This window comes from Camellia sinensis, chromosome 10 (genome assembly GCF_055761805.1).
Source record: "Camellia sinensis isolate YWXY chromosome 10, ASM5576180v1, whole genome shotgun sequence".
In the NCBI taxonomy this organism is placed as follows: domain Eukaryota; kingdom Viridiplantae; phylum Streptophyta; class Magnoliopsida; order Ericales; family Theaceae; genus Camellia; species Camellia sinensis.
The window spans coordinates 119,046,445-119,118,533 of NC_138970.1; the positions used below are offsets into that span (position 1 = coordinate 119,046,445).

The 72,089-nt window shown below is 36.1% G+C and overlaps 1 protein-coding gene and 1 long non-coding RNA gene across 43 annotated transcripts in view; one reads left to right on the plus strand and one right to left on the minus strand.

The window, feature by feature from the left end:
- LOC114317372 (uncharacterized) overlaps positions 1-65 on the minus strand; it is a 2,538-nt gene extending 2,473 nt beyond the window's left edge. For 3 of the 4 annotated variants that reach the window (XR_014342510.1, XR_014342509.1, XR_014342507.1), the window contains exon 1: positions 1-29. This exon is cut by the window's left edge and continues 504 nt beyond it. This is a non-coding gene — a long non-coding RNA (uncharacterized LOC114317372). The other variant, XR_014342508.1, reaches the window with a different exon arrangement.
- A 17,455-nt stretch (positions 66-17,520) lies between these two features.
- LOC114302914 (pentatricopeptide repeat-containing protein At1g55630) lies at positions 17,521-49,620 on the plus strand. Of its 39 annotated transcripts, none has more exons than XM_082892137.1 (9): positions 17,521-17,808; positions 18,423-20,231; positions 26,540-27,062; positions 27,289-27,447; positions 27,534-27,721; positions 45,276-45,365; positions 45,509-45,597; positions 47,631-48,113; positions 49,151-49,620. In XM_082892137.1, the coding sequence occupies exon 2, from the start codon at positions 18,634-18,636 to the stop codon at positions 20,125-20,127; it is 1,494 nt and encodes a 497-aa protein (XP_082748263.1). In that variant the 5' UTR covers positions 17,521-17,808; positions 18,423-18,633; the 3' UTR covers positions 20,128-20,231; positions 26,540-27,062; positions 27,289-27,447; positions 27,534-27,721; positions 45,276-45,365; positions 45,509-45,597; positions 47,631-48,113; positions 49,151-49,620. The 39 variants fall into 39 exon arrangements, with proteins under 39 accessions (XP_082748263.1, XP_082748270.1, XP_082748267.1 ...); XM_082892144.1 differs by having other exon boundaries at positions 27,569-27,721; XM_082892141.1 differs by lacking the exons at positions 26,540-27,062; positions 27,289-27,447 and adding an exon at positions 21,323-21,365 and having other exon boundaries at positions 45,490-45,597; positions 47,647-48,113.
- The last annotated feature ends 22,469 nt before the right edge of the window (positions 49,621-72,089 follow it).

Genomic DNA, 72,089 nt, shown 5'->3' on the forward strand with positions numbered 1-72,089 from the left:
CAGTCTCGACAAAGAAGCCTACTCAGAGTTGATTTTGTGTGTTAGGGATGAGAGTTGGGGCTTTTGATTATTATCTGTTTTTTTTCTTTTTTTTCTTTTTTCTTTTTTTGGTGAATTGGTGCCAAAAATTTCCTTTTGGCGACATTTTTTTGGGTCGTACCTTTCACGACATGCATTGTGCATTCTAAAAAGGCTATACTTTTAACGGTAGAAGATATGTGCGTCGTCAAAAGTGCAATACTTTTAACAGCAGGCATTGTGTGTGCCGTGAAAAGTGCAATACATTTCACGGCTAGTGTATGTGTGTCGTGTATAGTTGATGTATTAATGGCATGCCATAGAAAGTTTTATTATTTATGGCAAACATTGCAAGCGTAAAAAAATCATCGTTACTACCATTTACGGCCTACGCAATAGATACACCATGGTTGAAAAATTATTTACGACGTGTAAAAAAAGCAAGTCATAAAAGTGAGAAACTACGGCGTGCATTTATTGTATGTCGTTGATGTGGTGCCGTGAAAACCCAGTTTTGTTGTAGTGCAAATACTTAAATGCTCTGTTAAATGTATCTCTACTGGGCATATAGCTCATCCCTATCTAACATTTTTAGGAATTGGTGATGTGCCACCTTCTCAATGAGATGAAGTATACTTTTTTGTTTTGATTGGAGCTCCGAGGCTCATGGATGTTTGAATGTGGAAGCTCCAAGCTTATTTGTGTAGGATTGTAAGTCCATTTTTGTGTAATAAGGCAAAGCCTTGAATATTTTGTACACCATTAAGGCCTTCTATCTTGTACTTTCTAACTTGTTGAACTATCTTATGGAAGTGTATTTAACATGTTGAACACGGAATTGTAAATGAAAACCTTAGTTCAATGAGAAAGATGATCTTTTGGTGTTTAACTATATTTTGATTTATGTTTTTATGTTAAATATTTTTAGGGCGTTACACTATTGTTACTATATGGATGAAGAATCAGAAAAGTATTTGCATCAATACTATAGAAGTGGAAACTTACTTGAGGATTCATGAGAACATGTTGAGTTCTATCAATGGTAGACAAATGTGGCCAATAATTGAATATGTTAAAGTGCTACCATTTGATGTGAAGAAAAGAGCTAGGAGGCCAAGACAAAAGAAAAAGAAGGAAATTGATGTATGTTAAGTGATGCAACTAAGCTGGGAAAGAGGGGAAGTCAGATGACATGAAAGAATTGTGGAAAGGTGGGACACAACAGGAGGACATGCAGAGTGAAAGGTCAATTCAAGTACTTGAAAGAACCTTTGAGTTCTATTCAATTCATTCATTTTTATGCATTTTGTTAAGTTCACCATTGGTAACATTTGTTTTCAATTTTTGCAGACCCAGTCGCAAGGAAGCCAACCTTAGAGTCAGCCTCAAGGAAGCTAGCCTAAGAGTTAGGTTGTACAAGCACGTAAAGTTAGGCATAAGAAACTGCCTATAAGTTTTCATTGTTTTTTGTTAATTTAAATCGTATCTTTATTACATATGTCCTAACATCGTACTATTATTGTAGGTTAAAAGGAGAATGGTGGAAACAAGTGACTCAACTCCATTGCATACAAGTAAGAATGTGACAACATCTCCAATAAGTTCTAACACCAACATCTCTTTACAAGAAGGTCATATGAGATGGAGAGAAAGAGTGGTCTACATGCTAGTGCTATCAAATCTCCATTGAGCGGAAGCAAGAAGTCAGCTAAAACTAGTAGTCAAATGAAGAATGTGTTTTGTTTTTGGGTTGTATTCAAATGGAAACCAATGTTATGGATGATTTTTGTTGTTTTGGTTACGGAGTATAACCAAATAGGTAATAATTAGGGGTGATCGTGGATATGTCCAACCCGTTCAACCCGACTGATCTAATCTAACCTGATTGATTTTGGGCGGATGCATGTTTTTTGGCAAACGGATGCAAATGAAATATTTCAAAATCTGCTAATATGGTTCAAATGGCAAATCAACCATCTCGTACTCGCATGAACCCGATCCACCGGTAGATGAAGTTCACAACAAAAATAAAAAAGGAATTGCTAACAAGCAACAACATAAAGTAGAAATAATAAAATATATATTTTGTAAAAATGAAAAAAAATACCTTTAAAATTTGTATGCGTGGTGCTGTGGCCTATTATAGACAAATAATACATAATTTTTCAAATTACTAGTTATTGGAGATTGTAAAAGTAATGAATTATAATCCGAAAAAACGTCCAAAATTTATAAACTTCAAACCACCAAATCGATCGCATCTATCTGCCAATCCACATGGCTCGTTCAATCCGTATTCCCCAAATCGGTGGAGGGATGTGGATTGATTTTTTTTCCAATCCTCCTAGTTTCAGATGGATAACTGATAGGATGTCACCACCTACCCGATCCGCGATCAACCCAAGTAACAATGTCCATGATATTAATAGTGGCAAGGGGCTTTTTGTACATGCTATGCCTCTTTTTGTATTGGCTACCCTTTCTTTATTAGTGTTGTAATGTTTGGAATTTCAACTTGGTATGATGTAATTCCACTGGTTGTAATCACTTCACCTGGATTAAACAATTGTGTGTTTTGTTTTGCATAGTATGAATGACAAATTGATATCAGTTGAATGATGGACAATTGTGTGTGAATAAGAAATTGTGTCTTTTGTTTTATTAGTTTTGTCACTGGTGAGTACAGACTTGTGTTTTGTTTTGCTATTAGATATAAGTTGAGGGTTGGACACAAAATACTCTATTATCTGTTATGAAGTTATTGGATATCAGTTGATAAATGGACAATTGTGTGTGAATGAGAAATTGTGCCTATAGTGTTTTGTTTTGCTTTGTTATTTGGTGCTTGTTCATAGACTTTGCAATGGACACAAAATGCTTAACACTTAATTATAATTTTGCATTCATAAATTTTCACCCATTATATGTCATTCATAAATAGATTCAACATTCCATTCATTCTTACATGGCCATATATCATTAAATACTCCAAACTTTACATTACGAACCACATTGCTACAACCATGCACCATGATATAAACAAGCAAATCCATAACTTTCTCTCTCTTCCAGTCATTCTCTTCAGCTGTGCTTCCAACTTATTCATCTTCTTCAACAGACCATGAATGATTTGCATTGCTCGATTGCACATGGCTAGGTCTACTCAGGTGAAGTGATTCTAATCATTGTTAGGGCAACTAAGAAATCTCTTCCAAGGATTTGCATCAGTCTATAATGTGTGTATCGACCTTCTTTTTCCACAAACGTTGCAAAACATGTCTTCCGTACCACTTGCACTCCATATCCCTTGATTTCTTGAGTTTTGCTTATTCCTTATTTATTCTCTTCCAAACGATTTCCTTGCACTATGTTTTTTTTGTTCTTTGGTCTCTATTTTCATAGTCGGAAGAGAAGGCTTCAAAGTGGAGGGAAAGACTTAATTTTCCCTCCACAAAATAGTTTAGGGGGCCACATCATCACTTTTGTTCACTTAGTAGACGTAAATAGACAATAGGGGTTCAATTGATACGATTTAAAACATGTGGAGGGTGAAATTGAAATTATTCAAGGTCTAGGGGTGCAATTGATCATTGTGGCAAAGTTCGGGAGGTAAAACAAAACATTCTCTTAAAATCTAGAAAAATTGACAAAATAAACACACATTTGGCTCTTGTTACAAATTAAAATTAAAATTAAAATTTTTAATTTTATTAATTTAAACCTTGTTTAAAACAACTAACGGAAATGGATAGTATTAATTGACCTCACATTCTATTTTATTATTATTATTTATAAACAAAATTAATTCGCATTCCTTTTTCTAGTATTTTTTTGAGAAACAAATGACAATGAGCCAAAGATACATTTTGTCAAACACCAAGCACATTTAACAACCCACATAAGTGAAACCAAACATGAAAGCAAAGGCCCAAAATACAAATCAATGAATGCCCTATAAATTACTTCAAACCATGTGAGCTTTGATAGATTCTCTCTCTATTATGGTTGTTTAGTGATTGATTCAATCAATGGCAACCTCTTTTTCTTGAGGACGAAGTAGTTCACCATTTAGCTATTGGAAGCCCATGAGTTCACTCTTTTTGTCATCTTACCTGGATTGTTCATGAATGGTAAGCTTATGCATCAATCGTGATTGTTTTATGTGACTACGTATTATGTTTATAGCGAGGTATAATTCCAGATTCATAACTTCAAGTTGGCATTGGAACGATTTAGTGTACTCCAGTGGAGGGTTTGGATTTATAAACATGAATTTAACTACAAAAAGAAGGCATAATGGATTATGTATCTTGATGAATCTCTCCACTATAATGTCAAATATGTTGAACAGATGATGAATAACCAACCAGTGGATCTGGATGCAATCGACAATGATGTATTAATTTTAATTACTCACAAGTGCATGAATCTATTAGAGTATAGATAAGGTAAGAATAAGGTCGAATCCAAGGGATTTGATGGTAAAGAAAATAATCAATTAAACTTAAACTAAATTACTTAATATATTTGAACAATTTTATAAATTTTAATAGAATGAAAAAAATATAATATTTACATTAAAAATGATTTAATCAAATAAATAAAGGAAGATTTATCTATAAATCTCATTTAGTGAACTTATTGTGAAATCCCATATTTTTTTAGGTCTTAATAGTTTAGTGAGAGGAATTGGTGATTTATTATAGTAGTTTGGTGGTGAGATTTTTAGATGAGAACCTAATTTATTTCCTTATATTTATTTTATCTCTACCTCATTATTGTTCATATATTTTTGAAAATAGATTTTATTCCCATTACCTAACTTTTCTTCTCTAACATGTAAAAAAAAAAAAGAAAAAAAAAGAGAGGGGGGGGGGACTTCTTGAATGGCCGACCATCCCATTTCCTTTCCTTTACAAATTTACATATGCCATATGCCCTCCATTCCATTCCATTCCATGTCCTTTCATTTCTTTTTTATTTTATTTTATTTTTTCTTTTCCTTAGCCCCTAAGTTTCTTTTACTATAAATTGAGCAAAATGCCCACTCATTCTCAACTTTCTCTTTTCATCTTTCATACTTTCCCCTCTCTCTCTCTCTCTTTCTCTCTCTCTCTCTTCATTTGTTTGTTACCAAAATTTTATATTTAGATTGGGAGTGTTTAGGGTGAGAGTTACAAATTTTACAAAACACGAGAGTTATAGATTTTGTCAAACCTTACATACCTTATGCCTTAGAATTTTGATCAGCTACCTTTGGAGACTTACGGTGAAATATCATATGATTAAAGTGTTAGTGACGGAGGAATTGATTTGAGATAATTTGGGTAGTATACAATATGTTTTCTCTAAATCTTTTTGCAAAGAGTGTTATTTTAATTACTTCCAATTTGTACTCTATTTTTTATACTTGTCATTTGATAAATTCTGTGGAATTATTTTATGTTGATATATTTGATTACTCTGGTCATTTGATAAAATTCTATGAAGTTATTCTGTATTGAAAGTGTTATTTTGTCTGACTAAATGACATAGAATTGCGCCATACATAGATCGAGTGGACAATGCCAATAGCTTGCACCAATATGCCCAGATAAGCGGTTGTGCTTGGATGAGGTGGGTGAGGCCATGTACTAAGTAGGGCCGAATATTTGATCATGGATAGATTATCATAAGTTAAGTTGATTTGTTTGTGCAATTTGGTAAATTGCTTGGTATTTCAATTCGAATCGTTTGTACCAATGTCGTAAATTGTTGGATCCTTATTAATTTATTCTATTTGAACATTGTTCTTCCTGTCGTATTGTGTACTTCTCGAGTTAATTTATTTTTTAGATACAGAGCAATTCAGTGGCAATTAGGTTGAAGCATTAAGAGGATTTATTGAGTTAAATATTTGGGTCCACTACTATATATATAATTTATTATGACAATTGTATAACTTATATTTTGGAGACATTTATGCAATTCTTTTTGGAGGTGATTTGTATATTTGAGGTTATGAGTTATCTGAAATTGTAAAATTGAGGTTGATTTGATTTATTAATGGCTTAAAAGTTAGGGTGTTACACTTATAGCCCAATAAACCCACAAAGTTTTCTTATGTTCCATCAAGTCCCATATATTTAGATGCGTATCCCAGGAGGTCCTTTTTTCTTGATTTATAATTTTTTGGGAACTATTATACCATTTGTGCTATTTTAATAGTACATATAATACACAATAGGATATATACATTTTTCATATTTTGTTATTTCTGTGTTTGGCAAGTTTGGTAATTAGTGATTTTGGAAGATTCAATGGGACATGTCTCTTTATACGTGAAATCAATTGTGGTAGGGTTTTCGTTTACATGTTGGTGGTGAGAGAATGATTCGAAGATTTTCTTCTTCTATTATTGTGGTTTGAAGCTTTGTTTTCTGTCTTTCAATCGAAGAGAGAGGGATTTGAATTGGAGGGTGAGAGAATGATTCGAAGATTGTCTTCTTCCATTGTTGCGGTTCGAAACTCTATTTTTTTCCATAGTTGCGATATCGAAGGGAGAGAGAAGAATTTGCATCGAAGAGAGAGATAGAGAGAGAGAGAAGAATTCAAAGCTAGATTTTGTATCCAGCCGATTTTATTACAGATTTGTTGTTTGAAGGTGGGTTTGGTTTGATTTGGATTGGTGTAATGATGGAATTACATGGGCTGTTAATAATAGTGATAATGATGAAAATAAGGATGAAGAAGAGGATGTGGGTGATGATTTTTTATTTATGGAGAGATTGAGATTTTTTTTGATTTTTAGTTCTGTTGATGCCATTGTTTTTGATTTTTTTGTTAACCTTATCATATCATTAATCAGTGTTAATATTCACATTAGTTTATAATGCAATTTTATCATTTGTGTTATTAATCAATGTTAATATTCACACACTCATATAATATTAAATTGTGTATATGTTTTCAATGTCTACATTACCATTATGCAATGGTGATGTTAAAGTTCACATCAAATCGCTGCATTCAATCATATAATCACAAGCCGCAATGTTTATTTGGACACAAACATCATGTAAATATTCACAATACAACAAATAAATGTGAAGATTCATATTAATCATGGTATGTTTGTGGACGAAATATACACCTAATATATATACAATATAAATTTTCACATCTGTAGTCAACCATGATAAACATAGGACATGATGTGATTGGAAGTAGGCCTTAACATAAACTACGATGTGAACATGCACACTAGCTTCAACATAAGAGAATAGATGTGAATATTCACATTTTATATTGTTTGGAACATTGTTTGGTCAACTGTCAGTATGTGTATTGTAAAGCCCTCAAAATAGTAAATAATCCCAACATCTAACGGTTCTATATACATGGTAGATAGATCACATTTCCAAACTTACATCAGAGTTAATATTACAAAATGAGTCTTTCATATAAGTTACAAATGTTTGCAAACAAAATAAAATGCCGTGCAGGCTTACACCTTTCCAAGTTGTTACTTGGTTACACAAAAGAAGAGTTCTAACTCTATTACAGGTAAAGCCCTCGGCTTGTATTTACATGTGATCAACAAAACAAATGACGAAGCAGAGTCTTCAACTCCGAAAACCCTCGAAACAAAGGTCTGGAACTTAACACGCCTCTTGTACCTGAAAATGGTATCTCAAGTAGGGTGAGCCAAAGCCCAGTAGAGATATACTAAACCCCATATGAGAAATAACTAAAACATTAATATTCGACAAATGAATAACACATGTACACCAATTTACGTCCCTCTCATAATCCGACAACAATTACAGCCATGCTACCACCCACTTCTCTTAGTTAGCCAATTCAATTTCTAAATATGGTTCATTATCTAACCAAACAATTTAGGTGAGACAGCGCTCGACCTACTAACACATCCGTTATCTTTAATTCAAAATGAGACTACAACTCATGTAACTAATACTCCACTTGACAACTTTATTCATGCATCTCAATTCATAAGGTTTCGGAACTCTCACCCCGGACACTCCGGCCCACTTAATTATCTATGGAGTCCATCCCCAACCTCTTCCCAAACAAGGATACATAAAAAAAACGTGTTAAAGTAAATGAACACATATGGAGTACACCCCCTATCTCCTCCCAAACAAAGATACATAAGTAACGTGTTAAAGTAAATGAACACATACGGAGTACATCCCCTATCTCCTCCCAAACAAAGATACATAAGTAATGTGTTAAAGTATATGAACACATACGGAGTACATCCCATATCTCCTCCTAAACAAAGATACATAAATTATGTGTTAAAGTATATGAACACATATGGAGTACATCCCCTATCTCCTCCCAAACAAAGATACATAAATAATGTGTTAAAGTATATGAACACATATGGAGTACATCCCCTATCTCCTTCCAAACAAAGATACATAAATAATGTGTTAAAGTATATGAACACATATGTGTGTGGAGTACATCCCCTATCTCCTCCAACACACTGGAGTACATCCCATATCTCCTTCCTAACAAATATACATATATAATGTATTTAAGGGCTTCATCACATACAATGATCAATCAATACACATATTTGCTGTATTATTCCAACCGTCATATTCAATGGCATGACACGTTCGATTTGTTTCAGTTTTCCCTAATCAACATACAATGACTACAACAATCAAGACTATCCTCTACCGATAGCCCAAAGCAGTTATCTCTAAACAGATAATAGATTTATCAACAGATAAAATATCGACATTTTCATAGGTGAGTGATTAAATTATCCAACTACACCATTAGCTCCCACAATTTCCCAATTTCATTATCCTCAACTCAATTTCACTTTTCCCCAAATTAATCATTCAAATTAATAAATCAACATAATTAGGGCATTTTCCCCCTTTCTCAATATCAACCCTAAGGTTCAACTTCATCAATTTGACAACAATAATTTCATTTTCCCAAGGTCTCTCATACACATGGAGTTAAACATTTGAAAACCCCCTTTTTATATAACCACCAAACAAACCCAAACTTTCCCAAAATTACCCAACAACATCAACTAATCAAAATGATTAATATTTATGTCAAAACCCATATGATGGAGTAGGATGTCCCTACCTCAAAAGATGAGAGCAAATGGAGAAGATGAAGAATTTCGAAATGCTCCAAAACCCAAGATTTTCGAATTGATAGGTAACCCAAGCCAAGCTCTACACTCTTTGCAAAGGAACTAAGGTAGAAAATCACTCAAACTAGATCACACGTTGGAGAGAAGGTGAAATGTAGTGAGAGAAGCTCTCAAAATAGGTTTTTGAAAAGTAAGAGAGAGAGTGAGAGTGTAAAAAGTGATTTAAAATATCACAGTCCAAATCTGATATACGTATGACCTGCTCGAGCAGAGAATAGGACGCTAGAGCGTCAAACACAAAAAATTAACCCGCTCGAGCGTAAATATACCCGCTCGAGCAAAAAAAAGGAACCCGCTCGAGCGTAGATTACACTCTTCCAGTACTTTTACAGACAACAAACACCCGCTCGAGCGCAATGATACCCGCTCGAGTGCGACCCGTTCGAGCGTAAAGAAATCCGCTCGAGCGTGAAAAACACACCTGCAGTACTTTTGCAGACGCACAAGATGCTGAAAGTGTGCAAACTCTGCTCGAGCGCGAATGGATCCGCTCGAGCGGACCACCAAAAATCTGGGCAACAAGAAATGGGAATAAAGCTCAACCAACCTGTTCGAAACACGCCCAAGACATTTCTAAACTCCAATCCAAAGCATTAAAGGACGGAAATGAAATACAGACAATAACAACTATCAACGGAACCCAGTCCGGAACATAGTAAATAAGGAAGGGAAAACCGGGATCGCTATAACCTTCCCCCCTTTAGGAATTTCGTCCCTAAAATTAGACAAGTAAGTTTCAAAAGTGTGATTTCTCAATCCTCAACATTATTATGATTCAATATTCAATAACCTGACCCATTACTGGTCATCTCATCACTTCTCAAGGGGCAATTCACAATATGACCAAACCAGCCATGGACAGGGCAAGGTAGGTTCTAAAAGTCACAAAAATAGGTCTGAACCAAGCCTCAAAGATGCATGGTGGGATGGTCCTTTGGAAGACCAAAAATGCAAGTAAAGAGGAACACAAAGAGAGGGGACTACCCCCTCTGATTTGGGACCTCAAAACCACACCTCTACTACCAAAATCCCACTAGATTTCAGTGATAGGAAGGCCAAACCAAGGCTAGCTCGGAGGCCTCAAGATATGGCTTAAAACAAAGCCAAACAAAGCATGCAAGGGGGCTACACACCCCAAACAGCAAAGTGACCTTAACCAAACTTAAAAACCACTTAAAAACAAGACTTTTTTCCAGTTATAAGAAAAGCCTAAATCAATATGCAAAGAGAGCTAAAGCAAGGTGCAAGAAAGTGCAAAAATTGGAGAAATGCTTACCCTTGAAGACCCTCTTCGAAACCAACAATTTCAGGGGGTGGAGCTTGCTTTCAGACCTCAAGAAGACCTCCCAAGAAGCTTGGTTCAATGGTAGTGGCGTATATCTAGGTGTTGTAGTGTAAAAGTGCAAGGAAATCCAATCTCCAAAGCACAAAACTCAAGTAATATAAAGAGAAAGAGAGGTTTTGCCCTTCCAAAACTCAGAACCTCTGCCTAAGGAAGAGGTTTCTTCCTTATATAGAGGAATGAAAAGCCAAAGCTTCTTCAAGAAGCTTTGCAAGGCCTCCATCCCTCCATACACGTGTATGGAGGGGAGCAAACAAAAATCTAACTGGCTCAAAAGATCTGGAGGAAAACCAGCTGAGATAGGGGGGGTGCCGGCCATCAGCAATGGCCGGCAGTGGCTCACTGATGGCCGGCAGGGCATTACCAATGGCCGGCAAGAACCAAGACATAGCCGGCAGTGCCATGACATGGCCGGCAGTGCACCAAAATGTCCACTCTGACAGGACCTAGTCAAGGTCCAAAAAAAAGGGCAGAAAGGATACAGGGTCCGGGAAGCTCAAACCGGTGATGTTCCGCCGCGACAGTCGAGTACTCAGCGAGCAATCGAACTAGTTGTTGGGTGTACCTGCAAGCACAACCAAGTCTCGAGAACGGTAAAAAATGGGGTGTCTACATTGGGATTGAATGAAAGTTCCTCATTGTCATTGAGAGGAAACCATAGAATTGAAAAGGAATAGGCAGACCTAGAGGGTTGTTTCTTTAATTGTATAGAATGTCCTTTAATTGTATAGGGCCATATATACAATGTCTTTTGATCAAAAAAAGAAAACCATTTGGTTAAAAATAAATCCTGTTGTTCATTCCAGTGAGGTTCAAAAATTTTAGAGAAAAAAATAAAATTACAATTAAAATCTAACTTTGTGAAACGGTTCATTTGCTTCTTTATGCTATCATCGTTTCATCAAATTGGCAATACGCAAATAGGAATTCGAGATTTCAAGAAAAAAAAAGAAAGAAAATACATGAATTCTTTTTGGATTGACAAGATAATACATGAAATTGTCAATACATGAATTATCAGAATTTGGGGAATGAATTATTAGAACCTGAGTGTAACAAAAACAAAAATTCCACAAAAAGCCAAAAAAAAAAAAAAAAACCCCAAAATTACAAAACCTCAATTTGAAAAACAAACTGGATTCGAAAAAAATATAATTAACAGATTTGTAGTTAGAAAAAAAAAAAAAAAAAAAACACAACAACAACAACAAAACATGAACCTCAATTTACCAAAAAAATAAAAAATTATCACAGAATGGTATCAAGATTAGCATTTGTAGTTCAAAAAAAAAGAAAAAGGTGGGGGGTATTTGGCTACATTTCCATGACAGAGCAGTGGGTTTCCCACATGCAAAAAAAAAAAAAAACATTTGACATAAACAAAGCAAACACAAATCAAAAAAACAACCATAGATGCCAAAAAAAAAAAAAATGGCGGAAGATGTTTAATCACCCATAACAATGGCTTTGACAGATTGTAAACACCCCATTTTTTACGACCCTTTAAGACTTGAATGTTTTTGTAGGTACATCCAATGGTGAGTTTGTTTGCTCACCAAGTGATTGAAGTCCGCGGCAAAACGCCACAGGTTTGAGCATTTCAAACCCTGCATCCAGTTTGTCTCATATTTGGACCATGCCTGGTTCTTTTCAGCCTGAAGTTCCTGATGGCTTACCAGCCATCCTTGGAGGCTGCCGGCTACCACTTCTCTTTTGCTGGCCATTGATGTGCATTGCCTGCTATTAATGAAGCCTTGCCGGCCACCGCTGATGGCCGGCTAGCCACCATTGTTTGCTGCAAATATTTTGTGATATTTTGTACCAGCTGTTTGCATAGATTCATGCATTTTCCTACGCGTGTGTGGCTGGATGTTTGTGAGGGAAATTTGTGTTTTCTATATATAGGACCCCTCTCTCTCATGTGTAGGGGTTAGAAAATTTTGAGACATAAAATTTTCTCTCTCTTTAGATTTCTCTCTCTCTCTTACAATTTTGTGCTTAACTGCTTGTTTTCTCTACACTTTTACATACACTACCTTAACCAAAGTTGCTAGTCTTTGAGCTGAGGTAACTTGGGACCTTCTTTGAGCTCTAGAAGGTGGTTTTAGCTTGGTTTTGTGCCTAGAATTGCCCTTTGCTTCAAGAGGTAGTTTACTTGCCTTGTTTACTTTATTTTGCAAGCTTGTTTTACCATCTTTTCGTACTATTTTGGGGCTAATTTTGAACTGTAAAAAGCTCTGTTTTTGTGGCTTAAAAATGGTGGTTTGAGCCTTTTTTAGTTAGGGAGTGGTTCACCCTTCTTATTTCTTTGTATGTAAAGCTTTTTGTGCCTTTATCCATTACTTTAAAACCAACTTTTTTGGGCCTTTTAACCATTAAATTTCAGAGGTTTTTTAGTGGCAAAAATCTCATTTTAAAGTCCAAAATTGGAGGGGTTAGCCTCCCCTCCTTGTGTCTTGTTTGTATACTTAGTTAGCCTTACATGTTAGCATATTTTTCTAGCTTAACTTAGCTTAAGTCCAACATATTTTAGCCTCTGAAATAGCCTGCTTTAGTTTTGTTTTGGGCTGTTTGGTTTAGTTGAACTTTGTTTTGTGTAGTTGTAGTGTAAATCCTTGCACTAGCTTATTGTTTTAAGGCTTAAAATATCATTGGTTTGAGTTGATTGCATGTTTTAGTGCTTTTTCTACTTCATTTCAGTGCTTATAATCTCTGCAATCTCCCCCATTTCTTCACTTTTTAGTTTTGCTTTGAAAGTGGTTTTAAACCACTTATTTGCCTAAGTATGAAATGAAGGTGCTACACCTAATGGTTTAATCCCTTAGGGGGTTCATTACCAACAGTGTAATGCCTCTTTCATGCCCAAAGCAACTTGTGGTTTGAACCCTCATTCCATTAGAGGACACTCACCAATGGACTTAATGGATTAAAGGATGATTTGGTAATTAAATTGAGTAAACAAAATTAAAAAGTAAAAGAGGCAAGATAAGTATTCTTTATGTTGCATTACATGTGTTCAAATTGGACGTTAATTTGAACACAAGGCAAATGAGACATTTCATACTCAAAAGTGATGAAATATGCCATTTTCCTAGGTCTTCATTGCCCTTGATCATGCATGATAGGGTGATGGTCATTTTGATCTCATTTTGCATTTATTGAACTTGCACAATTGGTTTTACAAGCCATCATGCAATGAAATTACTTGATTGGTGGTTTTGTGAACCAAATCTTGTCCCTCATTTGATTTCCTCATCAAAAGGAGAGACAAGGTGCGCAAACAACCCTTGGAAAACCCCCCCTTTCGCTCTGTTTGTGCTCTGTTGCAACATGGTGATCTAATGCATCAGTGACCGGCAGTGCACCATTTCTGACCTGCAGTACACCTTTTTGGCCGTCAGAGAGCCGGCAGTCTCCCTCCATGGCCGACAAGCCACTGATGTAAATCTCAGCAAATATTTGGGAAAGTGGAGCAGAAAGGTTCTGAAGTATGCTCCAACCTGCAAACAGAGACTTTCGAGAGTAAAACAGAGGTCTTTTCGGGGCAAAAACCGAGCACGTGCATCTTCCACTTCCCGAGGCGGAGCAATGGCGACATAGTTTAAATGTTTTACATGCTTAGTTCATGTACATTTGTGTTGTAATTTAATTAATTAGTTTGCTAGTTAGTTAAAGTGTTGTAATAATTAGTAATTAGCTTAGCTAGTTATTCACTTGATTTGTAATAATTAGTCTAATTAGCTTATTTAGATTAGCTTAATTAGATTAGCTTAGCTCAGATTAGCTTAGCTCTTATTTATTCGAACCCTCCTTCATGAGGGCGTAATGTTGTAATAAGTGTGCGTGCGTGTGTATATTTTTTAACCCCACGTCTTTCTCCCTTTTATTTATTCGCTTTCTATGATTAGATTAGGGATCATGTTTCAATTAGCATATCGCATGCTTGCATCCATTCATCTTGTATTGCATGCACCGAGGCTCGACACGTTATTCAAACTGTATTGTCTTTTCAATAATTTTTTGATTACGTGTTTAATCGCATGTTATCAAATCGATTCATATGTCATATTAGTAGCCGAGCCTATTAATTTCATATTGCATGTATTGCATTAGGCATCTTTACATAGTTAGGATTATGCATCTTTCTAGCTAGTTTCTATTTTGGCTTGGAATACTTGGTGAGTTTTTATGCTTTAGCATATTTGCATGAGTGTGAATGTTGCCATGATTAGTATGCTTGCCATGAGGCTATGTACTTAAATGCTAAACTGCATGAATGCCCGTGAATGAAGGCTCGTTGTTTGAATTGAAATAATGCAACGAATGTACGTTTTAAGCCCACTTTGTTGAGTGGCAAATCAAGTTTTAACCCTACTATGTTTGGTGCCAAATCCATATCTTTAAGCCCACTTGAGGTGACAAATTCAAATCATTTTCACAAACAAACATGAGTTGAATTATTCCAAATTGAGCAAACTAGTCTATATTTGCTTGTGCGCATCACATAGTAAAACTAGCTTAATAACCGGAACAAGAGCACATAATGTTTATAAAATATCATATCATGATTAGTAGAGATCGATTTTTTGATCGGGCGAGCGAGGGTGCTCAATTCATGACCTTCACCATTCGTACCCAAGTTCCCGAGCCGAGACAACTTTGGTGATGACGGACACGTGACCTTTGGCACGAGTTAGGGTTTCCTAAATTTCTCAAAAATAAAAAATATTTAGGTGGCGACTTTGTATCTGGCAAAGCAGTCTAATTTTGGTATTATTTGATTTAAAATTGATCTTCCAAAAAGATTTGCTGGATTTGGACTCTTTGGTATTTATCAGTTTCACATTGCACTAGTGATCCGAACTGTGAGGCCTTCATTCCAAACCTTCCGAAAGGGGGCGCGAAAAAAGGCGAGTCCACATAGATGAACCCACTAGATCGGGTAGAAGACGACGGATTTACGCACAAACAATGCAAAGACAAAACACAAAAGCAACCAGTACCTGAAGATCAGGGGTGTTTTAGACGGCGAGTTCTTCTTTGGCATTCTTTGTGTGATGTGTCCTTCGGTTCCAGTCGGCTTTGGTGTTGTTCGCGCGATGTCTTCGCTGTTCAGCGTCCCCGATTCGCCCCTTCGCTTCAACGTGTTGTTGGTGTGACCTAGAATAATTTCAGTATTACATGTGTGGTGATGCGGTGCTCATGTGAAGTAGAGTAGGATGAGGTAGTTTGGTAAATTCACCCCGGCCTGGGACAATGCATAACATGTGAATCTCTTAAGTAATCCTATTTCCACACACCAAAATATCTCACTCCACATCCTCTGTCAATACACACACCAATTAATTTCGAATTTTGTAATTTAACTCAATGCATAACCCTTTCTGCCAACAATATCCCTCTCTTTAACATTAAAACCCTAAACCAACACCCATTTGTAAGTATTGTTTCTTCTCCCTGCTTCGGTTTTGAAAAGAATTTTCATTCATTTAAAACAAAAATTGTTACATTGAGGCACTGTAAATGGCATGTTGGTTAGAGCTATGGTTTTAATTATGGATTTATAAGTTATTAAATTTTTTTGTTATATATTCATCAAATTTTTTGTTTGTTTGTTTGTTTGTTTTTTTTTTTGGGTTAAATCTGGTTGATATTTGAAATATACAACCATTGATAGACCTATTACAGCGCTTAATTAACCATATTTCACTTATGTTTTTAGATATGTAGTTCATCAGTTTTAATTACCATGTATTACGCATCTATTTGTAAATATTCTGCAGGATTAAATTTGTTCAAATCTATTCACCCAAAAAAAATTTGTTTAAATCAACATGCATTGTTTCCTATCAACAACCTAGCCAAACACAATCTAAATCCTCAGGAGGGGATGACGGTTTTGTGACAAAGAAGTTGTAGCGGAGTTGATGGCGGCGGCGGCGGCGGCGGCAATAGCAGTGGGTGGGAGCTAGGGTTAGGGTTAAGAAATTGGGTTTTGGTGAAGAAGATAAGAACACTTTAATAATTTTATTTTAAGGCAAAATTGTAATAAAAAAATAAATCATTAAAGTGTATGCATAAAGGTAGATAAATGTGCAGAAATAAAAATTTTCAAATCTTTTTCGTCTACTAGTGACTAATTTAGAATTTAGAGGTTGTTTGAGATGATCTAAATAAGTGTATTTTTTAAATTTTTATAAAAAGGTGTAAAAAAATAGAAAGAAGATATTAATTGATGTGACTCAAAAAAAAAAAAAAAAAAGAGAGATAAAAAGTATAAATTTATTCCCAAGCAAGTCCGTAGTCTTTTTTGAACTTTTAACCCAAATCGACCTCCCCAAACGGAGGCTATATATTTGGTTTTCGTCTGTCGTGTAGCAGCTCACGACTCATTTTTGGGCAAAAGAGGTAATATTTATCCCATCATTTCACATATATTTTGGTAGCGTTTGGTAGAGTTTTGTAAATGTGATTTGAGAGTATGAGTTATATTTTGAGTTTGTGTGTTGTGGAATTATGATTTGAGTGTAGAAAATTTGTTTGGTAAAGAGTTTTGAAAATAGTTTTGGAAAAGAGGTTTGATTTGAGTGGGGAATTATTGATGTGACATTTGATATGTGATACAAAAATTTACAACTCATAACTAAATATACAATTCAAAATTATTTTAAAGCACATAAAAAATTTAAAAATTTTCAGAAAATATTTGTCCCGATTATGTAAATCAATTGCAAAAAAAAAAAAAAAAAAAAAAAAAAAATCTGGAAATCAACCGGACATCCGGGTGGACATCCGGGTGGTCTACCGGGTGGTCTACCGGGTGGTCATCCGGTGGACAGAAAACACGCCTGTGTGCGCAGAGTTCTCTGCAGAGAGTGTAGAAAATTGATTTGAAAACGTAACCAAACATGATGCTCCAAAACACACGTAGAAAATTGATTTGGGAATACAAACAAACAGAGCCAAAGATTAGTTTTTATTGTAGATTTTCAGATTATCAATCTGAGTTTGGTTTTTTATTCTGTGGAGTGCGTTTACAGCATCTCTCGCACATTCCGTCGAACACTTGAAAGGCGACGACTTCCCTCCCCCACAACTCTCTCTCTCTCTCTCTCTCTCTCTCTCTCGATATATATATATATATATATGAAACTCACTTCTGCCTGACAGCCGTGTGTGTGCAACGTAACTCAAGAGCAACGACTCAAGATCAGCGAGCAATCATCACCGAAGACGAGAACAGTCACATCCGGCGGTGAGTGCTTCCTCTCTCTCTCTCTCTCTCTCTCTCTCTCTCTCTCTTTCTCTCTGAGATTTTAATTGAACAATATAGTTGTTGCCCTAATTTTTCTCCTAATTTCTGTGCCCTAATATTTGTTCCCTAGTTTCTCAATCATAATTTGTGTTCCCTAGTCTTTAAGTTTGTAAAGCTCTGATTTTTGTTGTGCTATAATTTCTGAAAACATATTATCTGCAGACAGATATCATTGTGCTCTAATTTTGGTGTCCCATAACGCTCAGGGCTGGCCTTGATGTGTATTCATATATATAGACTAGTGGGTGGCACACATGATGTGTGTGCAATTTAAATAAGTAGGAATAAAAAAAAAGTAATAATGAAATTAATATTATAATGTGTAGTTAGCTTAAGTGGTATGAGTCCTCGTACTTAAACCCATGGCCATGGGTTCAAGCCTTGCCCGTGTCTTTGTTTAACTTTTTTTTAAAAAATAAAAAATATTGCCACATGGCATGACACCATAAAAAGTGTTCACTTTATAATAGTATAGATAGATAGATATGTATGTAAAGTAAGGCTTTTTCTTGCTGATGATATAATGATCTTCGTTGTTTTGTGGTTATTCGTAGGTGGCATGATGAACATTTCTCTGGGTTATATGCAGAAGGAGATAGGTTTTCTCCATCTGCGATTTATTTATTTATTTTAATTGTTGAATGAAAGTGGTCGTCCCGCACTTGTATGACGTGGCCAGCCCCACATCGGCATCTGTGGACGGATCAGTGATCCCATTATGTGTTACTAGAATAACTCTTTCCCATTTCTTGGTTTGCTCTTGCAATGTACTCTATAACTCTACTTGGTCAGAGGTTGTTGGTTCAAAGCATTTTTTGTTCTTCAGGCATTTCACGGTCCTTATGTAGCCGTACCTATTATGGGGACGGTGTTGATGATGGGTTTGGAATCATAGAGGGATCCTTAAATGAACCTTGGAGGAGTTCAGATATGGATTTTACTGATGAAAAACCTGAGTTTGATGAGTCACTTGGCTGTACAAGAGTGGAAAGCAGCCGTAAAAGCCATTCTTGGGGGAATTTCTCTGCAAGACACAGTTTTCTCGCAAATGTGAGAGTTGATGCTGAAAAGGTTCTTGAAATTCTTCAGCAAGATGGTCCTGGGTTTGATGCGAAAGCAGCTTTAGATGATTTGCAAATAAGGGTTTCAGGCCTACTTGTTAGGGAGGTTCTTTTAGGGATTTTGAAAACAATTAATTATGCAAATAAGAACCGTTGTGCAAAACTGGGGTACAAGTTTTTTATGTGGTCTGATCAACAAGAGAATTACAAGCACACAGTAAATTCGTACCATTTGATTATGAAGATTTTTGCAGAAGCTGAGGAATTTAAAGCAATGTGGAGGTTAGTCGATGAGATGATTGAGAATGGTTTCCCAACCACTGCACGTACCTTTAACATATTGTTATGTACTTGTGGAGAGGCGGGCTTAGCCAGGAAAGTTGTAGAGAGGTTCATCAAGTCGAAGACATTTAATTATAGGCCATTCAAGCATTCATTCAATGCAATTCTACATTCCCTTATTGTAGTAAACCAGTACAAGTTGATTGAGTGGGTATATCAACAGATGTTGATTGAAGGTCAGTCCCCTGATATTTTAACTTATAATATACTTATGTGTGCAAAATATAGGCTGGGGAAGCTAGATCAGTTTCATAGATTGTTAGATGAAATGGGTAGAAGTGGTTTTTCACCAGATTTCCATACATTTAACATCCTTCTCCATGTTCTTGGAAAAGGGGACAAACCGCTTGCGGCACTCAATCTTTTGAACCACATGAAGGAAGTAGGTTGCGATCCGAGTGTTCTTCACTTTACAACATTGATAGATGGGCTCAGCCGAGCAGGAAATTTGGATGCCTGCAAGTATTTTTTTGATGAGATGATCAAGCATGGGTGCATGCCTGATGTGGTCTGTTACACCGTTATGATCACAGGGTATATTGTGGCGGGGGAACTTGAGAAGGCTCAAGGGTTTTTTGATGAGATGATCATCAAGAGACAGATGCCAAATGTATTTACCTACAATTCCATGATCCGTGGGCTTTGTATGGCTGGAAAATTTGAGGAGGCATGTTTAATGCTTAAAGAAATGGAATCCAGAGGCTGTAATCCAAATTTTCTTGTGTATAGCACTCTAGTTAGTAATCTGCGTAATGCCGGAAAGCTTTCTGAAGCTCATGAAGTGATAAGACATATGGTAGAAAAGGGGCAGTACATCCATCTCATTTCAAAGTTCAAAGGATACAGGAGATGCTGAATTGATAAGTTATGTATAATGAGGGCGATTCACTTGTAACTTTATGAATACTTGTTGACGAGCGCACTTGACATCTGCTGCCCACTGCTCATTGCAGATCTCATGTAAGTTCCAATTTTACGTCACTCTTTTGATAACCTTTTACTCATTAATATGCTCAATTTATTTTTTATTCCCATACCTTATTATGCCGTGCAGTTGAATAATGAAAATTAGAAAGTCTTTTTTTTTAACTAGAGTTTCCTTTGACCTTGAGATATTTTGCCTCTTTCAAAGAGAGGTTTTTAGGGATTTGCTTGTCTTTCTTACATAAAATCTCTATCGGTATGCCATTTGAACGAATTATTTATTTGTTCTGTTGCTTTTCTTTTTCATTGAGCATTTCCCAAATGCTTTCGGTTTATATCCATATCTTTTGTTTGTATTACTAAGGTTTCGGTGGAGATTAAATGTATCAATCCACTTGACGTAACCTGTTGAGCCTTCAACTTCGGAATTTGTGGCACTGTACTAGAATCATTACCTATGGCACCCTGTGCATTACATTCTATTAGTCTTCTTTACTCTTAAGAGAAACCCCCCACTGAACCATTCTTAAGACCGTTGCATAGGGGGTAATAATTTAAACATCGACAAAGCCACATATCAGCTCTAAGTACTCCTTTCTATAGCTAGTATGGCATGAGTAGGCTGTAGAAGGCATGATCACTTGAACTACCTATTCAATACATCAAAATGCCGCTCGAAATATGGAATCCTTGAAAGAATGCAATAACACCGCCGTGTGGTTAATATGCAGTGGCTTAAACCCAAATGCAATGGTTGTCCATTTGAGATCATGGAAACCAATCCAGGGGTTTTTTGTATTATTTCCTCAACTTACATACAACAACCATACACAGTTGAATCATCAGCAACCTAGATAAAAAGGACAGCATCAGAATGTGCATTTCAGAAAATTTAAAAATAGTTTAAATATAAAATAATGGATATCAGCATTTGTATGATAAAAGCCATGAACTGAGAGTTTAAACAGTTTGTGAACAAAATAGCCATATACATTTTATTTCAAAACAATGACACATCTGAATCTTGATACACCTTAAAGAAGTCAATTTAATAAAAATGAAATTCAATTGCTCTAATTTTATTGAAATGGATTACCTACCAACACGCATGGCATTATATGATGTAGGTTGATTATATTTGGAACTAACACTTACTTTGAAAGACTTGAGGTGAGTAGTATTTCTTCAAAGTTAATTTGAACTTCTATTTTGAATGCTTAAATCTTGGTTTGATCCAAATTATATTGAAATGTCTCAAACTAATGGATATCCTATGATTACATTGAAGTGAATATATACATGGCATCCTCGATTAGTCTCAGCTATTAGGGGACATAAATATACTAATAGCAGTTGTTTGAGATCTCCAATGCCACCCACGGGTGGGTTTGTCTAACCGGAGTCTACCCGATTATTCCATTTGTTAGTACGATTCAGGATCGAAGTTAAATCTGCTTATTTTGGTCAAAGTTCTCTGCCCGATGTGAGTGGCAGCTAGAACAATGGGATGGGGAGGATTGGAGCTGCACTACTGTCACCCAATATATAATTTTTATCATATTACTTTTTCTGACAATTTTTCACAACTTAAATACATAATACCTTACATATCCACCTATCTATCTCTAATTGTTAGTTGGTGCCTCTCATTTCCAATTGCAAGGGTTTACGAGTGAGTTCCATCTGCATACAATCTTTATTTCACAAAAAAATGGTGCTTGAGTGTATAAAGATTTGTCGGGTGCCGAATGCACTTTATCTTTGATCCAATCCACAATAAGAGCAAGGAAAACGAAGTTAAAGAAATGATAATATTTGGAAATCGCCATGATTTTAAGCTACTAGTGTTATTAGAGTCTCATTTTATGGATTTTAGAGTTTTTAGGTTAGGGGTATTTTGGTAATTTTATATTTGTTGCCGTGGGCTGTAGGGGTTGTTGCCTATGGGTCGTCTTGTGGGTCAAGTTATTTAATTGGTTATTGGTTATTGTTTATGTTTCTGATTTGGTCTTAGAAGAGTTTTGGAAGTTAAACTTTAGTAGTTTCTTATTTTGGAGTCCTAGTTAATAAAAGAAGTCTCGAAAGTCTAATAAAAGCATGTAGGTTGCGTTTGGTAGAGCTTTCTAACTATAATTCGAGAGTATGAGTTGTATTTTGAGTTCGTGAGTTTTGGAATTATGATTTGAGTATGGAAAATTTGTTTGGTGAAAGAGTTTTGAAAAGAGTTTTGAAGTGTGTGGGAAATTTTTGATGTGACATTTGATATTTGATACAAAAACTTACAACTCATAACCAAACATACAACTCAAAATTCTATTAAAGCACATAAAAAATTTTAAAAAATTTGGAAAATATTTTTTTCAAATATATAAAAATTAACATATCAATTGCCAAAAAAAAAAAAAAAAAATTGCACCGTTCCGGTCAACTGCCGGACGACCGGTGGGATGTCCGGTAGGACGGTTAGGCCAAATTTCAAAAAAAAAAAAATGAAAATCGCATTTTACAGAGAGTTTTCTGCAGAGTTTTGTGTTTGTTGTAGAAAACTAGTTCCAAAACTCTATCCAAACATGATGTTTCAATGTGGGGGTAGAATCAAGATTTGAAAATCCTTTCAAACAGAGCCGTAATGTTTCTAATTTAATAGAGTTAATAACTTAGATAATTTCAAGAGCTTTGAACCTTTCTTATGGATTGTGTGATGCAATCAAACCCTACGTGTGATGCCTAAGGTCTCTTGGTTCTTTTTCTCCTTTCTTTCCCTCTTATATCTTCTGCACTTTTACAGCCTAAACACTGTTAATAGTCCTTGAAACAGTCCCTAAACAGTGCCAAATCTCATTTTTTCATGCTTAAATTGTTACCCCTTTATTGCCCTACACAAACCCATTAAAACCCTATATTCTTATTGCGATTTTGGCTATAAAAACAACTTCAAATCAGGCCCCCAAAACCCACTGTTGCTGCTGTCCTTAATCTTCCCACATTACTCTTTCACTTGTATATATATGTGTGTGTGTGTATATGTGTAAATGATTAATTGAGATTGGGTATTATATATATATGCATGTGTTTAAATGAGAGCAGGTAATGCGTGGTGGTTTGCGGCGGAAGAAAGTAGAGAGAGTAGAGTGATGCCGGACGAGTAGGGACAACAACAGTGTGCTTTCGGGCTGATATTAATTGGGTTTTATGGCTGAAATTGCAATATTAGTATAGGGTTTTTAAGGGTTTGTTTAGAGTAATAAAGGGATAAGAGTTTAAGCATAAAAAGATGAGATTGTGGCATTGTTCAACGGGTGTTTCCGGGGCCGTGACCAGTACCCGTAAACAGTGTTTTAGCTGTTAAAGTACTGAAATTTAAGAAAAAAAGAAAGAAAGAAAGCAAGAGAAGAAGATAGTTCTAGGGATTACTCCTAGAATCCTTTACGCATCACACCTAGGGGTAGGATTGCATCACACAAACCCAAAGAGGTTTTAAAGCTCTGAAAATTCTCTAAAATATCAATTTTATTAAATTAGAAGTATTACATAACTTTATGTAGACGTTAGAAACTTCCTTTATCAACTAAGATTACAAAGTAGAAAATTTCTAAAATTTAGACTTCCAAAACCTATGAAACATGAGTGCGGGTACAGATATTGATACGGTTACGCCAATATGGCAAGATGTAAAAGAAATAAGATACGGGTACAAATGGGGTATGTTAATAATTTTTTTAGTTTTTATGATTTATAATTTGAAATTCAATCTACAAATCAAAGTTCAATACCAAAACTAAAAGGAAAAATTACAAAATAAAAAGAGAAATCATAATTCAACAATACCAATACCACAACAAAGTCTATAAGCTATTTTAATGCCACTAAGTAGGAGAAATTACAAGATAAAGTTTCATCTCAAAAGCAAGCTAAGCCAAATTTGAAAACTTGAAATTCAATTTTTTACTTCCATCAACTTCATCATTAAATAATACATTTTTCATCTTTAGCATATCAAGTAAAAGATTTGTAATTTCAAGTAAATCATAATTTGCTAATAAATTAAATATATCTCCATTAATGTCCCATAGTTTGGTATACTCTCGATGTACCCTCCCGTAGTCATGAAATTGTGAGAATATTAGGTTTTATGTATATATAATAGTATATATTTTTATATATTTTAGGGAATGTTAGGAATTGAGAAATTATTTTAGTTTCCTTTTCAGTGTTAGGGTTAGGTTGTTATATAAACTGATGTACTCATGTATTAGAAACACAATTGAATATACAAGTTTATTAAGAAACTTACAAAGTACCCAATACCCATGGAGTTTCCAACTGCCAAAGAACGTATAAAAAATACTTGGTACGTATTTTGAGTATCTGGTACACATGCAGCTTATCCGGTATGAGTATGGCTATATTTTCAGAGTATCCGTGCTTCATAGTCCAAAACCTATCTAAGACTAAATAAGAAACATAAACAAAAACTAATTAAATAACTCGACTCACAAGATGACCTATGTACAACCCCTACAGCCCATGGCATCGAATGTGAACGAAATTTCATTGACCTAAAAACTCTAGAAAATATAAAATAACTATAAAATAAGACTCTAATAACACTAGAAATGTAATTATGTATGGTTTGTATCAATTTCTCTTTGAAATCATGCCAATATCTAAATATTATCTCTTCTTTGAATTTTTGTTTTGATTGGCACTAGAATGTCCCACATCAAAGCCAAACAAATCCCTCGGCAAGGAGTTTCCCACAAGTGCATTACGATTAATTTAAGGTTTTTCTCCAGTCTAATGGCCCCAAGGAATTGTTAGCACTTGAGAGGTTTTGATCTCTGAACCTTGGACAGAGCACACCCCCAATCCAAGGCCTTGCCACTCGGCCTTTAAATTTAACTTTCCTTGAACTTTCTATACTCTGCATCAGAAGGAGGGTCTATTTACTGGTAGTGGTTGTCAGTGGTGTATATGGTAGGTTGCTAGCAGGAAATAGTTAGTCTATATTTTTAGGCTCTCATATTGGGCAAACTGAATCCGATCCACTCTCTCTTCGTTGCTCCCTTTCTCTCTATTTCCTCTACTTCTCTTTTTCTCTTCATCATTGGCCACCCATCATCACCGGTAGCCATCACCCTCACAACCATTGTCTCCTTCAGCTCGATCCAACACCCTCGCAACTATACGTGCAACTTCTGAATTGTTTGTGACCATATATGGCCATTACAAATTTGGAGTGAAAAGAGGGGCATAATTGTCCTTTTGTGATCAAACATAGTAAGATCAAAGACCGTCACTTCTTCATAATCGCGTATATAACACACTTCTAAAATAGACAAAAAGCTTAACAGTTGCAGTTTGGCCATTAGTACAAGGGGGTTTAATGTTACAAAATAAACTCTAGGGGACCTCTGTGTTTTTTTATCCAACCTTGGGGAGGTGAAGTGTAATTTACCCTTATTAATAATACCCGTAACTGTTGTTTCTGCAAATTATTTTTTTTCAAAACTAAAATTGATAAAATCATATCTAAGATTGTTGATGTCACTAAAAAATTAAGTGGATTTTATCAATTGAAAAAATATGTTAAAATTTTTTTTATTACAACAATTTAATTAGTAATTTTGCATCTCCAAAAGCCAAAAAAAAAAAAAAAAAAAATGAAGAAGAAAAAAAAGATAAAAATTAATAATATTTGAAAATTAAAGGACCTCAAACTAGAAATTCCCTAGAACCACTGATCAATTTCCACTAAAAGTACAAAATGGAATCCATTTATAAAAAAAGAAGAAAAAAAAAAAAAAGAAGTACAAAATGGAAGCCGATGTTAGAACTTGGAAGGTTGTTTGCTTGAAGCTTTTGGATAAGGGAAAATGGTGTGATTTGTGAATTGAGACAACAGAAACAAGAATAAAGAAATTGGTTATAATCACAAGGAAAAGGAAAATTTACCTTCTCTATTTGTACTAGGGTACTTCGCCCATGAATCATGTATGAGTCAGGCTCATCTTGTGCATGTGTCGAACAATAGTACATGGATAAATTTATAGAAGTTAGTTAATGGACTCTCCTTGCCTGTGACTTGTCTAGGTGAATGTTTTAACATGAACATGTAGAAGTACTTCTAGAAAGGATGCCTGCCCAGCCCATATACCAGGATGCCTTCTCATAAAATTATGTTTTTGAAATATAGTGCTAGATTTTTTTAAGCTTTATTTAGCTTGAGCGTCCAACTTAAATTGTTTCAGTCATAGTGGTGCAGTAAAACCTTGAGGAGTTCTTTTGTTACTAATCTACTAGTAATACTGTCTTTTTTAATATACTTATTATTTGGCTTTCAGGTTACTAATAAGCATACCTGTTCTCCCTCCACCGAATCCAAATAGAAAAAAGAAAGTTTTTATCCCTTTGTTAGCCATCACCTCAGTTGATGAACTATTGAAATGAGGCTCTCCAGTTTCTTCCTTTGAGCTATTGTCCTTTTTATGCTTGCATATTGATTTTGAAGGCTAACATATATTAAGTAAGGAGTCCTGGCTCAAGGAACAAGGAAGAGTATTGGCCACTAGTTGTCATGCAGAAATTGTAACAAGTTTGGGAGTCCTCATAAGCACTTGAGGGGCTTTCTTTTTTTTCTTCTCCAGACCTGCTGACACTATCAAAACTCCAAGATTGGCCCAGTCAACATGAGAGAAATGAGTCCAGCTAATATTTTTTATAATGATCCATTGGTTTTCTGCAATAAATCAAGAACATAAAGAAAGAGGGAGCCATATTGAAGTCCTTTTTAATTTTTATAGGGACAACTGTGATGGTAGTAATAAAAAGCACAAGGTTGTTACCCCTCGAAGGACCTAATAACTGGTCAGTCAATGGTCCAATATCTGTTTTCCCTTCCATATTTTTTTCCAATACTACGTTGCTGACTTACAAAGTGAGTTTGCAATGTGGCAGTTTCCCAATCCTCTTTCCTCCTCCCACTTAAGTTTGCTTGGCTTCTAGTTGCCAAATAACTGCAATCTTCCCCTTCGACATTTTTATTTTATATTTTTGCTTATGATGGTCTTTTTGTTCTTGTGCAATTTTGTAGACTGTATATTAGATATTTCTCAATCCAATTTAAATGGCGGGACATGCCAAATTGCAGTCATGGATACAGAGCATTTGTTAGATTCACAATGGTTTAGAGATGGCCGTATACTCATAATGTGGCTGACCATTGTGAAGTACAATGAGGTTCCTTAAGCTTGTGGGTTACACAATTTCTTATTCTGTTGAAGTGTCCAATTTATTTTATTTTTAACAATTCTAAGTAATATTTTGGCTTAATTCCAGTGTTGAATGTGTGGGTGCATGTTTCCCTTGTTCAGTGGAGACCTGAACACAGTATGGACGATACTCATTGCTAACTTTGTAGTCTAGTTTTGAGTTGAAAGAAAGAGAGGAAGAAGAAAGGAAAGGAAGAGAGGAAGAAAGGAAAAGAAAGCTCATCAACTTGAAGGATTTTTGAAAGCTATCTTAAGGTAGGAAAACTTGAAGCTCTATCCTCGCTAAAACTTTGAAGTGCATCTGTTACATTCTAATTTTTATAAAGATGCATGAAGGAAATGGTTAAAGGACTCAATACAAGAGGGGTCTCTAAGCTTGATGTTTTCTTTCCATTTGTTTTTGCTTCACTTCTTTTCTCTTGGTTCCATTAGTATGATCTGAAATGTATCTTAAATATATAAGAATGACTTCAAAAATAATGGTGTGGCCTTGCATGCATGAGAATAGAGATTAGCAGATTTGGTTCTTACTTAACACTTCCAAAAAAAAAAAAAAATACTTTCCAGAATCTGCCTTGACTTCCAAATGCGTAGTAAATTTTTTTTTTTTAAAAAAATGTTATTTCTAGAATCTGAAGCTATTGGAACTATTTTAGGATGACCTTTAAGTGTGAGACGTTTTATAAAATTGTTTGACAACATTTGGTAGCCGAAAACATGTTTTACTTCTCCACTGTTGGCAAGATAGCAGCTAGGCCAACTTCAAAAAGCCATGATTTCTTCCTTAGAAGGAATTTTTGAGTGATTCAAATTGGAAAAGTTAGGTCTTTAAGTTATATTTCCAATGCCACTGGTCTCAACCATTTTTGTTAAGTATCGAATGAGATACTCCCGTTTTGCCAAAATGCGACGAATCTGGACTTACCCACGTTTTTTTTTTTTTGGATAAATAAGAAGTAAATATTATTAAAAAAAGTATCAAGACGATGCAAAGAACCCAATAACTACAATCAATGAAGAAATAAAGACTCAATAAAATCCAAAATAGCAAATAAATCTGGGTCCGTAGTCCCTGAGACCCATCTGTGCAAGACAACCAACAACTTGTTTTTCAAGCGAGGACCGAAGCCACTACCCCCTGGACGTCCGATGATTTTGTTCCAACCACACCAGCCACATTAGGCATAAAGGAGCCAGCAACCAAGCCCTCCAATGCCTCTTCCCTACCTTACCCCCTCTCCAACTAACCAACACATCCGTCACCATCCCTTGCTGCACCCAAACCAAATTGAATACACCAAAAATCAACTCGCATAATTGATGCATCATTGGACAATGAAGAAGATGCAACACATATTCCATGACAACACAAACAACACCAATTAACCAAGATATGCTAACAGCGAATTAAATTATCCAAAGTCAAAATTCGACCATGCGCAGCCAACCAAACAAAAGCACCACTTTAAATGGCACCCTAGAAACCCAAACCCATTGCCAAGGGAAAGAAACATCCCTGGTCCCCACCTACACCTGATAAAAAGATGACACAGAGAATACCCCTTTGGCCCTGTTACACCTCCACCTTAACTTGTTCTCACCCACCGCAACACCCCTCGAACTATACAACTCCGCCAAAAAGTCCACCAGCTGATCAACCTCTCAATCAAACACTGCCTTACGAAGCTTTACATCCCCCACCATCCTACCATCCATTATAGACAAGTAGGGAGCAACCTCCGCATACTGATAATCCGGAATTTGGAACACCAATGGAAACTGACATCGAAACTTCGCTCGCCACACCACCAATCTGTCCAAAACCTTACCCAGGACCACAACCCACACTAAAACTAACCCACTTCCAAAACTTTCCCTCCCAAGCCATAAACCCCTCCCATGAGTACTCCTCATCTCCCCAGAACACCAACCTCCCCACCCAATGCCATATTTAGCCACCACCAACCTCTGCCACAAGCGATCCACTTCCCTCACAGATCTCCACAACCACTTCCCCAACAAAGCCCTATTAAAAATCACTTAACTTCGAATCCCCAACCCTCCCTGGACCTAGACACCATCTTCCAATCCACTAAATGATATTTAAAATCCTTACCCGCCCCACCCTAAAGAAAATCCCGTTGCAATTTCTCCAACCAATGCGCCACCAAAACAAGGCTAACATGCATCGACATAAAATAAGTCAGAATACTTCCTAACAAACTCTTGATCAACGTCAACCTCCCACCTTTGGACAAATATTAGCACTTCCACCCCGCTAACCGCCACTGAACCCTTTCCACCACCCCATCCCACACTAAAACTGCCTTAAAAGTCGACCCCAAAGGCAATCCCAAGTAGGACACTGGCAATGTTGCCACTTTAGAACCTAGGATAGCTGCCAACCCATCAACATCCTCCATCTCCCCCACGGTTTTAAATTATTTCCTCACTCTCTAGTGGTCAAATTCCTTCGAGCCCTTCTTAGAAAATGTTCCTAGTTTAATTATCTACAATTCCACCAAAAAATAGAATTTTCCAGCATCGTTTACTATTTATTTTCCATTTTTCTTTGTGCTAGCAGATTGCTGGAAATCTCCAGAATCTGGGTTAATGTTATTAAAGGCTTGTTTCCTCCATTATAATGTTTGGGCGGGCTTACTATGTTTGCATGCACTTAAATGTAGATGATTGATGGATAGTACTTTGTTATTTGCTCATAGTTATTTTATATTAAGTAGATATGAAATGGGGATTGAAACCTGGTGGTCCGGGGTGTCGTTCATGAAATTGTTCCTTCAGTGGTAGGGTGAGCCTTGTGGATTGCATATGAGATGTATTCTTGTGGCGGGCCGGTATTGATAAAGAGTTTCGAAACCTTGTGGTACAGAATAGTACGACTTGGGTAATGATGCAAAAATTATGAACTAAATGAATATATTATTTATGTAGCTCTTCAATTAATTCAAAATTCTATTTAATGCACTGGTAATGATGAATGAAAAGGCAAGTAACCCTTGTGGATGAAGATATGGTCTTGGAAGAAGTTGGTGGAATAGATGCTGAGACCTATGCTACCATAGATATAGTAGATGAAGATGATGATAGTATTAATGAGGATGACATAGAGTGATCTAGCATTTGTTTACTATTTTTGTTTACGAAACTTAAGTTATTTTGTTTATGGAACAGTTGGAATTTAAGTTATTTTGACTTAAGAGTGATCTATCACTCAAGTTATTGGCAATAGTATCAATGAGGAAGACTTGGACTGCTCTTACAATGCTTGAATTTATTATTTTGTTTTTATGTCTAAAATGGTTTTTATGAATTTTATATGTTATCCTTTTTAAAAAAATTATATTTTTATGCTATGTTTAATTAATTTTATATTTTATAAAATTAAGAAGTTCAATATTCAAAAGGCTTACGCTCAACACCTCGAAGGCTTACGCCTCGCCTTGCGCTTTCGCCTTTGAAAACTTTGGTATTATAGATGAAATCGGGGAGGAATTCTTCAAGTTATCACTGTTAATGCCTCAAATTATGTGAATGCTGGGTCAAGGCTTATGGAGAAAGGGAAGAGGTTGTACTGGACACCGTGTGCTGCATTGCATTGATTTAATGCTGGAGGACATTGCAAAATTGAAGGTCTGTGAGTAGACTCTCTCACTAGCTAGGTAAGTAGTGAAATTAATATATGGGCATTCTTGGGTTCTTTCACTGATGAGAGCAACTAATTACCCTTGACGAGGCGAGGCGTAAGCCTTGAGGCGTTGAGGTGTAAGCTTTTTGAGTGTTGATTTTTTTATTTTATATTATTTTATAAAATGTAAAATTAATTAAATACAATATGAAAAATATAAAAAAAGGAATAACATACAAAATTTATAAAAATCATTCTGAGCATAAAAACAAAATGAATTAATTAATTCAAGCATTGCAAGATCATTCTAATAAGTCTTCGTCATTAATATTATCATCAAAATAACTTAAATTGAAGATATTGCATAAACAAATAACATAAGTTCCATACAATAAACAAATGTTAGATCACTCTTAAGTTATCCAAAATTCATAAAAAACATTATGGACATAAAAACATAATGAATTAATATATTCAAGCATTGTCAGACATACTAAGTCTTCGTCATTAATATTGTCATCAAAATAACTTGAGTTAAAATAACTTAAATTCAAGATATTGCGTAAACAAAATAACATAAGTTCCATAAACAAAAACAGTAAACAAATAATATATCACTCTTAAGGCATCCCCATTAATACTATCATCATCTTCATCCACCTATCTATGATGGGATAGGTTGCATCATCTATTCCAACAACTTCCTTCAAGTCCATATCTTCATCCACAAGGGTAATTACTCTCATTGCCTTGCCTTTTCCTTCATCATTGCCTATACATTAAATTGGATTTTGAATTATTTAAAGAGCCACATAAATAATAAATTCATGTAGTCCATAATTTTTTTAATTCTTGAGTCTTCACCAATTTTCTTGCCTTTGCCGCTGATTGAGTCTCCACACTCCTTTCATTGGTAGCGATAGGCACAATCCTAATTGTGTCAACATCAAACAACTCTTCATTATCAAGCCAAGAAGCATCAAGTGTGAGGACAAGATCTTTTTCGGCAATCCTCTCATCATTAGAATCAATTTCATCATTGAGTATTGGATCAATGTTTTTTCTTCTCTTGATGCTTCTTTCTCTTAGTTGAGTGTTGCACTTCACATAGACAAACATTCAAACGTTTGTGTTCAAGCCTATTCTTTTTTGTATGAATCTAATACAAACAAGTTAGAATTATGGAATTTTTTTAACACAATAAAAAAAACATTTAGGGAAAAAGCATAATTTACCTACTCAAAGGTGCTCTAGTTCCTTGAAGCACTACAAGTAAGACTAAGAACTTGAATGTCAAACTTTGTCTCGGTGTCGTGCTCCCAAAACGAATCCACCAATTAGCTACATAAATTTGGAAAATGCGCGAATAACTGTAGTCTTGTATTTCAATTTTAAACTATGCAATTAGGAAATTATTTTAATATTAATTCCTTACTTGGAGAGCGTATCGCTTTAGAGTTCATTGCAACACGACTTTTGAATTCCCCTTTTGCTTGGTCATATTAGTCCAATTGGATATCAGCCTTGTGACGCTCTTCGCAACTCAACATTTTATCCATACACTCTTACAGTCCTTGTCTCACCTTGTCAACATTAGAGAAAGTGCCTCAATAGCTCAACTAAGGGTTTAGATAATAAAGAGCAGCTTGCAAAGGTCTAAGAATTTGTGGTGTCCATATCGCATCTATCTTGTTTCAAATTCGTCCTTACTTCCTGGCATTTCCTCTACAATTGGAAGCAATCTTTTCTTCGGCGGTGTCCATCAACTCCTATAGATAACCCATGTCAAGCTTCTCCTCTGAATCAACTTCTCGCAAAACATTAACCAAAGGTATTGTGCTTTTGATACAAAAAGCAACATTAAGGCAAAATGTTGGATCAAACAACACAGTTGCACGAGCCTTTACCCCTTCAACCTTTCTTGCCCAACTACTAGAAGCCTACTTTTTGGAAGAAAACATGCTTTTGCTTATAAAGACTTTCAGGAGTGAGATAGGTAGTGATTTCATTAGTGAAAGAATCCAAGAATGCCCATATATGAACTTCACTACTTGCCTAGCTAGTGAGCGAATCTGATGAAAGACCTTCAATTTTGTAATGTCCTCCAGCATTAAATCAAATACAATGCATTGCACATGGAGTCTAGTACAACCTCTTCCTCTGCTACATGAGTCTCGACCCATCATCCACATAATTTGAGGCACTATTAGTAATAACTTGAACAACGTTTTCTTCCCCGATTTCATTTATAAAACTATCAAGATAGTTAAACATTAACTCACCATTTTTGATAGTATAAGATGCATCTTGCTAGAAATTTGTGTTAATGCATATAATAAGATAGTGGCATGTATATAATATGATAGTGGTGTTGGTGGTAGATAGTGGCATGTATAGAATATGATAGTGGTGTTGGTGGTAGATAGTGGCATGTATATAATATGATAGTGGTAGATAGTGGTAATATATAATATGTAAGTGGCATATAATGGGTTATAATGATGTTTGTAATATCTCCTATATAAGGAGTGTCATTTGGTCTTGTAAAATAAGAAGTTTTGAATATAACAGAAATATATTCCTTCTTCCTCATATTTTCGGAGTTCTTCTTCCTCATATTTTCTAAGTTGGTATCAGAGCTACAAAAAACACAGCAGCCCTAAAACCGTCATAGCCATGTCGGAAGTCACGTCCGAAACCACTTCAACCCCTACCGCTGCCATTCCGGTGAAAACGTCAAACTCTCACTCTGTCCAAATCACCACCATCCGCCTAAATGGTGATAATTTTCTCCGCTGGTCACAATCTGTCCGGATGTATATCCGTGGGCAAGGAAAGATCGGTTACATCACTGGTGACAAGAAGGCTCCTGCTGTTAATGATCCGCTGTTCGACAGTTGGGACGCTGAAAATTCCATGGTTATGACATGGTTGGTCAATTCCATGGAGGAGGATATAAGCTCTAATTACATGTGCTATCCTACTGCACAAGAATTGTGGGATAATGTTAGTCAGATGTATTCTGACCTAGGAAACCAATCTCAAGTTTTCGAATTAACTTTGAAGTTGGGAGAGATTCGTCAAGGAGATGATTCCGTCACCAAATATTTCAATTCGTTGAAAAGGTTGTGGCAGGATCTTGACATCTTCAACACATACGAATGGAAATCGGTTGACGACTGCAACCACCACAAGAAAACTGTGGAAGACAGCCGTATTTACAAGTTTCTTGCCGGCCTCAACATTGAGTTCGATGAAGTGCGAGGAAGAATTATTGGCAGACCTCCTCTCCCATCCATTGGCGAAGTATTTGCCGAAGTTAGAAGGGAAGAGAGCCGAAGGAGCGTCATGCTTAAGAAAAAAGGTACTGGTGAATCAATTGAAATTTCTGCTTTAATTAGTGATGCTGCGGCCAACAAGGCTGCAAATTACCAGCGCAGGTTTGATGATAAGCCACGGGTCTGGTGTGATTTTTGCAACAAGCCTCGCCATACACGCGAAACGTGTTGGAAGATCCATGGCAAACCTGTCAACTGGAAAAGCAGCAAACAAGGAGAGAAGAATCGTGGCTTTCCTACCGCTAATGAAGCCGATTCAGGTCCCTTCAACAAAGAGCAGATTAATCAACTCTTAAAGCTGATAAAATCCAACTCCTCATCCGGTACTCCTAGTGTTTTGTTGGCACAAATAGGTAGAAATCCTAAAGCCTTCTCTTGCCTAAACTTCTCTCCGTGGATCATAGATTCCGGTGCCTCCGATCACATGACTAGTTTTTCCCATTTATTTAGTACCTATTTCCCTTGTTCTGGTCATGACAAAATCAGAATAGCCGATGGTAGTTTTTCACCTATTGCAGGAAAAGGATTTATTAAACTAACTGAGAAAATTAATCTCAATGCTGTTCTTCACGTCCCCAACTTAGCCTGTAACCTTTTGTCTGTCAGTAAACTATCTAAGGATTCTAATTGTCGTGTTACATTTTTTGAATCCCATTGTGAATTTCAGGACCAGAACTCGGGGATGATGATTGGGCGTGCTAGGATGCTTGAAGGTCTTTACTACTTTGATGAAGTACCTGTTAGTAATAAAAAAACTCAGAGCTTTAATAGTACTAGTTCAATCTCTGTTCGAGAAAAAATAATGCTATGGCACTATAGGCTAGGACATCCTAGTTTTCTTTATCTGAAACATTTATTTCCAGAATTATTTAAAGGGATTGATTGTTCTTCTTTTCATTGTGAAAGTTGCATTTTTGCAAAATTTCATCGCTCTACTTATTTGCCAAAACCTTACCAGGCTTCCAAACCTTTTTATTTGATTCATAGTGATGTTTGGGGCCCTTCTAAAATCACTACTCTTTCTGGTAAAAGATGGTTTGTTACATTTATTGATGACCATACCCGCTTATGTTGGATTTATTTGATGAATAAAAAATCTGACGTGAAAAATTTATTTACAAATTTTTACAATATGATTGAAAACCAATTTCAAACCAAAATTGGTATTTTACATTCTGATAATGGAACAGAATATTTCAATGAGCAGTTGGGTGAGTTTTTGGAAAAAAAGGGGATTTTTCATCAATCTACATGTCGGGATACCCCTCAACAAAATGGCATTGCAGAACGAAAAAATAAACATCTACTTGAAGTAGCACGTGCTATAATGTTTTACATGCATGTTCCTAAATATTTATGGGGTGAAGCAATTTTAACAGCCTCTTATTTGATAAACAGGATGCCTACAAAGGTGTTAACATACAAAACACCTTTCGATTGTCTCAAAACTTTTTTTCCTGACACGAGATTGTTTTCTGATTTACTCGCCAAAGTTTTTGGATGTACTGCCTATGTTCATGTTCCCAGTCAATTTCGTTCAAAACTTGACCCCCGTGCTATAAAATGTGTTTTTTTGGGTTATTCCTCAAACAAAAGGGGTATAAGTGTTTCGATCCTCAAACCAAGAAATTTCATGTGAGTATGGATGTGTCATTTGTGGAAACAAAATCCTATTTCCCCAACACTTCTCTTCAGGGGGAGACAAGTGGAGTAGAAGACCGTTTTTGGGATATTTCTATCCCGCTCCCCAATGTCATTTATCCTACACAAAAACCACATCTGTCTGATAATGATCACTTAGGAGAACCAAGTTCTATGGTGCCTAGTCAAGAAGATTCTTGTTTAGGGGGAGAAGTACTACAAAATGATCTAAATCCTGAGCTGCAGGTTTATACTAGGAAGCGATTTCATCTGAGGAATAATGACCCGAATGTCCACCCGAGTTCTGGCATCGAAATTTTAGGTAATCCTATTCCTTCTATTTCCGACCTTGATGTTCCTATAGCAATTAGGAAAGGTGTCCGAAATTGCATTAAACATCCTATTGCAAATTACCTCTCCTATCAAAGACTGTCTAAAAATCATAGAGCTTTCACATCTAGGATTTCACACTTGTTTGTTCCAAGGAATATACAGGAAGCATTGGATGATCCGAATTGGAAATTAGCAGTCATGGAGGAGATGAATGCTTTAAGGAGAAGTGGTACTTGGGAGATAGTTGATCTACCCAAAGACAAGAAAACAGTTGGGTGTAAATGGGTGTTTACGATAAAATGTAACGCAGATGGAAGCGTTGAGAGATACAAGGCGAGACTGGTGGCTAAAGGCTTCACTCAAACTTATGGGATCGACTATCAGGAGACGTTTGCTCCTGTTGCTAAAATAAATTCCATCAGAGTACTGTTATCTCTTGCAGTAAATTTAGATTGGCCTCTACATCAACTTGACATTAAAAATGCATTTCTCAATGGTGATCTTGACGAGGAGGTGTTCATGAGCCTACCGCCGGGATTTGAGCAGAGACTTGGAAGCGACAGAGTATGCAGATTGAACAAGTCATTATACGGACTCAAACAATCACCAAGAGCATGGTTTGAACGCTTTGGGAAGGCAGTTATCAGTTGTGGCTTCTCGCAGAGTCAAGCAGATCACACAATATTTTATAAACATTCAAAAAACAGTAAAATTGCAATTTTGATTGTTTATGTTGATGACATCATTTTAACTGGTAATGATGAAGCAGAGTTAGCAGCCCTCAAAGAGAAACTCGCAAAAGAATTTCACATTAAGGATCTGTGAGCCCTCAAGTATTTCCTCGGAATGGAATTTGCAAGATCCAAGGAAGGTATATTTGTTAATCAGAGAAAATATGTTCTTGATCTCCTCAGAGAAACAGGTATGCTTGGTTGTAAGATGGTGGAGACTCCGATCGAGCCTAACTTGAAGTTACAAGCTGCTAAGGCTGAAGAAGTCAAAGAGAGGGAACAATATCAGCGACTTGTTGGGAAATTGATTTACTTGTCTCATACGCGGCCTAATATTGCCTTTGCAGTCAGCATGGTAAGTCAGTTCATGCACTCACCAGGGGCAGAGCACTTTGAGGCCGTTTATAAGATCTTAAGATATTTGAAAGGAACTCCAGGGAGAGGCTTACTGTTCAAGAAATATGGACATCTTCAAGTTGAAGTATACACAGATGCAGACTGGGCAGGAAGTGTTACAGACAGGAGATCAACATCCGGATACTGCTCCTTTGTAGGTGGGAACCTAGTTACATGGCGGAGTAAAAAACAGAATGTGGTAGCTAGAAGTAGTGCAAAAACAGAGTTCAGAGCTGTTGCCCATGGAATCTGTGAAGTAATGTGGATTAAAAGAATTCTTGAAGAATTAAAGCTTTCTCACCCGACACCTATGAAGGTCTATTGTGACAACAAAGCAGCTATATCTATAGCTCATAATCCAGTTCTACATGATCGCACAAAACATATAGAAGTGGATAAACATTTCATCAAGGAGAAAATCAATGCTGGCATAATCTGTATGACCTACCTTCCAACAGGTGAACAATTAGCTGATGTGCTAACGAAGGGACTACACAAGAAGCAATTTGATAAGCTGACTAGCAAGCTGGCTATGGAAGATATCTTCAAACCAGCTTGAGGGGGAGTGCTAGAAATTTGTGTTAATGCATATAATAAGATAGTGGCATGTATATAATATGATAGTGGTGTTGGTGGTAGATAGTGGCATGTATAGAATATGATAGTGGTGTTGGTGGTAGATAGTGGCATGTATAGAATATGATAGTGGTGTTGGTGGTAGATAGTGGCATGTATATAATATGATAGTGGTAGATAGTGGTAATATATAATATGTAAGTGGCATATAATGGGTTATAATGATGTTTGTAATATCTCCTATATAAGGAGTGTCATTTGGTCTTGTAAAATAAGAAGTTTTGAATATAACAGAAATATATTCCTTCTTCCTCATATTTTCGGAGTTCTTCTTCCTCATATTTTCTAAGTAACTAATTTTAGAAACCATGTTCCTTTTTAGAGGATGCCTTATCTTCTCTTCTTTTTTTGATTTATCAATAAAGCTTTTGTTATTGATCAAAAATTTTTTTTAGAAACCACGTTCCAGCAGGGCTATTCACAAGAAAATTGATAAGAACTCAACTTTTTCCATCTGTCCAATCATCAAACATAATTGAGCATCCAAATTGTTCCCATGATTTCCTGTGTTCCTCCATCATAACATTAATATCTTCTACTTTCTCTTGAAGGATCCATGTTCTCAATTTATGCATGGAAGGGGGCTTGAAACTAGGGCCAAAATTAGCAATCCCATCAACTGTAGCTACCCAATATGGATCATTCACTAAATTGAATGGAAGGGCTTTACAAAATATGAAGCACCCAATCTTCCAACACTTGTTTTCTCTCTGGGCATGTAGTGGCTCCACCACTAGCATAAGTTGGGCTAAATGAGCTCGTGAACATTGATTGAGTACATTTATGTATTCTATTTAGTTGTTAGTGATAAAATCCTTTCTTTGACTTATGCATGTATTCTATTAGAATAAATATGGGTAAGATTCATTTTACACCCCCCCCCCCCTTCCCCCCCGCGGTATACCTTCGGAGTAGTTTACGTCCTTGTCATTTAAAAATATGCAAATCCCCCCTCCACGTTGTTTTGCACTAAAGTGCATAATTAACTCTGTTGACGGAAAAATGCGAAAATACCTTTGTACCCTCATTTCTGTCTTTGTTAAGATAAACTAAAATCACCTTCACCATCCTATTAAACTTAACCACCACTAACATCAATTTTAATGAATAAAAAAATATATACAAAAGAATCTCATTTGAATAGAAAAGAAATTTAAAATATAACACACAAGATGTAATATATATATATATATATATATTTACAGTAATTAACATGTAATGATAAGTATAATAGCAGGACCCTAAGGATATTATTATATTTATATATACACACAGTAGGTGCCATCCATGGGTTTCAAATTCTGGATTTACACACAGATTCACTGGTTGGATCTGAGTGTGTGCCTGAACTGTGAACCAATGGATGGGTGGACGGGATAAGTGGGGGTTGTTGCGGAGGAGAGATGGGTGGCAGCAGGACTTAGAGAGAGTAAAGGTGGCTGGGAGTGAGGGAGGGTGGGGTTGGTTAGTGTCAAGTTTTTGGGATTTGAATGTAGATGATGAAGATAAAGGATAAAAGTGTCTTTTTATACTTTAATTTCTATTTAATTTTTTATGTAAACTATGCCCACTCTCAAACTTGGTAAGTGTATACCACCATTTAGTTAGTTTAGATGGAAAAGGTAATAGTTGCAATTTAGTCCAAAACCACAAGTAGTCACTCTGTCTATATTGTGGGATCCTCCTTCCCGATAGTTAGAAGGCACCAGCCGCTCCTCCATGTCTCATGCTCACGGAAGTAACCGGGGTGCTATTTGAGATGCAAATGAATGGTCAAGACTTAGCATATCTGATGAAAATCCACTAATCATACAGAAGTGCTAAATCTAGATCAAACATTTGACATGGAGTCACCACATAATTTTTTTGGAAAAACTAAGAAACCCTGACTCGTGCCATAGGCCATTATCCATCATAACTAAAGTGTCTTAGCTCATGAGCTTAGGTATGGGGGGAAAGGTCATGAATTGAGCACCTCCACTCACCCGATCAAAGATCGGCTCTACTAATTCTTGATATGAGAATTATTAACATAATATTATCATATAACTCAATTACTAATGCTATATTTAGTTCTTGTTTAGCATGTGCTAAAATAGCATTATCATATTTGGGTCATAATCATTTTATTTGAGTCATATCACCTCTCTACCACAACACTTCAAACCCAACAAATATTTCACGTTTTTTCGTAAAAAGTCAAAAAGTATACTAATCTAGCACTTTCCAAACAACCCCTTACTATGTGGAGTAAACAAGTATAGACCAGATCATCTATTTTGGAACATTCTAATCTCTTGCCATTTGAAAAGGGTTTGAAAGCAGAAATCTCGTGAAAACAAGGTAACTAACGCGTGAAGAGATCAAAATCATCCTAACTTAGGCAACGATGCCTCCATACAATGAGCAATCATAGAGGTATAGCACGTAAGCACATAGCCTCATGGTAGCACATGCTAGACATTATAAAAAGGCAAACACACACATGTTGCAAGAGAAAGGAGAAAGGCTCACTGAGTACTCCTCTGCACCATGTCGTGAGTGTAAGGGGTTAGAAATCAATGCATGATCTTAGATGTGAGACTAGATGATATGCAAAGAAAAATGAAAAGGAGACTCAATGGATACTCCAGCCAAGTGCAATAAAAGACAACTAATTAGAAATATACATGATCCTAGATGCAATAATCTATAAAATGTAATCACTCATGAAATGAATCCTACGAGCTTGATTGCTAAAGATGGCATACGAGTCATTAAAGGAAACACACCACATAATGATATATATCAATACATAATAATCCGGGCTCGGATGCATGACTCTAATCTAAACATGTGAATATCATGATAGCAAATAAAACTATGCTAAGAGATAGAATGAGAGAAGAAACCCATTCCAATGCACACAAGTATAACAACTAATAGCTAAGATAAAATAAACTGAGGAGGATAAGGAGGTTCCAGCCTTAATATGCACGGAAACGAGTAGGGACTACCTGAATCCATGAAAGAGTGTTTTGAGAAGATAGAACTAACTTATCCTCGTGGAGGAAACCATACCTTGGTTTCTACATCATCAATACTCAATAAAGCAATAAAATAAAGAAGGCTCTAATGAGGGTAAAGAGATTCTCACCCTCAAACACATGAAAAGGGGTGTAAGTTACCTAAATTCATGAAATAGCAACGAGGGATGAGATTCAATCTACTCTTACGGAGAAAACCCTTCCTGGACTTCTACATCAATAAAAACAATCAAAATAACAGAAAAGGAGAAACTCTAATGATAAGAGAGGGCTTTCTTTCTACTTATGAAAATGAGTATAAACTACTCCAATTCATGTAAAAGAGGTTCGGGAGGAGAGATCTGGTCTCTTTTCATGGTGGAAGCCGTGCCTAGATTTCTAACTCATAATAAATCAAGAAAAAGCAAGTTGGACTTGGCCAAAGTCACTATACATGCCTCCACTAGCTACAGAAAGAGGTAGAAGAAAGAATCCAACTATACTATCAACAACAACCCAACAATGATCTTAAGATCTCAAGATTACTTTGATAAGAATAGAAATTACAAGAAACTTGAGAATGGAAGTAGGGATTACCTCTAAGCTAGTAGAGATAGGGCCCAAGCTGGTCATTGTTGGATTTGGGAAATTGTATTTTTATATTTATAGTAGTTTGCTATGAGGCATGGGTGTGGGTATGGATATGATATGGGTACACCGATACGATAAATTCTTAAAAAAGTAAGGTACAGGTACGGGGACGATTCTGGTATGTCAATTTTTTTTTTTTTTTTTTAAAAAAAATTTATAGCTAAACATTCAGCATACAAATCAAAGTTTCAATATCAAAACTAAAAAGAGAGTAACTTATCTAAAAAGTTATATAATTATTTATTTTTCTTTTTTGATTGTCTAAAATAGGATGTAAAAGAGAGCATAACTGTGATTTGTGATTTATGGGTAAAGGGTGTTGGAAATAAATTACTTGATATTATCAAAATCGAAAGAAGAATAATACAAATTATAGTAATTGCAAAAAAAAAAAAAAAAAAATGTTTCAATTCGCCGTACCAATGTCATACCCACGATGTATCCAAATGTATTTGCCATACCCGGCATGCATTCGTCGTACCTGATGCACATACTGCCGTATCGGTATGCGTACCCGCACCCGGTACTTGTACGACATCATTTTTGGAGTACTCGTGTTCCATAGGTAGTTTGTATAAAATCCGTGATTGTATAAATCACATATTTAGTGCCGTAATTTCTTTGTTTCCTAAATTGTAATATTCATTCATTATATATACATGGCTCTACCTCATTCAAGGATAAGCCAAACATTCTTCACTCTTTTTGGTATCAGAGCCAAGTTCTAGAAACCCTGGACCACCTTCTCATACCTGTCAGCACCTCTACTTCACTGCCCAACACTTTCTTTATCTCCTTCCTTCCTTCTTTAGTTGCCGTCAACCCTCCTCTCCTCTCTAGACCGCTTGACAATCTCACTCACCCCTCCTAGACCACTCGAAATCACTTACCCATCCTCCTATACCCTTCGGTAAGTTGGATCACACCTGCTGAGGCTCATCTCGCTGTTGACCAAGTTTCATCCTAGTCTAGAGTGATTCGACACCCCCTCTAGGGTGGTTCGGCTCCTATTTTTTCCCCTTTCGGGGGTGTAGTGCTGATGTATTAAGCACCTCTCTTCTGTTTTCGTTGCTTGTTGGGCTAGCAGGGTTTGTTTAGTAGCAGTTCTTGGGGTAAGTTATCGTTTTTCTTGCTCTTTTGGACTTATTTTTTTGCTGTTATTAGTGCATTGGTGTGTGATTTATAGACCCTTTCTCCTTCACTATGATTGAGCCACCTTCTGCCGTGGCTACTGAGGTTTCCATGAAACCCGTTCCGGTTAATGCTGATTTTTCTCTTTCTCATCACTCATGTTCACTGTATTATGAGTATAGTGTAAATAGGAAAAATTTTGCTACTTGGAGTCGTTCCTTTAAACTATATTTAGGGGGCAAGGGGAAGGCTCATTGGTTTTTACTTGCTATGACCCAGCTTGCAACCACAGATCCTACTTGTATCCAGTGGGATATTGACAATTGTACTATCCTGGGTTGGATGTTCAACTCCATGAGGGACTGGATTTATCATATATTCCTCTACTGTGATATTGTGCCGAGCCTATAGAGTGTATTGATACAGATGTATGCTCATGCTCATAATGATACTCTCATCTTGAGTTTTATCAGGATATTGCCCGTGCCTCTTAGTCTACTTTGGGTCTCTCTATGTTGGAGTTCTTTGGCTATCTTTAGGCTCGTTGGGAAGAATTGGCTGAATAAGAGCCCTTGACTGAGTTACTGACAAAACTTGCCTCTCTTGTGTCCAAGTGACCGTCAACATACTTTCCAGTTTTTGATGGGTTTAAACTTTGAATTTGAATCTCTTCGAATTCAAATTTTAAATACATCACCTGTGCCATCTCTCTATAAGGTTTTCGCCACCATTGACAGTGATGAGCGTCGTACGTGTCTTGGTCAGCCTAGCCCTCCTCCGGTGTCACTGGTTTTATCTGATCATATGGTTCTTACCGCCAATTCTAGTTCTCGGGGCTCCACTGGTTTAGGGACTTGTCATCATTGTGGTACTCCACTGGTTTAGGCTCAGCTTGTGTCCCTTACCACTAGTTCTCATGATCCATCCTCTACTGCAACCACTCTTACTATAGGTACTTCTACTGCTTTCCATGTTCGGTCTGCTAGTCCTTTATGGATTCTGGATTCTGGGGTTAATGATCATATGACAAATGAGTTTTCCTTTCTTTCGTCTCCAGTCCCTATTACTATTGCCCAATCTGTTTTCTTGCTGATGGTTCTTCATCCTCTATTCGTCATAAGGGTGTGGTGTCTTCATCTCCGCACATTACTCTATCTTCTGTTTTACATGGCCTCAATTTTGCATATAATCTCTTATCTGTTAGTCATCTTGCCGAAACCTTTAATTGTTCTGTCATCTTCTTATCCTCTTCTTATTTTTTACAGGACCTGAGTTCGAAGAGGATTTTTGACAAGGGTTATGAGCGTGATGGGCTTGACTACTTTAGGGATCCATCAGACGGACTTTTTTTTAGTTTTCTGGTGTCTGTTTTGTCTACTTCTATATCTTGTTCTTGTACTAGTTAGATTTTCAAATTTATGGCATGCACGAATGGGTCACGTCAATTTTCAATATTTATGTTGACTTTTTTCTTTATTAAATAAAGCTTGCAAAGATTCTAGATTTCACTGTGTGGTTTTTGAGTTATCTAAACATACCCGTACTAGCTACATCTCTCATATGATCCGTGCCCCCAGTGCTTTTGATCTTACCCATTCCGATGTTTGGGTTCCTTCTTCTATGACTGCTTTTTCTGGTCATAGATATTATATCTTTATTGATGATCACACTGGTTGCACTTGGGTTTATTAGCTTCGTCAAAGTCTGACACGTTTTCCATTTTTGTTCAGTTTTTGGAAATTGTTAAAACTTAGTTTCGTGCAGTTGCTAGGAACATCCGTTCTGATAATGGTGGGTAATACAGTTCTAATGAATTTCGTTCCCATCTTAATTAGATTGGTATTCTTCAACAACTTACTTGCCCTCATGTGTCATGTCCTGCATCTTTTGAAATTTTTTGTCCCATGTGATGTGTCTGAGCTTCGTAGGTGACAAGTCATTCGAGCTGAGCCTGCTTGTGAACTGCTTTGAACCAAGCTCAAACAGAAATATTCAAGCCCAATTTTGAGCTTTAGCTAAGCTCAATCGCGCTCTTTTCTCAGAGAACCAAGCGCGAATACCTCATACTTGGCTTAGCACACGTCATTTATTTGCAGGCCTAGTGCTAGCTCTGAATAATGTTAATTCCTTGAAAACTAGTTCAAGAAAGATACCTAGGTTAGCTATGTTGGACACTTGGACCAAGTATTATTGTTTTAAATTTATTGATAACTTGTTAATACATTCTTTTTAGTATTACTTTGCTTGGAATCTTTTGTTATTTCCTTCTCGTTGAGTGTACAAGTAATCTTTTGAGTGCAGGTACGTTTAAGCTTTCTCTGCAGTTCTCAGAAGATTACCCAAACAAGCCACCAATGGTCCGTTTTGTGTCACGGATGTTCCATCCAAAAAGTATGTCATCATCATTGTTATAAATCTTATTGTTGATAAATTACAGGCTGCCATTGTTTTCAATCTACATTTATCTATGATCTTTGCTACCTGGAGTTATGTGGGTATTCCACTTTTCTGACAGAGTCTCCGGAATCAATCAGTCTATGCAGACGTGAGTATATGCTTGGATATTTTACAGAATCAGTGGAGTCCTATATATGATGTGGCAGCTATACTCACTTCTATACAGGTTTGGCCTCTTGATTTTAAGAAAGAAATGAATGTTTTGAGTCTTTTAGTTTTTGAATTTTTTTTTTCAAAAAAAATAAATAAATTACATATGGGTTATTGCTCTTTTCATAAAACTTCACTTCTATCCAGGTTTGCCTCTTGATTTTAAGAAAGAAATGATATGTTTAGTTTTTTTATTTATTTTATTTTATTTTATTTTTTGTTAAAAAAAAAAAATAATTACATATGGGTTATTGCTCGTTTCAAAAAACTTCAGTGTGTTTGAGATTGCCATCCTTGAAACTTCCTTTCAAATTTAGGTTTGTGTTTTATAGAATTTTCAATTATTCCCATCTTTAACCTTAGTTTTTAGAAAAGTTGATCAAGTGAAGTATGAATAGTGGATGTTTCTTGACTGTTCACAAATAATAGGGATTTTGATCCTTTTGAATCTACATAGTACCAAGTCCAAATTTTTGAAAGTAAAGCAAAGCAAATAAAAGAAAAACATAGAGGCTACGCAATTCACGTCCATGACATTGATCATCAATATTTGCATCTCATTGAGTCCTTGACACAGGCTGAGTTTTGACCACTTCATTGTACAACTTATTGGGAGATTAATGGCACTGTAATTGTAACCTATCAAAGGAAAAAATAATAAATGAATAAAACTAGTGGAGATGGAGATGGAAAACAATGACCATCAATATTTGTATCTCATTGAGTCCCTGACACAGGCTGAGTTTTAGTCACTTCATTGTACAACTAATTGGAGATTAATGCCATTGCAATTGTAAGCTATCAAAGGAAAAAGTAATAAAGGGAATATTACAAAACAAACCCCAGGGTTTGAGCCTTGTAACAAAATAAACATTGAGTTTTTAATTTTGCCAATTTAAACCCTAATCTTTTGAATTTATTTCAAATCTAAACCATTCGGTTATTTTCATCAAGTAAAACTGTCGAAAGTAGTGTATTTTAGTCATTAAATTCAATGAAAATGGATATTTTAAACATTTTTTTGTACAACTACATTGAGTTTAATGATTAAATTACTTCTTTTTTTTTTTCCGTTAGTTTTTACTTGACAAAAATAGGCAAATGGTTTAGATTTGAAATAAATTCAAAAGATTAGGGTTTCAATTGATAAAATTAAAAGCTCAAAATTTATTTTGTTACAAGGCTTATACTTTTTTTTTGTAATTTCCCCAATAATAAATGAACAAAAACAAGTGGAGGTGGAGCTGGAACATTTTTGTTCAAAAAATATGATAGAATCGGTAAACCAATCCAATCAGGTCCAAATTACCAGTTTGGTCTTGGTTTTTTTTTAACTTCGGTTCTAGTTCTAGTTTGGAGATGATAGAACCATACCGAACTGTGATGTATTTGTTTATTAATTTCTACTATTTTTGTATTTGAAGATAAGATAGTGGAAGCAATTAGTGAGCTTCAAACACTAGTCTTGATTGTGAAATCAACTAGCTTCAACCAACTCAACCATGCTGGTTGTTGTTTGTTTGTTTACTATTATAAAATATATATCATATCTCCTAATATATAAAATTTTGAGAACCATAGAACAAAATAGAACCAAACCAAACCGGTTTCTATGGTTTGGTGTTGGTCCGGTTACATAAGTTAATGGTTTGGTTGCGGTTCTACTTTCTTGGAACCGTAAGGATTGGTTTGGTTTTTGTCTGATCCATGAACACCCCTAATATAAAGGCAACCCACTTGTTTTGAATGGGTATTGAGCAGTCTATTTAGAAATTGGATTGTACTAGGATTACAAGGGGTTTACAAGAATTTAATCTGATTAAAAGAAGGTTTGGGATTTGGCTCTGCGAAGTTGAACCAACAAATAATATTATTTTTAATCTGTTCTTACGTTTTACTAGTAGTAATAAATATGATTGGTTTTTCATATAAATTTGGGTAAATTACACTTTTCCCCCTTAAGTTTCACTATTTTTTTACTTTGGCCCTTGATATTTCTAATTTTTCCCAATTTTCTCTAAAAACAAATTCTCATCCAATTTTAAACAGAATTTATCTTTGGCAGCCATGTGATGCCTTGAGGCATAAAACGTACTTCACTACAATCCAAACCCAAAAATCCCAAACCCAAATCCAAATGCAAATCAAAACCCAAAATTCAAAACCCAACCCCAACCCATTTTCTCTCCTCTTCCTAAGCTCTGCTATTCTTTCTCTTAACTCCTCTCATCCTCCATCACCTGTTTCCAGAATCCCCCGCCACTACTCCCTTCCACCACCCTCCAGTCCTTGAACCCCATCCTGAGACCTCCCTCTGTCTTTCACCCACCAGGCGACATCCCTCTTCAGTTTCCTAGCCTACAACCTCCACGTACTACTGTCCCTCTCGGCCCTCCCCCCCCCCCCCCCCCCCCTGCCTTGTTCTTCTTGTCTCATAGAAGCTCTCTCGCATTGTGGTGATAGTCTTGATCGCCGAGAAGCTTGTAGAAGCAATTGGTGTTGTGGATCTGGTGGTCGTGGATCTTCTTGCAGGTGGTGTTTTTTTCATTTTGATTTCAATTTGGGAATTTTTGTAAAAATGAAATTATGGTTTGTAATGAAGAAGCTTAATACATTATATAGATATATGTGAGAGAGAGAGAGAGAGAGAGAGAATGCGAGGAGAGCAGTTGGTATAAATCTGGGAATGGCAGAATAGGGGAATAAGAGATGATTGAAGTAGGACGTGGAGGGAGGGGTTAGAGTGGGGGACGCTCGAAATGGGCAGTGGAGGGGGAGAGGAGGTGAGAGAGAGATTTGCAGAGCTTAGGGAGAGAAGAGAGAAAGAGGGTTAGGGTTTGGATTTTATAAAAATGTTTTATAAGCCATGTGGTGCCATGTAGCTGCTGACGTGGCACATTCTGCTTAAAATTGGACAGAAGTTAGTTTGGAACAAATTGGAAAAAATTAGAAACATTAAGAGCCAAAGTGGGGAAAAAGTACTTTTAAGGTCAAAGTGAGAAAATGGTGAAACTTAAGTTGGGCAAAGTGTAATACATACCTATTAAAATTTTGAAAAACTAGGTGCTGAATTGAATTTGGTTGACCCAATTTGGTTAGTTGCATTTGGGTCAGTTCAGACAGGTGTGAATTTGGTTGACCCAAGCTGGCTGCATGCTATCTGCTGTTTGTCGTGATGATTGGAGCAATTGTTTTATTCAACAACTTTTGAGCTCAGTTTGAAACTCTTCGTCTTTTTGATGTTCTACCCGTAGCTTTAGAACTTTGGAAGGTTCCACAAATTTGTTCATCAATCATCAAAATTGTTGATATTTTTATTTGGTTTTCTTCAACACTTACCTTATTTTCACTATATTGGCATAAATTGTTTATCCTATTTAGTTTGATCATCTGAGTTCGCCTATTCGTTCATGTAATAATGATTAATCTAATCTTGAGCCTCCTTGCAGCAAGTGTGCTTTTGAGGTTCTCAATGTTTTTTTGTCATGGAAGCTAATTAGATTTTTTTTTTTTTTTTTTTTTTTTTTTTTTTTTTTTTTTTTTTTTTCTCTCTCTCTCTCTCTCTCCAGTCACTGCTTTGTGATCCAAACCCGAATTCCCCCGCAAATTCTGAAGCAGCTCATATGTTCAGGGAAAAAAAACCTGAAATTGTGGGGCAGAGCTGGACTGCTGACTAAAGTCCAATTAAAAGCATCACCCCCGCCCACCAAACCAAAAATAAAGTCAGGAAGTGGTGGTAGTGGTGGCTTCTGCAAACCTTTGTGCGTAATTATGTAACATGCTTTGTGTGTATTGCTTTTAGAGAATTGCTTTGAAGGAGTTGTTTCTGCTTTTAGAAAGCTCTGGTTGAAGTCTTGATACTCCACTCCTGATTCTTCTTTTTCATCAAGTTTCATGTGTCCATCCAGTTTGTAGCCATTTGTATAGGAAGTATTGTTGTGTCATCTTGAACCATTTTGCTTGGGGGCAATCAGAAAGAGCTTTTCTAGTGTAATGATGATTTAAACAGTATTTGATCAATAAGAGAGCTTTTCTCCAATGATGAGGTTTGAAGATTGCTATTTCTAAATATTAGCATCAAGTTAAAATTTTCTTCTCTAATTGGCTGGTTAAAAGGCTTGCTATATTTTAGCAATGCTATACTTTGTGCCATATTTGGCACAAGCTTGTGCCATAGCTAAATGTGCCAGCTCAACAAAGTTGTCCAAAAACATTATTCATCTTCCCAACTCTATTTCAGAAACATGTTCATCTTCCCGCAACAAAAATTGTAGAAATTAACAGAAATTTTTTTGAAACAATTTCAGATATCAGCAAATAACTCGATGAAACTCCAAAAATAGAATAAAATAAAATAAAAGGATCGTCATGCAGGAAACACTGATCAAGCTTAGCTTTTGCTTTATGACTAAGATTTTTGTTTACAAGAAATTACACCAAATAAGCTCAATATTTCAATCTACCAAAAAAAAAAGTCAATGTTTCATTTGCCTATGTCCCAGATCTTTTGTGGAAGTTAATATATAAAGGGAGGTTGCCTTCAAATAAAAAAACACTCCCAAGGAATTTCTCTTCCTGTTCAGATTTTAAATTTGTGGAGAAATTTGTGAGCGATAGAAAAAAGTGAATGAAAAACTGAATAAAACAGAAACTAAGTTGTAGAGGGATATAGATTTTTTCACTAGTTCGTTTTTTTATTTTTATTTTTATTCTCTTTACAAATCAAGATCCAGACATTTCTGGGTAATTTATAGCGATGGTGTTACATGCATCAATTGGTATACCAATTAGTGTAACAACATATGTTATGATATTGTCATTTCAAGATTATACCACACTCATTATACAAGTTACAAAAACTCAAAACCTCTAAAATGATATCAAATCATCTGTTAGTATACTAATTAGTATACTAATTGGTGCATGTAGTATTATTCAATTTATAGATACTTTAGTATATATATTTATCAGGTCATCACACAGGAAACACTCATCAAGTCTTTCAAGGAAAACATGTAGGATTTACAATTTGATTTTAGATACGTAACAGAATTTTGACCTTTCGATACCATAATTTATTGATACATTGATTATTTGATATATGATCCTATCACCGATTTCGATACTTATTTAAAATTACCCTCATGTGGACACCATGTATAAGATAACGACACTGGCTATTTATCATGCAATTTTGACGAGTTTCATGGCAAAGCTATTATTAGAGATAATTTATTTGGGTAAAAAAAATTCTTACTTGGCCAAAAAAAAAAAAAAAAAAAAAATGGAAAAGAAAAGAAAAGAAAAGAAAGGAAGTATTTGAGTTGATTCATTGATTTAATTATGATTTCAAACATATTATCCAAATGCACATCATAGTGAATATTTTATTATGATAGCGCTAAAGACAATTAATAATTACAAAATAAATTTAGTAACACACAAATTGTAACATACTTAACTTTTTTATAATTACAAAATCAAACACTTAACTTTTTTTATATATTAAATTTACATCTTTACTATTTGTAACATACTTGTAACCATTTCAGTTTGGCACTTGAAGATCCAACATGATAATAAGAAAGGACAGTGATACCATAAGGATAAAGGAAGAATGAAGAGAAAGAGAAGTAGCTTTGGATGCATAGAAGTAGTAATAAGGATAGGTGTAATTGCCCTGTCCCATATTGGGAGGCGCCTTACCAGAAGGAAAGTTCTTATAAGCAGGAGGTGGGGGATTGGAGTAGCCCCATGAAATATAAGATGGTGGTGGAGGAGATGGCGGTGGTGGTGGCGGTGAGTAATAAGATTCTGGTGGTGGTGAGTGGTGAACCGGATGCGATGGTGGTGGCTTTGATTCTGGTGTTTGTGGTGGCGGTGGCGGTGAGCATATAACAGGACAAGTTCCACACTCACTGATACAGACCAAACCTGCTGCTGCTGGCATGCTGGCGGCTTGTTGATCACCCTGGGATGTTGCAAGTGTAGCGAACAAAACCAAGTCCAAGATTGCAAGCCTCATCAGCAGCAACACAAGCCACTTTCTTCTTGGAGTTGGAGATGATGACGATGATGGTAGAGGTAGAGGTAGAGTCTTGGCATAATGATCCATCTGAATTTCATTCAGTTCAGTTGGCTGCATAAGCATATAAGTCTTCAAACAATCAACCAGTTTTACACCCTTCCTTGTTAAGCTGATATCTGTTCTTTTATTTGTGACACAAAATGCTTCTCATATATACTTGCCTCTGCTTTGTGTTTTTAGTGACTTTTTAAGTTTATTTATAGTTGGGGAGGGACTGAGCCAAACATGACCTAGACAGAGATTCCTTTACCCCCCAAGGCAGGCCACCTCCATCTCCATGTGTGTGTTTGGCTCTTCCCAAACCAAAAGTATGATCTAGAATCTAGATAGAATGCTTCTTTTACAAAAGAAAAACTCAAAGTGTAAAGGAGATGGGACAATTTCATCCACCTTCCTTGTTTGTTTGATCTTTCTATAAAGGCTTAGGCTTGAACTTTACCATTTCCTAAGGCTGCCTAGCTGGATACTATTATGAACTAATAAAATGAACTGATGTTGACAAGGTACATATGGATTGGTGTCTCATTCGATTGATTTTGGAATTCTACATTCATTTGCTTTTGGAATTATATTAATATATACTATACTATGTTTGAATAAAGTGGATTTAACTTATGTCTTTCATCTTTTGGTGGTGAATTGTTATGTGAGGATCAATAATGCTACGGAGTTCAAAATTTTTTTCAGAAAATAAAGTGATTGGACAAGATTCATTCTGGGTGTGATCCAAATTATACTAAATTTGAATCTAAACCACATTTTTTTCTTATTTTCAGACTACTTTTCCAATTTCCCTGATTTTTTATAAGTCATGGTAACTCCATTGTCATCCATTGTGGGACAATGGGTCCCTCCCTATTGAGGTAAATCTGAGTTTCTAGTCTGAGCTAACAAAATAGCAGACATTTTGTTTAGGAATTTTATTATTATTATTATTTTTAAAATGATACTCTGTTCATTGATATAAATAAAGCCACAATGAGTGCATTTGGATCTGGAAATCGAGTAAACGCGACAAATGATAGTGATAAGATTAGTAGTGGCAATTACTTACTTACTCTTGTCATCTCTTTAGACTTTGTTGTGTATTTTTGTATTGTTGAATGCTGCTGTCATTTTCATGAGGGGTGGGAAGGAGAGGGGAATCCAAAGCTAAAGCTAAAGCAAAGGTATTTTAAATAGCAATGACATTCTTCTTCTTGATCTATCTTTTCTTTGATACCTTTCTCTGAACATAATCAATCCACCTTTGTGTGTGGCCCTGTGGGCATCAATTCTCCCTTCACACTTTCACTCTTTATGCTTTCTTCTTACATATATATATATATATATATATATATTTATTATGCTTTTCTTGTGTGGCTGGGATAGCTTGCCTATCCTCTCTATCAACTTACATATCCATGATATATTTTTATATGATTACCTTCACTAGTAGCCTCTGATTTTATCCTTAAATTCAGCAGTGAATGACTATAATACTCTCAGAAGAAACTTTATGTGGAACTGAACTAAACACCACCATCTCATGTACTTCTCTTTTCAAGTGTGAAAGATTATGCTATATAGCTAAAAATTATTATAAGCAACCAAAGAGATGCACTGCTTTGATAACATGTAGGCATAGAAATACATATATGTGTCCTAATAAAAAATGTCAAACTAGAGTTATGGTTAACAATGAGCCAATGAGAGAATGTAAAACTATTATTACAATTCATACCAATTAGGCACACTGCAAGAAAAAGGTTTTCCCAGCATTTTTAGAAAGAAAAAAAAAATGATGCATTTTTAATAACCAAAAGAACATAATTTCATTGACGAAAATACTGTCACCAATTAGAGCCCGTTTCATCACAAATATCTTTCATTTTGTTGCTAAATAATTGGGGAAATTTTTTTTTGTCGCAAATGTTAGTCATATGCGAAGAATTCATTTTCGTTGCAATAAGGGTATAGGTGACGACACTTTTTTGTGTATGATAGACGGCCAATTTCAATGAATATATATTTCATCGCAAAAAGTAGTATCGATGACAAAAATTGTCATCTCTGAAAGTTTATCATTATCAAGGAAATTTGTTTCGTTAGCAAAAAAAATATTCGTATCCAAAAATTTAGTTTAATGAACTTTTCGTGACTACATTGGTATGGTTAGGGCCAGCTCTGGGGCAAGTTGGCAAAGCCGCCGCTTCGGTCTTCCATTTGAGCTGAAAAATAGGGTCCCATGTAAAAAAAATTCTTATAATATTGGGTAATTTTTTTTTTTCTCAAGACCTCAATTAAATGAAAAGCCTCAATTATTTTGATCACACTTAACTCTAAGCTCTTGACGCCAAACTCAAAAAAACAAAACAGCTGTTATACGTGGATGTTTCTCATTACTTTAATTTTAATTTACCAAAACCCAATTATGTCCAACGCTTAATACCAAACCTAAAAATAGTATACTATTATTATTATAGGAGGGCTCTATGTAATTGATTTCACTTTACCAAACTGCTCTCCTACCCAATTCACCATTTTGATATTGAACTTCTTTGGTCTTAATATTTCATGTAGATGACTTTAAATTTTGTATCATTTCAAAATTTTACTTCAACTACTTGTTCACTTTACTTAAAAATTGAAATCTCTATAATTGAATTGACTAATATTGAATCTCAACCAAGAGCTCTTGATTCAATTTTACAACTACAAATGCAAAAACAGTAATGTTTAAGTGATACTACGTTCAATTAATTTATTACTCTAGATTGTTGTGTACTATTTTTTCTTTGTTGTGTAAATGGTTAAATATAAAACAATAATAGTAAATTTTATCATTTTAAAATTTAAATAACTATTTTAAATTGATTTTATCTTTTCAAGTGATATGTAAAATTATAGGGCCCCAAATTAACGCTTCGCTTCGGGCCTTTGAATGTTCAGGGCCGGCCCTGGATATGGTTGATGCAACTTTTCATCTTTTGATAGTTGGTCAATAACGAGCAATGGAAGTTTCATAACAAAATATGGATCATTAGGGAGAAATGATCAACAATACATTACGTACAAATGATCAACAACATCACATCTTCTATTTCATTTATAATTTTGATCAATACAAAGGATGATATAAGCGATACACATTCATATATCCTAAATTCTGAATGTATAGCATATGGCAGTGATACATGAATTAAAATAAAAGTAAAACCAAAAAATTATATGCCCTAATGGCTCTATCTTTCTAAGTCCATGCTTGGGTATAACAAAATGAGTTTAACTCAATACAATTAAAGCCTGAGGCTTAAATAAAATAATTACATCAAATAAACAAAATGAAGCCCTTAGCTCCAAGTCCTCCCAAGCTACGTCCTTGGTGGAAACATATCATCAGTACCTAAAAGTTGTTTTCCATATAGGGTGAGCCAGAGTTCAATCGAGATACTCTAACACAATATATGAAACTTAACAAAGTTATAAGGTGAATACACATGCACACAATTTGTCAAACATTCCTCATTTTTCATCTCAAAACTATGCAATGCCAGATTATGAATCAATTCATGAAAATAATTATTTTATAACAGAAAACAGGGCAGTGGATACAAAACACTAGGGATCTCTAGGTACGTGTTTGCCAGTAGGATATACAAGCACTACCAAAGCTATTTTACCGGTACTAACCGGAAAGATCGGCACGTAACTGCACGGGTTTTTGGACTTTCACCAAGGACACACAGGCCAACATCATAACCACAACCATACTCCCTAACCAGATTCACCATGGTATTCACCTATTTTTTTCAAAAATAAATACATTTTCAATGTTCAAGTATGAAACGATGCTCGATACACAATGAATGAGAAGTTGGTTTCAATTTAACCTAATCCTTATGCAATTTCTACAACGATCAAGACTATCCTCCACTGATAGCCCAAAACAAATATTTTTACTCAACAGATAATTTTTCAACAACAGATAAAATCTCATAAATTTCAAAATGGGAGCGATAATAAATATCCGACTCCACTCTCATCATCAAAAAATACATTCTCTATATCTTTTTAAAGCCCAACATCTTTTCCTTTACTTTCATAAACCAAATATAAAGGATTTTCCAACAAAATCTCCTTTGTTATTTAAAATCTCATTTAAAGAGTAAGTTTCCAAAATTTCAACACAACCCAACAATATACATCCTTCCACGACATTCTCAAACATTTATTTGAAAAGCCCTTTTTTACTTTCCAAAAACCAAACCCTAGGTTCAACCAAAAACCCCCAAATCACTAATCATTTTCAAAAAGCAAATAACTAAACTAAGAACCATATTAAAGGTTGAAGAAATCCCTACCTCAAAGTAGAAGACGAGAGAGAAAAAGGTAGAAGCTTGGTGGAGCCGAAAACAACTCCTTCTTCGATTAGAATAAAGCCCTCGACGTACTCAACATTTTTCTCCAAAGGGCTAGGGTGAGGAAACCAATGGATTAGGAGTATTTGGAGCTAGAAAGTAAGAACTAGAGAGAAAGAGAGAGAGAGTGACGATTTAAGGTTTTGAAATGTTTAGAGAAAGAAATAAATAAAAAAGTGACTCAAAATGGCCTACTCTCTGACTGATATACGCATAGACCGCTGGAGCAACCAAAACACCGCTCGAGCGTCAGACACAATAAATGACACTGCTCGAGTGACCAAAAACACCGCTTGAGCGCACAATAACCCCCTCCTAAAAGTTTAAACCTGCAAAAGATTGCCCAAATGCAAGAAATACCGCTTGAGTGAAGATACCACACTTCCTGTAGTTTTGCAGACTGTAAAAGACCGCTTGAGCGAACATGCAAAAATCTGGGCAACAACTCTTTGAAAAACTAATTTCCCAACTTGTTTCAAATGCAAGCACAACTCCCAAATAACCAAACTCAACTAGTAACAAGATGAAAATGAAATGAACAATAATTAAGGACATGGATTCTCGAATTCAAAAGCAAGAATGGATCAGGTCTAAACCGGAATCGTTATAGGTCCATTTAATTTTTGAGTTGGAATTGGAATTTAGCTTTGTAGTCCAACCCAACTCAGCTTGCTATTAATTTAGTTATTTTAGATTTTTATTAGTTATTTATGCAATAGACCGAGAAAATATGCAAACACCTATTGTAGGGCTTTAGTATTATGCATATAACTTTTTTTGTTTGGTTTTTCTTAATCAACTAGAGTTCAACCACTGTAATTCACTCTTTTCCATTGCCCTTTTGTTTGATCTCTTTTTCTCTAGCCCCCCATCATTTCTGTCACTGCTTTTATTTTTTTCAATCTATGTTTTATTTTTCATCATATTAACTATTAACTATTTGTTGAAGTATGTTAGTGACTTGTTTAAGCCAACATGATTGTTTACCGGTTTATTTGTTAATATAATTTTTCCATCTCCGTTGCAGATTGCAATGTTAGATTGTACGATTTTTAATCCATTTTTAAAAATAAAAACAAGTTTTCTTGCATTTTAAAAAAAGGGAAAAGAAGTCCACATCTATGGGTTAGGTGAGAGAATTTGGAAATTATATTTTCTTTAGGGCCGAGCTTGGATAAACATAAAGTCCCTTATTAAGTAGTGCTAGTCCAGCTCTTTGCAGCAAACAGCCACCTGTAAGTACAAGCGACAAATTTTTGTGTCTGAAAATGGGTAATTAGTAAGGAAAATATTTTTGTCACAATAACTAGTATAGGCCATGGAACATTTCATTGAAATATTTGCATTTCGTTGAATATATATTTTTATTTCAATTTAACATAGGGAATTGCTAATGAATAGCCTTCACCTTTTATCTTAGGACTCCCCACCTTCTTTATTTTTTTTTATTACAAATTTATCTTAACATAAAATACATCGCCGTGTAAATTTGACATATTAACAGTATGCCCACCCCATGTCATAGAAAGTATCATTTTTATGGCGAACAAAGCAAGTCGTAAAAAAGTTGGCAATATTACCATCCACGACGTATGAAATGCACATGCCATTATTAGGATATTACTTACGAAATGAAGAAAAGAAAGTCGTAAAAGTGAAAAATTACGGCTTGCATTTATTGTATGCCACTAATATGATGCCGTAAAAAATAGTTTTCTTTTATCAATTTTATTCTCATCCCTAACCTCCCAACCCCCTAAACCTAACTCTTTCCTAGTTATCCGAACAAAATTCAAACGCACAAAAAAAAAAAAAAAAAAGTTCCAAAAAGGTTGATAGGGTGAGGCAGGGCTATTGCTGGGTGACGATGGATGTGCAAAAAGAGCTGAGAGAGGTGGTGGAATGTAATGACCCTTATCTTCGTCTTAGCCATGTTCATGTGCATCTGCATGATTTTATTTTGTTAAGCTTGCATTCGTAGATTTCGACTTGTTTTGCCTAAAGTAAAGGTCTTTGTCTTGTTTTGTGCTTATGTGATTTGCTTGAGTATTGCTTGTATGCTTTGTTCCTTGCTTGGTGTGTGTAGCCTAGGTCACACCCTTGAACCTCTTACACCTAGGACTATCTTAGAACTATTTTGGTTGACCTTCACCTTCACCTTGGCATATTGGCCGAGATGTCATCATCTAGGCCGAGGTGTGTATCATCTAGGCTGAGATGTTATCATCTAGGCATCCAACATCCTTGATTTTTGCACCTAGTGATCTTGTTCCTAGACTGGTATGACCTAGACCGAGGTGTGGCACAGCTAGGTCAAGTGTTATCCTTCCTAGCCGAGATCATTGAGACCTTACTTGCCGAAGCCTATGTCTTGATCCGAGATCCTTGCCTTGTCAGAGTGACCTTGTCACTTTACATGTCATACACACTTTGTCATATCTTTGTCTTTTCACTCAGGCACCTTTTTGAGGGAATCCAATCCGGTAGTGCCACGTGTCCCAGCTGAGGGTTAAGTCAGCCGATAGTAGAGAAAACATATCATTTGCTACATCTTTGTCCTAGAAGAGAGAGAAGCTCTAGGAAGAGAGGAAGAAGGAGTTTTTAGAGTGAGAATAGATTTCCAAGCTTGATTCTTAGAGTTTGAACTGTTGGATTCGTGTTTTGAGGTTAGAGTCTTGATCTACTCTTGTTGTTCTTTATATTGATCTAATCACATTGCATGATCTAGCATAATTCACGAGCCATGCATTGATTTGATGTTTGGTTTTAGAAAGAGAAAATGATGTTCTTGTGTTCTTCAAGAAAAACCCACGTTTTGATCCGAAAGTTTGTATCAAGATCCATGTTTTTGTGTTTGTTTTCATGGAATCTTCAAGTATGGGTACCCAGGTCCATGTTTTTGAACTCATATCATGGAATCTCAGATTTTGAATAAGGAAGTTGTGATTTTGGCATTCATGTTCTTTATGTTCAGGTTCTTTATGTTCTTCAAGAGGAAACCCAGATTTTCCAAACTTCATTTCCCCCAAGTGTAGTCACCGAGACTCACTCTTGCCTAGATCTCACACCTAGGCTAAGCATCGTATCTCACCTTGGCCTACCTTGCATGATCACCTGCACTTTAGTCTACATTGCATGCGCACCTAGGCCTAGGAGACCATACCACGGCCAAGAGGTGTGGGACCTCAGCCAAGATCTGGTTGGTACCCAACATGTTTTCCCGAGATAAAAAAGAGTGTTTTAAGTCCCAACACATGTTTTGCTTTGTCTTGACTTAGTTTTGAAAGAAATGCCAGGATCATTTACAATCATGTAAGGCTTGTTTTAGGGATGCATTGCATAGCCATCTTTTGAGCATTCCTTCTTGTCTTCTTGAAATACATTCGGTGGACCTTGCCATGTATTTGTAGGTCTTGGATTCTTGCCTTAATCCCTGCACCCGAAGAGCTATGTGAGTGGTATTTTTAATAAAGCTATGTTCTAATGTTTTGATAAAAGCTTTGCTTGTTTCGTTTTGGAAAAGTGTTTGTTCAAGTATGAATGATTATTCCTAGTTTTGTACCAAGTACTATCTTGTTTTGATGACATTCTTGGAAAGTCCTTAGTGCTAGGAAACTATAATGCAACTAGTACCCTTGTTTGAAATATCTCCCTTGCCACCGACAGTCTGGTACGGGTGGGTTTGTCTAATCGATTCCGACTCGATTATTCCCTTGTTTTGTCGAGAATGTCATCCCTTGTATTATATTGATGCTAGTAAGCATCCCTTGAAGCTTTAAAAGACTTGATAGATGAACTTGGTTCATTCCTTGATTTGTACAAGATATGCCATGTAATGTTTTGATAAAGATCTCGGATAACATTCATTCAAACCTTTATTACTAATATCATTCACTAAGTATCCAAGTTCACCCTCTCCTCATATATATGTAGGTGACGAGCAAGAAGGCGGTGACGCCTAGATGTCATTTGCAAGTTATTTTGGATTCATGTTTTGCTAGCATCTTGAAGATTATGCTTCTTAGCTTTGTAATTCATTTCTTTTGTATATGTCGGCTTGAGAAGCCTTTTGATCAAGATGTAACATGTATTTTATTTTATGTGTATCCAAGTTGTACATCATGTTAAAATGTATGTCATTTCATTTGATCTATGCACAGCTCTTGTGGACTACTTAGATTTAAATTTATGCTTCCGCACATGTAAGGCCCATATGTATACTCTGATTGTGTGTGAATTTTTGTAAGTTGGCCTTTGGTAATCTTGGATTTCTGGCCATCACGGCACCGTTCTACTAGGGGCGGAATGGGGTCGTGACATGGAAGGTTGGGGAGGGACACTAGAGGTGTGGGAGGGGGTTTGTCACAGTAAGGGTCCAAATTGGAAATTGTGGTGGGGTTCAAAGAAAAAGATGGTGGAGTGCAATTTGGGTGGTGAGGGCAAATAGTAGCACCCTTTAAAATATATTGTCATAAATTTCTATACTGTTCTCGAAACCTGAAAAATGTAATGAATATCCACTGCCAATCAAAACAAGAAACTCATATTATGAGCCTTGTTTCATTGGCTATGATTTCATGATGACAAGCCTCATTTGATAAACAAGGTTCTCCATGCTCGTGCCAAATAGTTTATGTTTTCATAATTCCATGTTGAAAAAAATGAATTTGAACATTTTCAAAAATTTTGTCAACAATTTCCATTGCACGAAATAATACCTTCTTGGTCAACAATTGCTAGTGCAAATTGAAGAAATGACATTATCACATCATAAAATGATTGACATCCTTTCTTCAGTCATCCTACCTTGTGCAATTCAACTCTTGTCCATGTTTGATTACAAATGCGAGGTTAGGATTAAGTTGTCAATGTTATGACATGTATTATGCATACAAATGTTTCCAACTTCTTTTTAGTTTGGCAACTAGTCATATCCAATTCAAGAATGCATAGTCTCTATTATGCAAAGAAGCTCGTATCACTTCTTCCATCTATAACAAAAAATTGTCAACTGTCCCCTTAATCCTCCTAATGGATGACACAGCTTGAGTGTATTGCTACACTTAATCTAGTATGTACCCAAAGAACAAGAGTAGCTGCCACATAGAACCTTCATGAGATGGAACACATTTAAGCAGTATAGTTATGAAGTATAGTATAGACTTGTACATTCTAAACTGTTCGAATTGAACAATCCAAGAAAAGCTTCATCATATATGTCTACACACCTCTAATGAAGACTTCTAGATCAATTCTAATGTCATATGCATGCATGGAACATTACTCTATAATTTCATAATCAAGATGGTTTTCGCATTTCAAGTGTGAAATCTATGATTTTTGTCTACATTTATAAGAAAATGTTATTCACTTAATGCAAATGTATCTACAAATCCTTCTACACTATACGTCGACTTAAATTCACACAATTATTAATTATAAGTAGTTTACGTTCTAGCTTATGTAATAACATTTGTATCTGTTGGCATTTTTCCATAATATTACTAGAAAAATATATAAAATAAAATTAAATAGAAATGACAAAACAAAATTTTCTTTTATTAAAGAATGAAATATAGAATAAATTACAAAATTAAAAATATAGGAATGAACTGGATTATATCATGGAACATATTGCAAGATGGATTCACATGGACATATAAATAATATACAATAAAAATTTTAAATTAAAAACTTTGAAGAACGAAAGATAAGGGATGCAAACCAAAGCCTGTGTGATATCACAGTTTTCTTAAAATAAATTTACTGCCTCTCGATGGATGCTGGAGGTACGCTGACGTCTGTTTTCCAGGACACGACATTGAAACCAACTAATGCAGAAACACATTCTGAATAGCTTCTGCGAAATTGACAATGACATCACTCTCTCTCTAACAAGAACCAAAGAAGGTGCTAGCAAAGAAGATAGGAAAATTTTCTTTGGTATAAAAACCATCTCCAACTTTATTATCTCAAAATATCATCTCCATTTTCCATAAAAAATCTTTCTAAAATTATTCTGCTAAGTTAGAGGAGGAAGACCCCTAGTTATACAAGTAGGGAGTCCCTAGCCAGGAGGGCCATCATCACGAGGGCCATCAAAAGCCATTAACCAAGGCTATCAACTCTAGCCATTAGGGCTAGAGTTACAAAGGTTTAAAACTCACGGCCACTAATATGGTCGTCAACTCCATCATCAAAAGATGAGAGTTACAAAAGTAAAAAATTCTATGTGCTTAATATATACAAATAAATATGTATATAATGATGTTTGAATAATTCAAACAAATGGGTCACAAAACAGATACAGGTGTTAGGTCACAACCCGATCCAAGCCCAATCTCAAACACACACACAAGCTAAGCACAACACAGAACAGCCTAGCCTAAGCTCAAAATTAAGTCTAAGTCCAAGTCCAAGACCAAACCCAGCACATGCACAAGCACAAGTCTAGGCCTAGTCCAAACTAAGACTAAGTCCAAATCTAAGCCCAACTTTTATTGATGCCCACTTTATGAGAGAATTCTCATTAACAACCCAATGGTTTATCTCATTATTTTTGTATTGCAACCTTCTCACTTAAGAGAATACAAAATCACTTAGACCCACCTCAACCAGCGGTTGGGTCCGACTTTAATTTCAAATTAAAGTTGCTAAAAAATCATTATTTTCCAACAATTCCCTACACGAATAAAATTAGCCGAATAAAGAAAAACGAACAACGCTTAACAACAAAGACTCAGAGAGAGACAGAGAGCACATAGACTAACCCTGCATTAGAAAAGGTAGCTGTTGGCCTTGAACCTTTTGTAGTGAAAGCCTATCGGATTTACTGGCTGACCAATGAATGTGATGTCTTGAACTGTTCTGCCGTTTGTGTAAATCAAGACAATATACATCACACAAGGGTTACTCCAACCATTATTCTTGTTTTCACTGGTGTGTCCGGTTTGGTCCTGGAACACTAGCTTGGTTCAGTGAGTGTTTTTAAAGAATTCGGTCTGGTCAGTTCTTAAAGAAGCGGCCCACTTTGCACTCACATAGGTGACCTACATAAGGTATCTCGTTATACCACGGTTGACTATTCACAACACTTAGGTCATTAAAAGCATCAGCTTAACCTTCCACCTCATAGGGTATCACTGTATAAAGGAATGGGCAAGATGTTTTACCTCCACAGTAACTCACCCATTGCACGTAATTAGGTTGTCTCTTTGAACCTAGATCTTGGGATCTCTAGTCATCTAGGTTGGGTTTTCTATTCTGGTAACATTCATTAAAGGCCTTAACCCCATTCATTTTGACAACTTTTTACTAACTCTCGATTTAACCCTTTGGTTAACGAATCCGTAATTTTGTCCTTAGACCGTATATAGTCTATAGTGACAATACAAGAGAGTAATTGTTTTATAGAATTATGTCTTCGACGAAAATGTCTAGACTTTCCATCTATGCCCTACCAATACTTGATTGGTTGTCGTAAAGTATACAAAATTACTAGCACAAGTTTTCGATTAATATGGAATATTCTCAAGAAAAAGGCAAAGCCATCCAGCTACTTCAGTAGCTTTATCTAACGCACTGAATTTCGATTCCATCATTGATCTCGTGATACACATCTGCTTGGAAGATCTCCAAGACACAATTACAACTCCAATTAGAGAAAACATATACACTAATGGATTCATAGTCTTTATATCAGATATCCAGTAGGTGCCTTTGTACCCTTCTAGTACAATTGGATATCAAGTGTTATGCAACCTATAATCCGGACTTCATCATAAGTACATTAGTACCAGCACAAACACCTTCTAAAGATAGGCATTGGGATTATTTGTGTATCCACTTAGCCTGCTAATTGAGTAGACTATATTCGGCCTTGTACAACTCATTAGATACATCAAACTTCTAATGACCCGAGAATATCCCATTATTCTTGGTCAAACGACGATTGAAATCTATCGAAGTCTTTAACACACTTGTATCCGACTTATACTTCCTAAGACTCTTATCAACATAATGAAACTGAGAAAGTACAATACCACCAGATGTTCTGGTAATCTTAATACCCAGAATCACATCTGCAAGACCCATATCTTTCATGTCAAATTTAGAGTTTAACAACTTCTTGGTAGCATTGAACGTTTTCTCATAACTACGAACAATGAGCATGTCACCTACATACAGACACAAAATAACATATACTATTGTCAATGTCTTTGACATAAACACATTTGTCAATACCCATTTATTATAAAAGCCCACTTGACAACATAGTGTAGTCAAATTTCTCATGTCATTGTTTCGGTGCTTATTTCAAATAATATAATGATTTCTCAAGATTACAGACTTTTCTCATCCTGGAACCAACAAACACTTTGGGTTATTCCACTGAGATTTATTCAACTAAATCTTTATGTAGGAAAGCTATCTAAATATCCATTTGATGTAACTCTAGATTTCGCACAATTGTGATCGCAAACACCATAGCTGATGATCACGTAATCCAGGTCTTCTCTTTACCAGTATCCTTTGATAACAAGTCTGTCTCATTGGCTTTCATTCACTTGCATCCTAAGGCTTACTACCGATGCAAGATAAAGTTAAATTAATAATTTCTTTCTAGAGATATCATAACTTCAAAGAATCTTTTAGCCTCACTAGCCACCATATATGTTTAAGAGGATTATACAAAAGAACTTTAAGGTCCTAGCCTTTTAACATCTTTAGGCTCATTTCTTTTCTCATGAAAACCGCTTCCTCAATTCCACGATAGTATTCTTATGTAAATCTGAATATTAGATTAGTCCACAAGGAAATCGATACGCACTACTATATTATGCATAACAGTTGAACACAAAGTCAACAGATTTTTAGGCCTATCCTAACCCTCTTGGGTTTAGGTATTGCCACCTTTTGCATAACACCCCCACATTTGTAGAATTTATACGAAGGCTTTCGGCCTTTTCAAAAACTCATACAGGGTCTTTAAATAATACCTTGTGTCGCAATGATTATGAGACTCTCAAAATCATATCACAAAAAACACATTCGCAGACCGTCATCAACCGAATTAGGCCTTTCCTGAATTCAAGGCACCAAAACATATTTGGTCCAACCTGTCACTCTAAAGTCAATAGCCTTACTATTAAAACACACAAATCCAATGTTCAATAGTCTACTATTTGGAACTTCATAGCATGGCCAGTAGTCTTATCACTAGGAATCACTAATTTTTCATCATGTGGTCAGTAGACTTTCCACTACTAGAAATCACAATGTTTTGACCTGTGATTAGTAGTCACTTCAGTACTAGAAATCACAACTTCCTGACATAGGATCGGTAGACTCTTTCATTACTAGGAATCATCATAGCTTAACATATGATCAGTAGCCTCTCCACTATTATGAGGCATCATGTCTTAACATGTGATCAGTAATCTGTTTACTACTAGGAACCATAATCTCATAACTATGTAGCCAATGGTCTAACACCTCCTAGGAATCACTAGTTTTCTATCTCTGTGACTAGTGATCTTGCACTTACTAGGAGTCACAAATTTAAGAATATATTTGGAATTTAAAAATTCAAAAAGTATATTAACCCATATTAATGGGTTGTCTCATATTTACTTTTAAGCAAAGTCACATAACAATGACACATGCTATAATTGACACAGGGATAACATACTAATTGCCTTTGATTAATTCAGAGATATTATCATGCAATCTTATGATTTCCTCTAATCACATTTGATTTTTCTTTAAGAATCTCACAAGGCTTAAGGTTGTCAGGTGAAACAACATTTCCTATTGTCACCTTTGAAGCCATTTTTGAAAACCATAACAGAATTTCAATTATTTTGTTTCTCCAGATAACAAATTAACACTAGGAAATCCTAAGACTGAAATTTAATTCAAAACTTATCTCACCACTAACTTCAAAATCAAACAAGGTCAGGAAAGTTTTCAGGAAGACTGAAGGGGTTACAATGGTCCCACTTAAAATTCAATTAACCTTAGACAAAACTTTCAAAAGCTTGTTGACTCATTGTCAATGGGAAATAAATTTAGAATTAAATTTCCAGGGGGATAAATTAGGTTAAAAAACCAATTCCCAAGCAAATAAAATTGCTACCAAAATTACATTACTCATAAAAGTTAACTGGTAGTCCCGAAACTAAACCCAATATTTCTGAATAAAATCAAAAATATTTTAGCTAATGCTAAAATTTGGTTTCTTCTCCCAAAACCAAAACACTTTGAAAATAATTAGATTATAACCAAAGACTTTCTCCAAACTTAGTTTTCTAACACTTTGCGAATAAAATGATTAAACCCAAAGACTTCCTCAAACCCTAAAGGTTTGAAACCAAATCCATTTCAGTTGCCATTTTTGAATATAAATTACAAATACTCTTTAGCCAAGGCTAAACTTGGTTTCTATTACAAAAAAACCATACCACTTTGGAATAATAAAAATTAATCCCAAAGATTTTATCTAAACCCGAAAGTTTATAATTTCTTTCCTTCTCCATTTTCTTTCACTATGGTGAAACTATTACAAATTAGAAATTAAAACCATTACAAATGAAAATGCAACTGTTACAATTACAAATTGTCTAAATCTACAAAAACAGAGTTCATGATTGCATATGGAATCATTTGTTTAACCAAAAGCACACTTCTCCACTTGAAACCACCCTTATGGATTGCCTGCTTATCTTTATATAAAACATATACAAAAAATAAACTTAGTGCTCTATTCCATGTAAAGGGAATATGTACAAAACTCTATCCACGTTGCCACCAAACCTCCATGCTTATTGTTTATATACACACTTGGATACAAGATGAGTTAATGAACCAATAAATCATAAAATGCATATTACATAAGTAATTTAAGCTATAACTCATATTGTGTACTTTAAGCAGCTCTAGATATATTACAATTACAAGAATGTCATGAGTTTCATGGCTATGAAATAACTACATATATAGGAATATTATGATCATAGCATTGGTATTCTAATCATGCAACAATGAGCAAATATATATAACAATAAAGTTAAACTTTTACTTATCATTCCATGAATACAAAAATGTTTTGGAGCAATTTCCTTGATTACAAATCAAGACATGAAAAAACTCATAGAATAAGAGTTAATATCATTACAATACCAAGCTATACCACCGTGCGATAATGCAACATAATCATAAACAAGCTAGAAATAAGACCATTATATAGAAAAATCAAAGTTGTTTTACTAAATTTTCTCACAAATCTGTTCGGAGATATTTTATACCAGAAACCTCTTATAGACGTCCCCGAATGTCCCGGGAGGGAATCCCCCGTTTTGTTCGTTGGGCTCACTACAGTTCGGACTCAAATTGTCACGGTTCTGAATCTAGTCTCACAAAGTGCAATGTAAGACCGATAAATTACCAAAGAGTCCAAATCTGACAAATCGTTTTGAAAAATTGATTTTTAGAAAGAAGTGCCAAATATGGACTGCTTTGCCGGATACAGAGTCGCCACCTAAATATTTATTTTTGGGGAATTTAGGAAACCCTGACTCGTTGCTTAAGGCCACGTGTCCGTCATCACCAAAGTTGTCTCGGCTCGGGAACTTAGGTACGATTGGGGAAGGTCAGCTATGAGCACCCCTGCTTGCCCAATCAAAGATCGGCCTCTACTAACCATGATATCGAGTTTTGAAAACATTATGTACTCTTATTCTGGTTATTAGCCTGGAATTACTATGTGATGCACACATCATACAAGTATAGACTGGATTGCCTAAGTTGGAACAAAGCATCATACATCCGTTTGTTTTGAAAATGGATTGAATTTTGCTACTCGCAAGTAGGGAAAAACATGGGTTTCGATGAATTATTCCAACTCAAGCAACCCAACCTTCACCCACAGGCATTCAAGAAGTTATATCACATAAGCAGTTAGCCTCATGGCAAGCATGCTATCATGTTAACACTCACACTCATGCAAGATGCTAACGCGTAAAAGCTTACCTAGTACTCCGAGCCAAAAGAGAAACTAGTTAGTAATCAAATGCATGATCCTAGTTCATGTTAAGATGGCTAATGTAACACATGCAAAATGCAACTAGAAATAGGCTCGGCTATTCTAAGATGTCATGTGAAATGCAACTTGATACATGTATTCAAATAGGAATTGAAATACAATGCAGTTAGTATGATGCGTCGAGCCCGGTGTGTGCAAGACAGATGAATGATGCACGCATGCATAGCATAAGGATGCTAATTGAAATATGCCCTAAATCTAACCATCGTAAGCGGTTAAATAAAAGGGAGAAAGAAATAGGGTTGGAAGACATACACACACTCACGCACACTTATTACACAATTGCCCTCGCTCGGAGGGTCCGAATAAATAATACAAACTGAATAAATAATTAACTACTCTAGCTAATTAAATATTACAAAACTTCTAATTAATTACAGGAGGAAGGTGGCCACAGCCCTGCCTCGGAATGATGGGATGATGCATGCTCGATTTGCCTCGCCCGGAAACCCGTTGCCATGCCACAGTTGCCTCTGTTTACACTGCCCTGCACCTCTGAAGACAGCACAAGTCCCAAGGTTGGTTCTGGAACACTCTCTGAACACTGTGGGATGTCACCGGCCAAGAGAGATGGTCACCGGCTATGGAAAAGTGGTCATCGACCAGTTGTGAGGCTCTCGGCCAATAATGCGTGGCCGGTCGGCATTGAATGTGGTCGGTCGGCCATTTCTTCCTGCAGAACCCTATTTGACAGCAGTAGAGGACAGACAAGGCATGGCAATGCATTTCTAAAGCAAATGTTTGCACAACCACCCTCCCCATCATGTTATGGACTCAAGGGAGTGTGGTCCTCGGTCCTCGGGCCACCAATCACGCATTTCAATGCATGATGGCCTGAGAAGCCAAAGTGTGTAATTTCAATGTCAAATGAAATACACACAAAACAAACAAGACGCCTCCAACCTTTATCATGGTTTGATCAAGAGGCAAGAGATGCATGATATGCTATGTAATCTAAGCATGCGAGCTAAGTATGCAACATGAACATGTGGACAAACATGCAAACATGCAAGCATGTGACAATATTCAAACAATGAGTATGCAAGATATGATGCAACCAAAGCATGCAAACATGAAGCAATGTAACAACATTTTAGCAACATGCAAAAGATGGACTTAAACTAATATGGACAAGCCTCAGCCATGTCTAAATCAGTGGCCATATGAGATGAGAACAAGGCCCAAGATTCATGCAAACATGCACAATGCAAGGGCTCCAAGCCTAAGGCACAAAATGCAACTTTCCAAGAGCAATGCAAGGATGAAACATGGCATACAATGGCATACATTCCAGCTCTGAAATGACATACTAAATGATTCCAAAATGACTCCAAAGCATACAAACACTCATGCTATGCATGCTAGAAAGCTCAAACACCAAAGACTAGTGAAGTGCATTCCACTATAGTCATGCAAAGCTATGTTCAAATGATGAAACCAACCCCAAATAGACCTTATGCAGCCTTAAAACAGTGGCAAAATGATATGAGATGGTGGCTCGAAATGCATTTAAATGAAGCTCATGCAAAGGCTCATAAATGGGGCATACAAGCACAACTCTCAAACACATTTAAAGCATGAAAAATAGGGGAGTATGGCACAAGTATAAGCTCTGAAATATCATACACAATGATACTAAAACATGCAAACACCTCGATATAAGCATGTAATAGGCTTCAAAACTCAAAGCTAAGCATGGCTATTACACTACAAGCATGCATGGCAAGTACCAATCGACCAAGAGGCCTAAAAATAGAGCTAAGGACGCCCGAAATATGAACAAAACATGTTTGGAGTATGGCCAAAACATGCTAGAATGGAGGGCCAAAACAACATGCAACATAGGTTAGTAAGCATGGATTACACTACATGTATATGAAGCATTCAAGGGGCCACTAAACTAGCCAAAAATAGATTCATGGCATGCCAAAATATGACGAAATACCCACTGAAATATGTCCAATACATGCTAGAAAGAGGTGCTCCTTTGGAAGGCCATGCAAGGGGTTGTTCTATACATGCAAGAAGGACACCTAACATGGAAAAACCAACTTTGGAAAGGGGTTATGCAGGCCCTAAAACTTACTGAAAAAGGCCTAAAACATGCTCAAGAAGTGTGCAAATATACGCCCCTTTGGAAGGCCAAACATGCTAGTAAACAAGACAACAAAGGAGAGGATCACCCCTCTCCTTCTTAGGACCTCAAAACACCATCCCCACCACTGAAATCCAGCCATCCCCACCACTGAAATCCCTCTGGATTTCAGTGGTGAGAGGGCCAATACAAAGTGGTCCCGAAGCTCACAAAAAAGGCACAAAAATGAGGCCAAACAAGGCTTAAGAGGGGGTAAACAACCCCCCAAAAAAAGTGATCTTAAACAAACTTCAAAAGCATACAAAAACAGAACTTTAATCAGTTATAAGTTAAGCTCAAAATAACATGCAAGATAGTCTAAAAGTCTATACAAAAATGGGGAATAAAGAGGGTGTTTCTCACCCTTGATGCACAGCTGCGAAACCAGCAGGTTCTTGGACCAAAACCAAGTCCCTTAGCCTCTGAAAATGGCCTTCAAGATGCTTAGGTTGATGATGGAGGTGTTAGGCTAAGAGTTGGTGTGCAAAGGGGCCAAGAACCAAGCAATTTGGAGCTCAAAATAGAGAGATATAGAGAGATGTATATTGTTTGCCTTAGCAAAATTTTTGGAACCCTTGCAATGGAAGAGGAGCTCTTCTTTTATAGAGGAACAAAGGTCCAAGCTTCTTGGAGAAGCTTGGAGCAAAGGGGCCAAGCTTCTTGAGGAAGCTAGAGCAAAGGGGTCAAGCTTCCTCAAGAAGCTAAGCAAAGGGTTCAAGCTTCTCTAAGAAGCCAAGCAAAGGGTTCAAGCTTCTCTAAGAAGCCAAAACAAAAGGGTCAAGCTTCTTGGAGAAGCTAGAGCAAAAGGGTCAATGCTTCTTGGAGAAGCTAAAAAGGTTCAAGTTTCTTGGAGAAGCTAAAACATAGGTTCAAAAGGTTCAAGCTTCCTCAAGAAGCTAAAACTAAGGGTTCAAAAGGTTCAAACCTCCTCAAGAAAAGGTCTCGGCTAGAAAAAATGGCCGATTGATCAAAACAATGGTTGGCTGACCAAAAACATTGCCGACCGGCCAACACCTTTGGCCGGTAGCAAGAAAACAGGGCCGGTGGCCTCAAGCCATGGCCAGTGAGGTGTGGGGATGGCCAACAAGCCATTCCCTGCCCTCAGAGGCAAAAACCCAAGTGCTTGGTCCACAACCAAGCACAAAACAGATAAGTTAAGAGATCTTGACGCAAGGCGCGTAGCCGAGACCCCCGAGAACTCAAAACGAACACGAGCATGGATGATCATCGAGTGTTCAAACGATGACGTCCAAGTCTTGAGGACTGTCAAAAATGAGGTGTCTACACCTCTCGACTAGACAAATCTTTTGAAATCCTCAAAACACGAAATCCAACACATTAATTTTTCTAGAATTTAATTAATCGAATTATAGCAAAATTGTTATTAAACTTTCAAAACAACAAACTGTCACGACCCGAACCCACTCCTAGAGGTTTAGGCCGTGACCGACCAGTAATCCTAGATTATCTTCGGCCTCAAAGACAAAACTGATAATTAAAAATAATAACGGGGTACTGTAGAAGTAATATTAACATACAACCATGTCAATCGAGCGGTGCATACGTGAAAATCCATATGTAATTAAAACTTCAACCTTCCTTATAGATACGAACACATAGTTACATGAAACATTTTAAACACTTGTACAAAATATGCATACACAACAAGTTCCAAAACAAAAGAAAAGTAAGCAGTAAGGTTAACACAACTTGGCTCCATATGAGTCCAAGATCGCTCCATTACAGAGGCACTTCAAACGTCTTGATAGAGGGGTGGACTTCC

Coding starts and splice junctions, on each gene's coding strand:
- LOC114302914 (XM_082892141.1), top strand. CDS start 18,634: ATGTACTCTATAACTCTACTTGGTCAGAGGTTGTTGGTTCAAAGCATT.